This window comes from Anser brachyrhynchus, assembly GCF_964034855.1.
Source record: "Anser brachyrhynchus genome assembly, chromosome: 1".
Classification (NCBI taxonomy): domain Eukaryota; kingdom Metazoa; phylum Chordata; class Aves; order Anseriformes; family Anatidae; genus Anser; species Anser brachyrhynchus.
This window is the reverse complement of record NC_137694.1, coordinates 138,227,311-138,299,399: the sequence shown is the minus strand read 5'-3', so window position 1 is coordinate 138,299,399 and position 72,089 is coordinate 138,227,311. Positions and strand designations below refer to the sequence as shown.

Genomic DNA, 72,089 nt, shown 5'->3' with positions numbered 1-72,089 from the left:
TAAGATGCTTATAGTGTTCATCTTTTCTTCATCTACATCATGAAAAAAAAAAAGTCTTGAAACTGATGAGAGAGAAAAAGAGAAAAGAAGAAGAAAAAGATGGGGGAAACATATTTACCTAAGAAATAGTAGTTTGTTCTGTGGTCAGGAAGTTGGTGCTTTTTAGCTAAATTAAACTGAAGTTGATGGTGTAAACCAATCAGAAAGGGAAACTGAATCTTAGCTGTCTCCCATTGACTGCTGTTCATGAGCCACTTGCTGATCTGGGATATATGTTCTCTTCTCAGCTTTTGAGCTGTCATTCCACTCTGGGTCAATTTGGCTCATACAGTGCTGCACAGAGTGATTCTGACACATCTCCATTTTTGAAGAAAAACTTATTTTATTTTATTTGTTTGTTTTGTTGTCAACTGTTCACATATTTTTCTATCCAACAACTTTCATGAAAACTATTAATACCACTATGCCAGTCAGCCACAGTAGAAGTGTCTATCCATGGTGGAAGATAGTTATTGAGATGTCAACAGGGATTTAACAAAATGGAGAAAATGATGCAATTGTGGCTGAAATCCAGTCTATGAAAAACTAATTACATATGAAACCATTACATAAGGCAGATTTTTCTGTCCATTTCCTTTGTGTATCAAGTCAGTTTGACTTGACTGTAATATTACAAGAAGGCTTTTATCATACACGGCAGAGCTCATTGTAGGGCTGAGATTAGAAAGTGGTATTGTAACAGTTCAGTGAAAGTAGTGTGTTATTGCTCACTAGAGAATACTGTCATAAGAAAAATGTAAATTCCAGAGGTCACAGTTCCAGCAGGGTCGAAGAAAACCAGTCTTAGCCTGATCCCTATTGCCTTCAGCTTAATAAAATGTATGGAGAATCCTGGAATAGTTTACCTGCCAAGAGAAGGATTAAACACATCTAAAATACTTGTAGACCACCCCTCTTTTGCCTTTTCTACAAGCATTCACATCTGTGCTCTCTGTTTGAGAGGAACAGATGTGCAGAATAATTAATACAAGCCCAAAACAGTAGGAAACACCCCTTGATCTTGATTGGAAACACCAAGTGGAGCAGCATGAGAATATGCAAAAGTGGCTTGTAGAGCAAAAAAAGAACCTCCTTTCATCTGCTTTCTCCAGCAAATAATTCCCTCCTCTGAATTTCTTTCAAGTCTGAACTTTTATCTAAGAAAAGTCTCTTGACCACATGTCTGATCCAGTAAAGCAAAAGAAAGAAAAAATGAGGTTAAAAAAAAAAGAAAAATGAATTCATGCAACAGCAACTTTCATTAAGACATTCCATCTACAACAAGAACACAATATAAACATGCAATTAAGCATTAATGTTGTAACAATATGATGATAAAGTAATGACATCAAGCCAGATAATTCATTTCATAGATCACGGTTTCTGTTCTAATTAATTTATTCCAAAAGCCTAATATGAGGATGATTTTATGCAGTCGAACTGTCTAAACACTCACAAAGAGAGGACAGTTATGTTGATATTTGTGTTCACTTTGGTGGTTTTGTATTTGCTTATTCAATTGTTGCACAAGAGTCTTGCACAGAGAGAATATTTGTCTAATAGTGGGTACTAATACTAGTTTAAAGATATGAAATCTTAAAAGTATAAGCACATGGTAAATTATATTATATATATTTATAGTGGATTATTATATACATGTAGTCTTAAGTTTTACAGGTAGCATAGGTTCTAGTCAGTCCACCAGCTTAAAAATTACTAATATATTTTAATGCTCCGTGATATTTTTAAAAGCATTTCGCAATCTTCTTTTCTTTTTTCCTTGATTACTTTACTCTTTAAGTTACTTTTAAGTTATCTTTACTTTTACAAGGTCTTCTCATATTGCAAATATAGTTAAACTTACAGAAGTACTTCCCCAGATCTTAAAGAAGAAAAAAAAAAAAAAAAAAGCTCAGTCTGCTAATTAATTCACTTATGGAATTCTTCAGAGGCCAACATCATCTCTATCAGAGATAAAGTGCTCTGGGGTGAGAAAGAGACCTTACCTCAGAGTCTTTAAAGTGACTGCTTTTAAGTTATGATGATGGTCTGGCCTGTTCCCGAACTGAATAAGGACTCCATCAGCTATGCATTCCTGTGATAACTATTATTGTCACCACCCTCACAATTTTCCTTTCTGTTCTTGTAAACACAGATCTTGATCAGGAACAAAATTAGACATTAAAGGTCTGACTGACTGACTGGCAAGTCCAGAAGGGCAGAAAGTGAACACCTTGGTCACAGAACAACACACTGATTACCAGCCTTAGAGGCAAATAAGGGAGAGATTCAATATACTTCTGAGATGTGTGCCATGTTTTGGAGGGTATAAGTGATGGAACAGTTTTGTGCAGCCTGTGCAACCCACTGAACTCCTGCAAAAATATGCCCTTTTTGTGCAATGAGGTCAATTAGATTAACACCTTTATGGTGATGTTTGTGAGGTAAAGAAAGCTACTATTCTATAAAATTGCACAAAAGTGAGACATCCCATTGTTACTGGTAAATTTACTAGAGTGCTATTTTTAATGTACCTTTTTTTTTTTTTTTTTTTTTTTTTTTAACAAGCATAACTAAAAGCTGAGCAATCATCAACAACCAAAGTATATATTTGCTATGAAGAGTCTGGGACAATTATTAAAGAAAAACCCTACAGCTGTGTTATTACTATTATTATTATTATTATTTACTCAGTTTATGCCATTCATGCCAATTACTCATTTGTTTCTGTCTCAATGATGCTTGAGTAATCTGTGTTTAACCAGGTTGTTTGGAATACTGTGCTCATTTGAACTGTGACAATTAAAGTTGGTCTGTTACATTGTTTCTGAACTGGAAATATTACTGCGGGGAACAGGAATTTTCATGACAAATGTGGCTCTCCTAAACAGACAGAGAAAGGTAAAAAACTACCACGTGTGTTGGTGCTACAACAGAGAATTTATGAGGATGTACAGTTGCATAAACATTAACGTTTGACTTCCACATACATTCTTTTAGATTAAATCTTAACCTCTATAAATGTTCAACTGAATTTTACTGGAGCATGATGTGAAATTCATGTGAAATTCATTTACTAGTTAATTTAATCTGGACTAAAAGTTTAGATATAAAAGGGGAATAAATGCAAATAAAACAAATAATTGCAAAAATGCAAATAAAACAAATAATTGTTGCAAAACATTCCATCCAGATGAGAAAATATTACCCCACAATTTTAGCTGGAAATGAATAATTTGTTCCAACACTGAGGAGAGCCCAGTATTTCATTAACTACTGATTTGTGGTGATCTAATTTGGGAATTATATTTTCTAATCCAGATGTTTCCTTTATTACACAACTCTACTTTTTTTACAGAGAGGGAAGAACAGATGGGAAGGTGTTTCACTATCTCCAACACATGTTCAGGATTTAGTCTCTTGTTTGTCCATTGCTTATGGTTTTACTGTTTTCTGGTCTAATGTTCTACTAGGTCTTCCCTCCTCCTCTTATAGAATCATAGAATCTTAGAAAGGTTTGGGTTGGAAGGGATTCTTCATCTAACTGCAACCCCCCTGCCAAAGGCAGGAACACCTCCCACTAGACCAGGTTGCTCAAAGCCCCATCCAACCTGGCCTTGAACACTTCCAGGGATGGGGCATCCACAGCTTCTCTGGGCAGCCTGTTGCAGTGCCTCACTACCCTCAGAGTAAAGAATTTCTTTCTTATATCTAATCTAAATCCACCCTTTTTAGTTTAAAGCCATTGAGCCTTTGTCAAATCACTACACTCCCTGATAAAGAGTCCCTCCTCAGATTTCCTGTAGGCCCCCATTAGGTATTGGAAGGCCTCTGTAAGGTATTCCTCATCTTCCCATCAAAAGCAAAATCAACTAACCCAAACCCCTCAAACGTAATTAGACCTACATGCATACTGACACTAACAAGAAATACACAAACACAAATATTGACTAAGAGTTTTTTCTTTGAAAAATGAATTTAAAGAAAAAAAAAGAAAAATAGAGGCTAAATAAGGATCTTAGAAAAGCTGTTGATTGTAATGAGCTAATGCATAACTTAATTCTAGGTGTTTAGTTCATAAGTATCTACTGGCTCTAGACTTGTGTTAGGTTACTGTGCCTCTAGTGTATTGCTTTCTTAGGTCTGGGTTCATCTCGTCCCAATGTAGGTACGTAATTGAACCACAGATGTTAGGAATGTAACCATCCATTGCAATATCTCTCACGAGGTGGGGATGAGCAAGTGTAATTTGGTCCAGCTAAGAGCTGTTGAGAAGAAATTAATGTATTGACTGAAAAGGCAAACTGGGGTCTAGCTGGTTGAATCTGGTCAGACATCCCTTTTCAGAAAAGTTTTGAAAGCAAAGGACTGCTAACAGCACCTTTCAGCTCTTCCTTTTGTTCTAACTATGGTTGTAAAATCAGTAAGTCAACAGAGCTGTGCTCATGTAGAGCATGGAAGATAGCACATGGTCTTTTAGCTATGAACATTTGCACTGGTCACTATTTACAAATGCAAAGCCATATTTTTATGGAAGAATAAGAATGGCTAGGGTTTCTTGTTTTCACTTTAAAGGAGAAAAATCTGGCTCCTGAATTCTGAAAGAAATTCCGTCAACTCTTCTGTACTTCCAGTACAGAGCAGAGTGAATTAAAATGAAAAATCAAATAATCTATAACAGTTTTAAAAAACACTAGAGAATTAATTTAAAAAATATTTATTGATGAAAGTTGCAAAATAGTGGTAAAGTTTCATTTCATTATTAGAACAAACATTTAAAATTTTGCTTCTCATACCTGATTTCTAGTGGATTAAAATGTCTGGCAGAAAAGGATCAAGAAAGAAAGAGTTCTCTTCCTTCTCACAGATATGAATTTGTGAAAAGATTTAAATTTCACCTTTCAAAAATTTCATCAAATTGGGACATTTCTCCTTTCATATAGGTACATGTAATCCTTCAGCTCTTTTCCATAATGAAAAAAGCTGATGGAATGTTATATTTCCCTGTTTTTGGAAGCCAGATATGCCACAGTAACAGGCTTAGTCTGGGAGCAGCGTGTAGGGTGGAGAGACATTGTAAGGCTGGGCATTAACCTAGATCCTCACTGACATTCCACCCTGCTACTGCATATATTCCCTACTAAATCACTTTATTCACTTCTGAAGACCCTATAGAGTGGTTCTTTAGATTCCTCTGTGTAGCAAATACTACAGGACAAGGTTTTAAATGGCAAGAGTTAAGGGAAAGGTTAGAGTGTATTTTTCAGTTCCTTTTACCCCCACTCTTTTATTTACATGCACCAGTAATAGTATTTTAACAATGAATTTGTGTCTTCCTTGTCAAAATTCAAACACCGTTAATCAGACAACTCAATTGAAATGCAGCTTTGCCCAATGACCTAATTTTGTTTTTTAAAATAAATAAGCACTATTATATAACATACAGCCTGTAGTAATTTTAGCTCTATTTTTAATGCTGTTGTTAAAATGCATAGAATGAGCTGACAAAGGGATCGGTTATTCTATCCCTCTCTATTAAAGCATCTACATTGTCATACAGAGATAGGAATGCTGCACAGCTCCTTACGTAAATTAAGAATGCCTATCACTATCTAAGACATTTTTGTTTGTTAATGTGTTTTATTGCTAATGGAACAAACATACCTTCAATTAAAAACTCTCTGAAGTTGAAAACACAACATTCCTCACAACAGTAAATATTTTCCGCCTGAAGACATCAAGGGCATTCAGATCTGGATCCTTTAATTTTGAATTATTTATTTGTTTTCCACAACCTTAGATTATTGGATTATGACAATAAAAAAAAGAAAATGAATATGGAAGAAAAATTTACTTTTCAGGTGAATATTTTAATTACTTAACCATCTCTGTGAACTCTGGCAAGGTAGTTATTTGATGTTACTAAAAATTCTGCCCATTCTGCTTTTAAGACAGAATAGCTGTCTTTGAGGGAAGAAGAAGAAACTAAGGAATTACACGGATAGCATAAGACTTTTTGCTTCACGGACTAACTGTTGTGTTCTGGCCAGCAAAAAAAGTTTATGGCTCTGGGGTAGCTGCTGAAGGTTCTAAGGTTTTTAGGGGCACCTTGGTCCCTAAAATATTTCAAGAGAAGGGGGGGCCATAGGGCCTCTGGGCAGCATTATGGTGCTAAAGTAGTGGTGGCACTGAAGAAAGTCACTGTCCTGACCCTGGGAATATTTAACGATACCAAACGTTACAGAGAGGAAGAAAATATTTTGGGTTTTAAAAACCATTATCTTCCCATCTGGATTCACATCTCCAGATTGGCCTGTGTCCCTGTGTACCTGCTCAGACCTTCTTCACACACTCACAAGGATGCAGCTGGTGACCCTGACGCTGTTTTTTAGTACATACCTTGGAAGTGAGAATGTGGGAGATCCAGATGTGTACCTTCTTTTCCTTGTCCTGGTATCAAAAAGTAATGTATGAGTAAGAATGGTTTCTCTCCCCATCTCCTCCTGAATCTCTTCTCATTTGCACAGATTACATAAATGTTCACTGAGCCCCGAGGAAGAGGAGGAATGAATGTATGAACTCATAATAATATGAGAGCTGTCACCTAAGAAAGACACAGCAACATTTCCATCCCTTCTCCTCTGAACAGAGCCACAACTAACTCAGGCATATTTTCATTTGCCATGCTTTATCTAATCATGCTTATTGAATCTGGACTCCCAGATAATGAAGGTAGAGAAATACATAATCTGTGAATCTTGGTAGAGTTCAAGACTATTTACTACACATTTATGGACATGTCCAGCATCAGATACTCAACTGTCCCTAAGAACTGATCACAACATAGCAGCCCGTATGTCTTAATTATCTCCTAGGACAGACAGTCATTACAGGGGAATTTTAAAGTTCTATATTCTCTATTGGGTACCCAGTGTGGTGACTGGAACTCTTGGCTTCTCCCAGTTCCCTTGGCAGACCTGGCCCTACACCTTGCATGTCTACAAAATTACGCTATCCAAACGCTTTTGATGCTGTGATACTACTTGTTTACACTAGCTTATTTTAAAAGCATTCAATTTGGTTAAGTCATTTGTTATAAATCCCAAACACTGAATAATTATTAACTTGATTTATTTTTTTTTTCCACTGGAGGCTAGCGAAATCTTTGCTTAGATTGAGGAGAGTTTTTCTACTATTTCCACTGACAGGTCTGTCAGTCTTGCTATTAGTAAGAAAACAGCGCTTTTCCCCATCTAATGGTGGATCATTTCTCTTCTCCCCTTTCTCTCAAATGAGAGTTCCCTGTTCTAGTACAAAGAGGAAGTTAGTTGAAGCTGTAACTTCACACAGATTATTTTAAAGGATTTCTACTTCTGCTTTCATGCTGCTCTAGCATTTTGATTACATTTTTAGAATTGTATCATTCTCCTCTTGTAATTACAGTCTTTCTTTGGTTTAGAGTTAAGAGAAATGTTTTGTAACTATCTACAGAGGTCATTTCAGGAGGACAAATTCACCCACTATAGCTGAAGATCCAGATTCATTGTATACAATTAATTTTACAGATCCACTCATGCCATAGCAGGCTACCTGTTATTGTCCTCACCTTGTGCACAAATATATTAGGTTCATTAAGGAGAAAGTGGACCACTAGTGCTCACACAGATGATAAACATGTCCAGAAAAATTGTGAAGAAGCTATACCACGATGCAATTTCTTAAAAAGAATGCACATAAATAGGCATGTGAATAGAATCCATATGCATATCTTTGCTTTATGTGTATAGTTTTAGTTTGTTGTGATTAACTCCTCCATCTTGGAACACATACATGTTATTTCTTTTTAAATGAATCTGAGAAGTAATTTAATTTTCTATCTTAGTACCATATAGGGACATATGTAATTCACCACCAAATTAAAAAATCTACTTTGCCCCTTTTTTTTTTTTTTCCTTTTTAGAATGATCTGGTTAGCATTTGTGAATTGATAGCACAGAATATTTGCTTTGAAGATTTTTATGAAAATAAATAATGATTATGCCTCAAGTCTACCAGTTAGCATATTGGGTCAAAACTATACTGAATAATTTTCCTGATCAGCAGTCTGCTGTGGGAGTTTTTCTAGTATCGGCTTTACAAGTCTTTGGAACAAATCTGTACCTTGATTGTGAGTATACATACACAAGAAATAAATATGGCTCAAGTCACATAAACTGTTTAGAACAAACTATTTTTTTTTCCTATTATTACTACTAGTATTGCTTACAGGATTTCTACTTATTTCAAAAAGCAACGTTTACACTTCTCGGACTCTTGTATATTCATTTATCTTTCACATCTGATTCCTCAAATTGCTTATATAATACAATTACTATCCTGTTTACCTTGTATTAGGGGAAAAAATAAAATAAAATTTTTTTTTGAACATTAATTTTTTGACCAAAAGAAAGAGAAGGATATTTAATAACTTACCTTTTTTTTTTTTTTTTTTTTCCTCCAAAGGTGATGAATGCTAAGTAAAATGATTAAGTCTACACTTGCATGTCATGTACTTCCTCTTCAGGCTGAGTTGCCTTTCCTATTGATACTCTTCTGGTACACTTCCTGGGTCAGTCTGAATGTAGAAACAAAAACAAAAGACAGCCACGATATTTCTGGCAGTATTTCCAGACCAACTGGATCAAGAATGCCCAAACACTATCCTCCTCAAGCCTGCTAGTTGTGAAAACTTTAGGGAGCATACAGAAATGTTTGGATAAAATGAATAGAGATGAATTCATGTTTCTCCAGTGTCAAAGTTTTGGTTTTGTGGAAAGTGTCCCCTTAATCTTTCCTTTTCTCTTAAGCTGGTAGTGTTCTCCTCTGTTTGAAAATTAACATAAAGTGTCTGCCAATCTTAAATGGTATTGAGGATGTGCAGAAAGGTATTTATACATGTTAAAACATGCTCAAGAATATTTTATTTCTCTTGTATGAACATTTTGTGCAAATCTCTTATCTCCTCTAGACCTGGTCACACATAGTTTGGCTTTACCATACTGGAAAGTACACATTCATTAAACATAAGCATACTTCAAACACAGGTTCCCTTACTCCACAGACTGTCATCTCAGCCACAGCATTTCTGTGGTTCCTCCACTTTCCAATTCAGGAGAGTGAAATTACCGACCAGGCAAATTACACAAGCGATTTCCAGATCTTGGAGGCCATCTCTTGGAAGCCTAATCTCCATGTGATCATTGATGAGTCTATTTCCATTTCTTCCTTTTTCAGTGGAGTAATATAGGTTCTTGAGATGAACAGTCATGACATTTGGTTTGGAATACAACTTTCTAACCCACCTATTCCCCTAAAAGAGGAGAAACTGGTATCATCTGTGAACAAGCACTGTCATGTCCAATATTCTGGACATCACATCTGAGCTTCCATGCAGCTCTGTGATTTGATATTTCTTGAATAGTTTTACTTTTGTGGCATATAAAAACTACCCAAACAGGGATTGTGCTATGGCAGATGTTGTATACAATATATGATTATGCTTCAAATACCCCCCAAGGATCTTCTGTTTAGTATCTGGCCCTTATCCACCCTTGTTGTTTAGCCAACCAGAACCATATATGGAATTAATCTCCTCATTACTAGCCTTCTCTCAAGTATTGGAATTTAGATATATGCTCATTAATTGAGCAATGGCACATGAGAAATTGAGTATAAAATTAATTAATTGATGCTTGCTTTGAACACAGGAAAAAAACAACAACAAGACATTGTTTTTCTTCAGGAGATGCAATTAAAAATGAATAGAAGAAAAAGATCTTTTCAAACACATCTCTCAAATTATTTTAAAATTTAATATTTTAAAAATATCTACAAACATCTATGCCGATAGCTGTGAATTATACTTTATGCCAATGGGAAAATTCTAGGCATACTCAAATTTGAACATGTCTTGTTAGAAGTAGATATTCTGGGAATAAAATGGACAAAAAAAGTATCATGAGTTGAAAGAAGTCTTGGGGAGACAAAGGGTATTTCATTGTTAGATATATTTGCATTATTCATTATAGATTTGAAAATTATTTGCCTTTAACACTTTCTGTATTCCTCATCAAGGAAATGTTACATTGAAACATAATCACAAAATGTAGCATGTATGTTATAGAGAACTTTTAAATCTACAATATGAATGACAATTCAAGAAATCTTGAGGCTATTTTTCTATATGCTATGAATATAATTTTTTTTTAAGGGAAAAAATTATTCTCATCTTGACGCTACCCAGATGTTGATTAAATAAGCTCTTAAATCTTGTTATTACTGTGCTTATTTAAAATTTATTTTCATTTAAATAATTATCGGTGATATTGTAGGCATAATTTATACTATGCAGTAGTGGGCTGTTACTTGTATGAAGTGCAGGAAACAATTGCATCTTTTGTTATATGACTTCCAGAATGTAAACTAGCTGATGGAATACGAAGTACTCGATATAACCAAGACATTATATAGGAAAGATATATGTGATTCCTTTCCAACCTGAATTACCCTAAGAAGTTATAAGTCTAAGAACCACACATCTTCTCCTGCTTATGCTGCTTACATGTGTTTTGGCCAAGCTTAGTGCTTTATTTTTATATATCAGCTTGGCAGAAAAGAAAAATAAAACTGAAAATAGTTCAAAAGGAGAAACTATTAGATGAACCTCTTTAATAGAACACATGGATTGAAGAAATTATCAGAAAGAAAAAAACAAAACAAAACAAACAAAAACCCACAATATGTTAGATTAGAAGTGGTGAAACAATGTAAAAAAAAGTTAAAAAACATTTCAAACTAATTAGATGCTGGGTGTGGCTTCAGCCTGTGCTCAGAGTTTTATTGTTCAGTAACATTTGTGAATAATCTGAGAAATTTTTGTTCCTATGAATGTTTTCAGACAACAGATTCCAGATCTGTAAGTCATGGTTTTGTCTCAAAATGTGTTCCAACAAACAGGGAACCAAAATTTGCTGTGGATGGAGCAACTGAAGAGCTTTGCTCTTCCAGTTGGGGAGCAGAACCAAAATCCTGTGGCATGGCATTTAGGAAAGCAGATACCAAGGGCCTCACTCAAAGGATGACTGTGTACACAGAATGAAGTCATGAGTTCAAAAACACCAGCAAAAACAGCAATTAATTCATTAATTTTGGTCATTAATTTTGATTGCCTATTTTTTTTTTAATAATCATACCTGGTTATTAATAAAGTAATGTTAAGTGCACGCATAATAGCTCTAATTTTCTTTTTCTTTTAATACGCAGTCACTTCAGTCCTGCAAAAGGCATAATGAAGTCATTTGCTAAACTGGTTATCCTGTGTACTAAAATAGTTGTCAACACTTAAAAATATATCTGTCTTACTTCAGAGGCTTTTGAGAACCTAATGTCAATGCAGTTAATAAAAACTAGAAAATTTAAACAAATTTGTTCTTTAAACAAAACAGAATTGAAAAAAAATGCCAATGTACTTATGTAAGTATAAGTGGATAAACCATCTAAATTTTATAGAGATAAATCTGAATTTAGGTATTTACATGTATGGCCTATAATGCTAATCACTCAATGGCTTTTTCTCTCTCTAAAAACTAATTAATATCCAGTGACCTTAAATGGAAATATCATTTGGGATAGCTAGGGCCACAGAAGAAATTTTAGAAGAGAGGGTGAAATGTATATATAAACCTAAATCTATAAAATGACTCTTTATTTAACAGAATTTGACTTTGGTGTAGAAGAAAACTTTATTCAAATAGTGAGGCATATAATATGTCCCATAATAAGTAGAAGGCAGTTGCCACACTAAATGAGAATAATTCTTTCAGGGTTTTTTTTTTTTTTTTTACATCTTTACCATTGATCATACTATAAAAGTAAAGGTCAAATTATAGAACTCTGACTTACTATATAAATTGCTTCTTCAGGAAAGTAGAAGCAAGTAATATTTCATACAAGTAACGGAAGATAAACATGATGATGACTTAATGTGTCAGTGTTTACTTGTGTTGAGACTGTATTTGCCAAAACTGAGTCTGCGGTGGCTTTTTTGAGACAATGTTATTAAACCCAGGAAATAAGGGTGGAAATGCAGAACAGCTGGAAACAGAGCATAATTAATAATGGAGGAAGATGCACCAATGGAATATGTGTAAATATGTAAAAAACAAACAAAAAAACAAACAAACAAACAAACAAACATTGGGAACCACACGGTGTTTCACTGCTAAACATGTAAAGCAGTAGTTGCTTTTTGGCATGTGCCCAGCAGGTAGCTGCTGTAGTTACGGTGGTGTACACTCTTCAACTTGTTTAAAGTGGAATGGCTGCCATTCAGTTTGAAAATAGGAACAGGACTGTGTCCATGGTGTCTTGTGACAAGAAACTTCAAAGCACTGTAAAGTTTTCTTTGGATTTTTACATGTAGTTTCTAAATGTATTTTTTTTTTCTTCCCATCAGTACAGCAGTAGTTTCTTTGAAAGACATCCACATTTCCTGCTAGACCTTATTACTGTTAGAACAGCCTCTCCTACAATGTTTAATTCCCTGCCTCTTTTTTTTATGCTTTGGTCCGTTTAAAAAAAAAAACAAACAAACAAAAAACAACTTTCCTTAGACATCATCATATTGCCTCTGGCTGGCATTGCTGTGGTTGATGTTGCTTCCTTCACCAATACTTGGGTATGACCCCAGCTAGAGCTAGTTTTGGAATGAGACAAAGGTTTTCTTAACCATTAGGCATGAAATTAAAAAAAAAAAAAAATCACTTTTCTGCTTCTACGAAAAGGTATGACAAGCCAAAGAAAATATTAACAGGTAATTTGTCTCAAGCATAGCTCACAAGTGTTCCTTTACATGGTACAGCTTCATGGAGAACCTATGCATTTATTTTTAATATGTATCTATGCAGAAGACAAAGACACTTGATAGACAACAGGGAAATTGTTCATATCACATTAACTGATGACGTTTGATTAACAAAGTAGGTCTGTGCGAAGCGAAAGCTTGTAATATATAGCTATGAAAGTTTTGTGGTTGGGCTAGATTACCTGAGATTTCCGAATTTCCTGTCTAATAGGAGCAAGGAGGCACAGCTGGAACCTTTTTTTTTTTTTTGGTTTGGATCCAACTTAATTCCCACAGGGAGCCTGGATAATGGTTTTGATCTACTGCCTCAGACCATAGCTTCATTTCAGAATTCATTGTAGCTTACAAAAGGGCAAGGTTAGTTGAACTGACTTGACTGGTACACCACACACTCAAGGTTTTCACCATGTCAGTTCAATTAAATGTTCGTTTCCACATAAAACAAAAACCCAAACAAAAAAGGCTCTCTTCTATATTTCAGAGCCATATTGTTTAACTGCTTTTTCCAACCATCTTTCAGAACTAGTCAATAGATTGTAAAACATTAGTACCTGACATACAGAAACAAAATGAGGTAATATTCTGTGTATCAGGATTTCATGTCTACAACCAGGACTAGAATTTGACTTTCACCAACCTTTTCAAATCTTTAGTAGATCATGGGTGTAAACAAAGGAAATAATCAAGTATGGTTCCTTAGTGATTTTCAAGAAAGGAATGGATAACATTGGTGAAAATTTATGCGGAGGTTAAAACAAAATGTGTTTCCACATAAAAGAAAAAAAAAAAGACTTCAAGACACAGGTTCTTCTATATTTTAGTGAATTTCCTCTGAGACACCTTTCCATCTCTCTCTTATTTTCTCTCTTCTGAGAGAGAACTGACAAAGTGTTGTCTACTACCCTTAGCCAGGAGGGCTAAGGGGAAGGAGGCCTATCTCACATTTGGGTAAAATCTTTTCCTGCTGTGGGTGGCTCACCTAGACCTCAAACATTGCCAGCTGAAATCCTCCAACTGATGAACCTATAAAGATGTGGTGAGCAGACTGTATTTTTATATGACAGCCAGACCTTTGATGAAGGCCAACATATGGGGTGACTTCATTAACTCTTGTGAAAGAAACAGGGAATTGCCTGATTTACTGTACATACCAAACCTGTGACTCAACTCAAATGAAATTGTTTAATCACTGTATGATTTTAAAGGTAATCTATCAAATTCGAAACTGTGAGGTGCTAATTAAACTTACATAGTAGAAAAGACACAGATGCAGTAAGAAACTTGCTCCAAAATATGCCAGAAACTGAGGTCTGTAAAACATTTAAATTATAAAAAGTGAGATTTATTTTTCTCAATGTCCCAAAGCAAAACACAGATTCTATGAGAGGAAAACTTGCAAGGCAACGCTGAGGGAAAAATGTCATATTTTTATCATAATCCCTCAATGATTTCTGATGTCTGCAGAGTAGTTGGACAAGTAAAATACTATTGAGATTCATGAACAAGTGCAGACAAACTCATTTTTCTTTGTGTTACTATTTTAGATCCATAGGACTCCTTGCACAAATGGACTTATCCCGAAGAGCAGAATTAAAGTCCTGTACGAGGTTACCAGGAACAATGCATGACACAGGAACCTAAAGAGCTACCAATGTTGGTAAAATAATTTTCCTAAAACAACCAACAGATGCTCATGAAGATAGCTGGGCTCTCTGAGTCTCACTCAATGTGAAACTTCATTGTTTAAGTCTATCCTGCTCCACCTTGGACTTCATCTTGGCCTATTATTTGTGGTTAGAGGATGAAGAACTCTCTCTCCTTACAAAACACATGGAGGAATGTACAAAATACTTGATGCAGTTCACTCTTACTGCATCCGTACCCTTGTTCTGAAAATGCACACTAACCATGAAACACACCAAGGCCGACAAACAAGGTATTGAGGACAAAGACAAGCATAACAGCAGCTTTTGAATAACATTCATCAGAGCCAGCAGCTGGTAGACCACTGAGAAATGTTTGAGAGAGCCATCTGTTTCCAGCTGCTGACTGCTGTTGTCTTGCTTCTTTGGGAGACAGCATTTTTTAGTTCCCACATGCACAGAGAGAGAAAAATGTGATGTGCCAAACCACTCTGAGAAGACAGTTCGGTTGAGCTAATATATTTGAGGGGTATGGAGAATATTCTCTTTCCTTCCTGTTGATGCTGATCTTCTTTCAGTGAACAGGCTTGGCAGTCTGGGGCCCTCTACATCACCCATATACACAAATGTGATTCAGATCATGCTTAAAACGTGCCAACATTTCTGTTTTGTCAAATTAGCTAGAGGACATGATATGGAACTCAGGCTGTCTGTGTGCTTTTGTCTCAGCTTGGCTCTGGATGTGCATGACCAGATGGTCCTTGATACAGTCTAAATCCTCTGAGTGCAAAGTTAGCCTGAACAAATCTATTTGACATTCCTACCCTTGAGCAGTGATTTGTGTTCTGTGACCATGTTGTGTGTGACCCAAACTTACTCTTCTAATCAATGACTGATAAGATATTAATTAGGTCCCAGAGAAAGTACATCCATACATGCTGTTAGTATAGAAGTTAGGATATTTACTTCAGGGGACAAGGGAGGCAAGGGAAGATGGAAGCACTGTGGCCTAGTCCAGTATTAACCTGTAAAATGTTTGTAGAAGCAGTCAGTATTCATAGGTCTTTCTTTCCTGCACAGAGGGATGAGAAAATAGTAAAAGTTGGTGTAATATCTACCTTTAAAAGGGAAAAATTTCAGTTTGATGTTATTTGTTGGCAAATGAATTGCCTATACATAGTTTTATTTAGTTATTTATTTTTATAATGCAGTTTACAAAGCATGTAGGTTTGCAAGAAGTTTATCAATATGCAGTGTGTTTGGGGGCTAAATTCAACAAGGCCAAGTGCCGGGTCCTGCACGTGGGGCACAACAACCCCAAGCAGCGCTACAGGCTGGGAGATGAGTGGTTAGAAAGCTGCTTGGCAGAGAAGGACCTGGGAGTATTGGTTGGTAGTCAGCTGAATGAGTCAGCAGTGTGCTCAGGTGGCCAAGAAGGCCAAGAGCATCCTGGCTTGCGTAAGAAACAGTGTGGCCAGCAGGACCAGGGAGGTGATTGTCCCCCTGTACTTGACTCTGGTGAGGCCACACGTTGAGTACTGTGTTCAGTTTTGGGCCCCTCACTACAAGAGGGACATCAAAGTGCTTGAGTGTGTCCAGAGAAGGGCAACGAAGCTGGTGAGGGGTCTGGAGAACAAGTCTTACGAGGAGCGGCTGAGGGAGCTGGGATTATTCAGCCTGGAGAAGAGGAGGCTCAGGGGTAACCTTATTGCTCTCTACAGTTACCTTAAAGGAGGCTGTAGTGAGGTGGGGGTTGGTCTGTTCTCCCACGTGCCTGGTGACAGGACGAGGGGGAATGGGCTAAAGTTGTGCCAGGGGAGGTTTAGGTTGGATGTTAGGAAGAACTTCTTTACTGAAAGGGTTGTTAGGCATTGGAATGGGCTGCCCAGGGAAGTGGGTGAGTCACCATCCCTGGAGGTCTTTAAAAGACGTTTAGATGTAGAGCTTAGTGATGTGGTTTAGCGGAGGACTTGTTAGTGTTAGGTCAGAGGTTGGACTCAGTGATCTTGGAGGTCTCTTCCAACCTAGATGATTCTGTGATTCTGTGATATTCATACTCCAAGTGAATGGCTACTCTACCCTAGTTTTCATTAAGCATAATAATCTGATGGCAAAGTCAGAATGGCTCACAAAATAGTTTCTAGCTTTTATTTTGATACATTATTGGTGGAAGCAATGCTCTGGGTTCTCACTACAGCCTTGTTGGTAAACTAGATAATCTTTATTGGTGTTTGCCCATAAATCTGGAGTTGTGATAGCACACAGTCTTTACTGTGCATGGTATCTGGGGTTGTGCATTACAGCATCCTCCTCTTTCATAGTGCTGAGGGTGTGTGCTCAGGAAACATCAAAATACTCCTAGTTACACAAGGAGGGAGGAAGTGACGGTACACGCCAATCTGCTCCCCCAAGTCCAAGGATTCCAAAGGAATATATAATGAGAAACATGATGATAAACAGTTTATTTTTCTAAACACAGAACATTTTCTTACTAAAGATTTACCAGCTCAGAGTAACATACTTGCCTTCCTGGAAACGAACAAATGCTGTAGACATAGATTCTTGCAAAACATCTCATACTATGTAACATATGATATACTTATTATCAGAGAAGTTAAATACTGAAACAACCTTTCTATAAGACAGCAGAAGCAAAACCCTTGAAAATGGGGAGTGGTACAGATCGCTGTGTATCACTTTTGGACCTGCTCTGAGATTTCATAAATATTTATTTTTTTGTAATTTGAAGTAGAATATCTATAAGAGGGACACAAAGTCACTTTTGGAAGACCCAAACCATAACACCTCCATAAGTTATAGTTTTAATACATTTCAGGAAGAGAATGCAACTGAACCAAGGATGGAAAAGTCGCTTTATGAAAGTAGTAATTACAGATGTTTTAGTTAGGGAGGGAAGGAGGTTGTAAGAATACCATGTTTGTCTGTCTTTGTCTTAAACTTAGTGTAGACATTGATGAACATTTATCCTCAGAACAGACACAAGGAGACACATTTTAGAACTAGGACTGAGACAGACTGTAGCTCCACAACACTACTCAGGTTGAATTTTCTCTGGGCAGAATTTTTGTCAACTAAGGGAATAGTTTCTCAAACACAAATCAGATATGGATTTTGGTATCAATTTCTTCATCCTCCCAGCTGCAGCCTAGCCCTGAAGTCATGTGAAATATGAATCAAGACTTTGTACTAAATCCTTCAACAGATCTAGTCTGCAGTTTTGAGAATGTTTGCCTTTACAGGTAAACTTATATCAGTTCATTAAGAATTAGGCTGTCTCTGATTTTGACTGCATTCATGTTGCTCTTTTAAATAAAAATATATGATTTGCTTCACCAGATCTGTTTTTTTTTTTTTTTTTTGTTTTAGTCTCTGCCAAGAAAATCCTGAAGGGGTGGGATTTTTTTCCAAGTCAGGAAAGGATGGTCAAGGATGGTCAAGGAAGTCCATGGCATCACAGCAGAATAAGCAGATGACGTGAAAAATGCATAAAATTCCAGTCCAGTAAAACACTTAAGTGTGGGTACCCTCTTTGACAACAGTTCACTAGTCACCTACTTCAGTTATGAGTTGATTACTAGAACATTTTTTCCCCCTGGAAAATAATCTGCAATTTTTTCCCAGAAGTAGACTGAAGACAAAAGCACAGATAAGGAAGGGTCCCCTTCAACATTTATTGCTGAGCCTGAACCACACATGCTCTAAAATTTTTTATGGTAGCATTTTAAACCTTTACACTTTTTTATATAATCCATTCTTGTTAATAACACACAAAAGCATATCAATGGCTATACTCATTATTAAAAATCTTACGTTGTGAAAGGAGAATTTTTTTTTTGTAAAAAAAAAAAGAAGAAATCATATAATGTCAGGGCAGTTTTTATGGCAGTAAATAAAAACAGTGGCTACCAAATGTGACACCAATTTCAACAAATACAGTAGGAGAAATCACAACAAGTTTAAATTAAATCTCTAAGAACTCTTTTAACTGAAAATAAATGGATGATGAACACAGAGGAGTCCACAATGAATAAAATAATAAATACTGCAGAACTGCTGACAGCAGAGTTGAACTGCTAAGGTGACAAATGCTCAGGAAGCTATATAGTATAAACAAAAGCACATTTTAAGTATCCAAGTGAGCCCACACTTCAAGAGCAATGCCATGTCATTTCAGCCTCTGGCTGCCTGTGCCTAGCATCGTCTCAGTGTTGGTAAACCTGCTGATTACTTTCAAGCCCCACAGACATTAAGACCACAATGGATAGAAACAAGCGATCTGAACAAAGAAATTGGTCATCAATATTTTATTTTATTATTTTATTTTATTAATGTATTTATTCATTGCTTAAATAGAACATGGTTTGAATTCAGAGGACATCTTAAACAAGTATCAGTCAAGAGTTGAGTCTGGTAATACAACTGTAGGACCAACATGAAAGACATTCCTTAAACTGATGTTTTTTAGAGGTGTCTCAAACGGGGAAGAAAAAGAGGGCTACTCTATATCTTTCATACATCTTGAAATTCTGTGTCCTGAGAATTTTATAAAGAACATGTAAGGCTTAAACAGGAGTGTTTATTTTTTTCCCCAGTTAATATGAGCTATCCTCTTATTAACCCAAACTGTATAAATTTTATCCAGTGAGTGCTTAAGAGAATGGTGTTGTAGCCATTATGGTCTATTGACAAAAGCAAGACAAGTTTAGGAGTAATAGAGAAAATACATTTTATGAGGCCAACTAATATAGTAAAAACAAATTAGATATGTTAAGCACAAAAACCTTTCCTGAGGTCTTGATACAAGTCTTTCGGGTACCCACATTCCTGAGGTTGAGTTCTGGAAATGAAGAGTGAGCTGATATAATACCAATGTAATGTCAGTGATGCCAGTACAAATCGTTATAACATCTTGTTCATAATTACTACCCTGCAAAAGCAGATTTTGAAATATAAAAGTAAAAAAGCAAGGAAAAATAAACAAGAAGCACTGGCAATACCATGACTAAATAAAAAGTCTAGATTAGAAGTTAATCAAAGGCAGTGATTACTTATGTACTCTGCTAATACACTCATGAGTTATTTTCCAAATTTATTCTCTTTGCTAGCAAATACTAGCCAGTTCTGTTCCAGGGCTGTTTTATTTTGGAATAGCATGTCATACTCCTCTAATTTTAAAGAATCTCCATACAAAGTGAAATATTAATCATTCTTTTGACATACAGAAGTATTTACAGACATCTCATTTCACTTTGATCAAATGCAGTTGTATAAAGCATCCCCAAAATAAAGACACAATCATCTAACAATAGATGAATAGACTTCTCAGTTTTTTCCTCTGAGATATGTCCATCTTGTTGCTTAGACATTGAAGTATGTACTCTGGGAGTACAACACACATACAACTTTTACACCATAAGTAAATGTCTGCTAAATTCCAGCTAGGTTTCACTGTAGACAATCTTGAAAGAAATGAAAGCAAATGTACGGCTACTACTGCAGTCATCACCTAATCAACTTAATCTTTTGAAGCAGATATACTTCCTGTCCTATTGTGTTTACCTGTCAGCTGAGCAGGTCTTGCCTTATATCAAGAGAAAAAAAAGAGCCTGGAGAGTTTCTAAAGCAAAATGCTTTCTTCTGAGTGTTTGACAATGAACATTTTTACTTATATTCCTGAGCCCAAAAAAGCTTCCAAACTCCCATATCCAGGTGCATGCATGGGAAGGCAAGATATTGGAACGTCAGCCATCTTTCTGCTCCATATTTCCATTCCCATTTCATTATTATTTAAAAAAAAAAAAAATGATGCCTTGGTATATGCGCTTACAGAGATCCCGACATGCCCTGACAGATGCCTGAACTGGAAGACCAAGAGACCAAGAATATGCTTTTCACTGCAGCAAATCCCAGCAGGTAAGTCTAGACAGCATGTTCTTTTTTCAGCTGCACATTTTATTACAAAGCAGGAGGAATTTGATCACTCTAGCAGTTCTACTTCATTTCCAAGCCCTCATTCCCACTGGAAATCAATCTGGGGAGAAAGTGAAAGGACTCAAGTGCCACATATTTGGTTGCATTTTCCTGAGAGTCGTCTAAAAGAGCTATTCTGCCAAGCTAATTATTTCTCAGATGATACCTGAAAGTAGGCATGTCATGCTCACCCAGAATTTTGCAATATGGCAGTACTGATTTACAATTAGTTAGCACACTACTTCAGAACCTTAAGCCTCTATTTCATCTTCTTGCTTTCCCAGGTTCAAGTTCTCAGAAGAATTGTAAGTAGAATTATTGAATAACATATCTTAATTCCCATAGAGATGTGGGACATTTTTTCTGAAGGTTATGGTCTTCTGATACTTTATGTCTCTGTTTTACTTAGATTTTCATTTGATTTTTTACATGGTGATTTCTTAACCAGCAATTCTGGTTTCAACTACTCGATGTTGATTTGAATATAAGGTTTTATGAATATTCATAAAAAACAAGTAATTTAAGAAGTACATTCCTGTGGTATCATGGGTTCATCTTGATTTCCCATGTGTATTTTTTTTTTTTCCTTTCTGTATAATGTAGTTCAGCATTTTCAAAATCTGCAATACTTTACAAGCAGGTCAAGTCATTATTAAATTTAACTTGAGGTTTATCTGGGCACACTGAAGAGGCCCAGCCTATTTCGAAAGATGCTGAACATCTGTACATGTGGCAACTTAATTTTAGGTTCTTGTTCCCCACGCTGGAGTCTGGAATCCTGACAGGATGTGGGGGCACCACTGAGAATTTAGATCACAGCATTTTCTTGCAGGGGGTCATATTAACCAATGCGATGCTTCTGTTTCCCTTAGTCACATCAGGTAGGGTGAAAAGGAGCCAATTTACATTAGGGTGTAAAACAGAATACACCTCTTTGGAGTTGGACTTGATGGTCCTCATGGGTCCCTTCCAACTTGGCTTATTCTATGACTCTTTGATCCCAGAATTGTATTCTTCTAAACATCATAGTCTTCACCAAATGCTTCAATGAAATAGTTGGAAAATGTTTGTAATTTTGGCAGATATTGTTTCCTTTACTTCAGTTTTGAAACAACTGAGCCATTTTCAGTATAACCTTTTAAGAATTACAAAGAAACAAAATAAAAACACAAATCCTGAGTCTGAAGCAAAGGGCAAGTTGGAAAGTTTCAACCCAAACAATTAGTTTAACAACGTAATAAACATATATAAACTCAGGCTTTCAATGGAAAATGTTAGGCAATCTTAGTTTAGACATTACTGCTTGGTGTGCCTATAATATTATACCTCTACACCAAAAAAAATAAAAAATAAAATTCTACAGTTACTGGATTACTTACTTGACAGTTTCATACACAAACTCTTCCAGACTCCTCACACAGCTAATGTAGAAATAAGATTTAGTCTGAGATTTGTTCTAATCTGATGAAAACATGTAAATAAAATAATCAGACACTGATAAGTACAGGTCACATAGGTATTTCACTTTTGAAGTACTGTGAAAATAAATCTTGAAAATTAAAGATCTTTAGTTCAGCTTGACTTAAACGAGTCAGTGTTTTCTGATGCTATTCTTGTTCACCTTGTACTCTAGTCTCTCTTTTTCATGTATTTTTTCCTACAGTTTCAATGCTTGGTTTTAGCCTACTATTCTTAAAAAAAAAAAAAAAAAAAAAAGAAGATCTGCCAGCTACTGTCCTGTGATTTGAAAATAAATGGGTACCAAACATAATGACTGTTTTATGTTTCCTGAACTAAAAACTAGGGAGACAATTTCAACTATTTAATAATCATGTTAAAAAGAAACCTAATAAATAAATAAATAAAAATACTTTCTACCTTGTATCTAAAAGTCCTCAGGTTTCTGAATCATCTTAATTCTTCTTCACTGAAGACTTGTGGTCAAGGTTCGAGTGTACTGTGTTTATATATCAGCTGAGATCACAGGCCAAAATCTTTCCTTATTTTCAACAGAAGTCAACATAAAACTAACTAGTATTTACTCACTTGTCCCTATTCTTTATCAGCCTGTTACAACAGCTATAATTATTTTGATGACTTCTGCATGTCGTCTGTTGTAGCATGTAATCTTGCTTGTTATCTTTCTCAGCATGTCTTGCAGATTATTGCAAAAGCAGAGGGAAAAGTTAAATAGAAAGTGCTGTATAAATATTCACCATCAGCCAAAGATGCTTGCATTTAACAGACAGTGTTTCTCCCTTGCTGTGCTAGATATAGTTTTTGGCAGTCTTGAAAATTCTTTTTGAGGAGCTTTGCATTTTTAAGAGAAATGTAGCAAGACCCAGAATACGATTAACTATAAACTTCATCAATACCTTTTAAAAAATACAGTGTGATCCTCACCAGGTCATTTGTTTTATTACTAATCCAAGGACAATCAAGCTGGGTTTTTTAAAATCTCTTTTCTCTATGTAGACTGTAAATCTCATTCATGTAACATCAGCAGAGTGCTACTGCCAACATCTTCTCTGGATCATGCTGGCAGAATATAAGATAAAAGACTTCCAGAGCTGACAGTTTTCCTGAGATGATAAAAGCAGTGCAAAATTTGATGTTTTCACTGCAGCATCTGCAGCTGGGCCACAAGTTTTCAAAACAAGTCAAGGTGGCTGAAAGGAATGAAGAGCGTCTATTCAAAGATAAGCTGGAAGATAGTCCTTTGCCAGGGAAGGCAGTAACTGAGCCTCAGTGAGGTGAAATATCAAGGTATTTCCGAAATCATCAAAAATGGTCTCTCAACTAGCCTGTGGCAGGTGTGGTTTTTCACTTGTCAGAGCTCTGGCTGATCTTCCTGAAAAGTGAGATTTTTTTCTTCAGGACTCTTCCATACTTTGTGCCTTCCAGTCAAGTTTTCTTCCTCTTCTTCTCAGGTCAAATAAGTTTGTTCAAACCTTCTTTGGATATGTAGTGTATTTCTACAATTCATCCTCCTAATTTATCCACATAGGAATGGCAGAGTGTATATAAAAAATATGTATGTACAGGTATATATGCATGTATTATATGTACATGTATAAATGTGTTTATATACAGAGAGAATGCATGTATACAAAGACAAAAATTACGCATACACACACATCTAAAGAAAGAGAGCAGGTCATGCAAACACTTGTACACATAATGGGATCTGGGCCTTTAAAGAAGTCAAGTATAAATGTAGAATGGTGTCCTTAATTTATAATTAAATTGATGTAATGGCTTAATCCTAATGTTTCTATTAGGACATTTTTTTCCTGAGTGAAGAATGAAAGCAGGATATCATACGTGCTGAATATCATGACATCAGATTACTTTTGGAGTGAGTCATTTTTTTGTTACTTCTCTCCCCCCTTCCTCCGCTCCTTCCCCTCCCTTCTCCATTCAACTGTATCAACTGAAACATTTGAAGATACATCAACTTCAAGGTTTATCAACTTCAATTAAATTATTTCTACTGAAACATAGTAAGATTGGCAAAACCCAGAACATTGTCAGTACATCTCAGTATGAAAAGTTACTCTGAGCTACATTTTGCTCTCAGAGATGGTCTGACATCTCTAATTACTGTTAATTTTTTGCTTTCCTGTCTTTATTGGAAACCCATACAGTGTCAGAAAGTACAATTCTAACATTCATTACTTGAATTTAACTTACAGGATATGTCATCAAACATGAAGAAATCTCTATGCAGGAAGGGCTCAAACCAATCTTTGCTAAGCGAGTCACCCATGATTGAGTTATTTTTCCTTCCTATATTTTTGTATTTAGTTTCACCTAAGTTACGTATGTATCTGTTGCCTTGTTTTACGTGAGGTTAATCAGAAAGACAGAGAGAGGAAAAAAAAAGCATTCTTCTGGTCCCCTTAAGTAACAAATATTAAGCCTTTCAGTATCTCTGTTTGTGATTATACAAAAAAGCTTTTTTTTTTTTTTTAAATGAGCTGGGAATCTTCCTTAACTTCACTGACATACTGTATGAATCAACAGGACTATTTTTATTCTAATAGTAGTTCTTTTCTAGAAGTTGAACTGGATAAACTGAAAACAGCTAAATGTTGCCCAACAGCTTAAGAATGGAACTGAATGTTGTTATAACAGGATACATTTTGTTTTAAAGGCTTGGCACCACATAGCCTAAATACACACAAAATGAAGTCTGAAATACTGAAAAAGATCACAACAAAGAAAATCAAAAGTTAGTCCTGAAATTCTATCATTGCAGATAAATTAGATGCCGTAGGGCCATATATCCAGAATCCCACCTCATGTTTCCTCTCCATTTAACTCTTTGCAACCCTTTAACCCTTTCTGTCAGCACAGCAAGAGAATTTATATGAGTCAAAACACAATGATTAATGAAACAGCATGACATACAGCATAAGTTCACAGGGCTAAACAGACTTGCTCTAAGTATCTCTTACAGTACTTCCTATGGTACTCAAGATATTCATTAATGAGGAAAAAGGGATTTTTTTTCAGACATTTTTCATTACTGTTAGCTTCTTTTCTGTTATTAAACATAGTTGTGTGTTCAATGTATTTTGGTGACTAGGGTATAGATTTTTTTTTTGTGCAAGTTTATGAGAAACACTGAATATTTATGAGAAATATGGTCTAATTGAAGGCAAGTCTTTGAGTCATCCTCAACACAGAGAAAAACCTGCATGATTTCATCTTGCTTTTGAAAGCTGCTACAAATTGTGTTCAAAGAGTTCCTTCTTAAAAGTCTAGAGAATGCGGAATTAAGCCATATTTCGCAAGAAACAAAACTATTATAAAACATTATTTGCCTATTATCTTTCTTAATTTTGCCATTTATAAAGATAACACTTCTTCACCAGAATGATCATTAGACCATACAGCTTTCATGCTATCAAGAGGAATGAATACATGGTACTTTGCACCAAGAGGTACTGGTTCATTGTGATCCCAATGAGAAAGGCACTCTGTCTAGTATAGCCTAAAATGGCATTTACTAGAACTAACACTATAAAGAAAGGGTAGTATAGATAACCTTATATCCTTTCATATGCTGGAAACAGAGCGGTGCAGTGTCTCTAATTAGGGCACAGCATGCCATGCAGTGCCCATCCCAGGCATGGTTACCCCATTTTGGCCATTAGAGCTATTTTTAAAAATAAAACATCTTCATTCATCATTTTTACTGCGAAATAAAGATATTCACATAGGAACCTTTGCTGTACTGTTACATAAAGGCAAGGCCACACAGGTAGTATAATCACCAGGACCAAGTGGGATCTGCCTGTTGGCTCCAGCTGGATAAACTGGCCAAGTTCATCCTTTGGCCAAGGGATGCACACATCAAAACATAGGCCTGAAAGCCACACTGTGCATGCACAGGGTGCCTGCGACTGCTCATGCTAACAGTGACATGGACCACCTGCTCCTCCATGTACGGTGATCTTCAGGTCAGGATCACTACCTACGGCAATAAATATACACTTACATATGTTGCAGGAAAACATTTGCTAGACTATACAAAAGCACACATGTTGAAAAACTTTGGTATAATACTAAAATCTCACTATATGAGGTATAATGAGATTTTTTTTTTTTTTCCAGTTACTCACAGGGCAAGGTCCAATGAAATGTCAGGTTAAGAATAACATTTTACTGCTGTTGAAAGAGGTTCTTCTGCTTTCAGGTTTCATTCCATATCACGTTATATTTTCTTTCTTGCACGTGGGCATTTCATTAGTTACCATTCCTGGATGAGCTGGTTCAGCTCCAGTTACCAGACAGAAACTTTTGAAATTATGCATTTTTTCATTTTTTTTCTTTTTTTTATTTTTTCTTTCCTTACCCAGGATTAGTTCTTTACCAAAACAATTAAACTGTTATGAATTGCATTGAACTGACTTGGAGAAATCCCATATTAACAAAAGAAGTGCTGTAAAGGATCTAGGAGAGCAGTTTTTTGTTTTTTTTTTTTTTTTTGTGGTAATAAATCAGGTCACCACACTTTGCCTGACTGCCTTGTAAGTAATCCTCTTGCTCCACTCCCCAAACATATTGCATTACAGATGTAAGATCTAAAGATGATTAGAAATATGTATTATTTTAATGTTACAGATTAAAATGCTTTACTTAGAATGTGTTAATATGCCTGTTACAGTGTTTTAGTAATTATGTGCATACATCTTCCATGGATACTGTAATAATAGCACAGTAATACTGTCACTACAACTGCCTAGTGAGATTTATCTTCAGATTTTGAACAAGTTACTAGTAGGATTTTTAAAAATACTTGAACATGCTAATGACCTGTTCCTCATACTATGAGGAAACTTCATTAATGTGGTTGTTAAAAAAACAAAAACAAACCACAACAACAAAAACAGTGTTAAATGCGAACCTCAATTTTATGTAAGAAAAGTTACCTTTGCATCAAATATCTGTGACTTGCTTTTTCCTTTACTTTCACAATAGTCAGACTTCCAATTTCCTTAGCAGTTCTCAGGCTCATTTTATCTAAAAAAAATGAAACACTTAAACTTCTTTTTGTATACAACTAGGGGTCCAAGTACTTTCATACTGATTTCAGTAGTTTGTTTTACTTGCCTGCTCTACAGTAGTTGTACGCGTTTAGTATCCTTCATTACCAGGTCTCATTCCCCAGGCTAGCGAAAACGTTGTTCACTTTGTCTATTATCACAATTTTTCAGAGAAGCTTATAAAAGCACAGAGCAGTTCTTAGTAGAACAATATAGTAGCTCATCCCCTTGAGCATTTGTGGTAGAACCAAGGAAAAAAAAAAAAAAAAAAACCACTAGCTTAGAGTCAGAGCCTTGATTTATAAATACCCCGGGGAGCAAAGTTAACTGTGAAGCTGGTACATGTGTTGTTAATTCAGGGGTTATGGAATATGCATGTGATGCCAGGTGTGCTTCGAGCGATACAGAGCACCACTGAAGGCAATTACATGTGACAGCACCACTTATTCTTTTAATTTTATAATCTAACTATCCATTTCATATCATCCTACTCCCACACCTGTGTAAAGACTCACACTGTTAGCTCCCATCTCTAGTCCCCAGCAGCTGAGAGACATCACATGTTTATAACTCTATCCCAATTGGTGATCTGACACACCAGGCATTGCTAACACATAAATTCTTTGATATTACAACCAGCTGTGCTTAACAAATAGGGTCATGGAGTTGGGATGAAGCTGTAGTCTGGTACTCCTGCCAACATATATTTCCCTTTATGGAGGGCCTACACTCAAAGAGGTGCTTAGTAGGTGGTACACAGCTGCAGTCCAATGTCATAACATCTTCCCCATCACATTATGCCAGGTGTCAAATGCATCACTCTCACCATTTGAAGAGTGACAGTGGGTCTTGCCTATGGGAAGGGAAGAAACATGAGAGGAATGTCCTCAATTACACACCCCTCCCTCTATTGCACTCTCTGGCTCTCTATTACATCACCTTTGAAACCTAACATGAGACCAACGAAAGAGGTGGGGATGCTCACAGACTAGGTGAATGTTTTGGGTGGCACTTCAGCCATGTAAGTCTATTCTAATACAGTTGTTTATCAAAGTTACTCACATTTATGCTAACTAATACTTCACTGTTGGTGTTACTGGACTGAATCAGCAAGAAAAGGCTTGCAGGGAAAAACAGTATCTTTTGTTAAGAAAATGGGAGTAGTTGAAAAATAACACAAACCTTTAGGACACACAAACCAATCTTCAACTTTATACATCAAGATATGGCAACAAACAAGCCATGATTTTTACCACAAATTATATCCTTGATAATACTCCATGATCTATTAACGTGTTTCCCGATTGTGTGCAATGGCTCCTGTCTTACTGTTTATCTTTTCCAGGGAATATTTCTTTGGGGGGATTATTAACGGGGTGTTAAATGTTCTCTGTGAGGACTTACACCACATTTCATCACTCAGAGTACACTATGGTCAAGTTGCAAACAATGAAAGAGAGAGAATACTGTTACATCACATGACTAACAGTAAAAGTACAAGGCAGATGTGCACAGGTTTTGAGGAAATATTCATATTAGTTGGTTATATTGAAATATGGTGAGTGCTCATTTAAAATATGATTTCTGTGTATTGATAAATAAAAGACAGGTTGGGTAAAATAAATACCTAAAGGCCTGCCAGTCCTTTATTTCTGATCTGTGCAACTCTGTGAATGATCTAATGGGAGGTACCTTTATAAACTTTGCTATTATTTGAATAATAAAGCGATCCTGCTTCTATGCTATAACTGCTTCTAGAAATCTCTCTGTGAGATCTCCACCATAAAAATGTAGTTAAATTGGACATATCTGTTATGAGTACATATCTGCCATTTACTCAATCATTAAGAATTTCTCACAGATTATCATGAAGATTACATAACTAAAAATCACAGGCTTAGATTAAAATTTGAAAGCCTTTTCCCAATTCATTGAATTAGTATTTACTACAGTCCTTCTGATAGTTAGCATTTTACACATACATATAAATAGAAATGTAGATGTTGAAGGAACCCCCAAGATTTCTCAGGTTCCTCTCCTCATTGAACAAGGATGTCCAGTGCCTATGACAGATATCTGACTAAACTGCTTTTACCAGTCTCCCAGGATGGGAAATTTACAATGCTTTCAAGGAAAATAATAGTGTTTAATCATAGAATGTCATGGATTGGAAGGGACCTTAAAGATCATCTAACTCCAACCCACCTGCCATAGACAGGGATGCCACGCACTAGATCAGATTGGCCAAGGCCCCATCCAGCTTGGCCTTGAACACCTCCAGGGATGGGGCATCCACAGCTTCTCTGGGCAACCTGTTCCAGTGCCCACTGCCCTTACAGTGAAAAATTTCCTCCTAATGTCTAGTGTAAATCTATCCTCTTTTAGTTTAAGACCGTTCCCCCTTGTCCTGTCATTATCTACCCGAGTAAAGAGTCCTTCTCCATCCTTTTTATAAGACCCTTTGATGTACTGAGAGGCTGCAATGAGGTCTCCCCAGAGCCTTCTCTTCTGTAGGCTGAACATCCCCAGCTCTCTCAGCCTTTCTTCATAGGAGAGGTGCTCCAGCCCTCTGATCATCTTTGTAGCCATCTTCTGGACTTGCTCGAACAAGTCCACATCCTTCTTGTGCCGCGGGCCCCAAAGCTGTACACAGTACTCCAGGTCAGGCCTCATGAGGGCAGAGCAGAGGGGCACAATCAACTCCTTTGATCTGCTGGCCACTCCTCTTTAGATGTAGCGCACGATCGAGTTGGCCTTCTGGGCTACAAGCACAAACTGCTGGCTCATGCTGAGCCTTTTGTCTACCAGAACCCCCAAGTCTCTCCGCAGGGCTGCTCCTAATGAGTTCACCCAGTCTGTACTCCTGTCTGGGATTGCCCTGATCCAGGTAAAAGATCTTGCACTTGGACTTGTTGAACCTCATGCGGTTCACATGGGCCCACTTATCCAGCCTGTCCATGTCCCTTTGAATGGCATCTCATCCTGCTGTTGTATCAACTGCAACACTCAGCTTGGTGTCATCTGCAAACTTGCTGAGGTTGCACGCAATTCTATCGTATGTTTTATTGATGAAGATATTGAAAATCACCAATCCCAGGACAGACTCCTGAGGGACACCACTCATCACCAGTCTCCACCTGGATATAGAACCATTAACCACTACTCTCTGGGTGTGGCCATCGAGCCAATCCCTTATCCACCAGATGGTCCATCCTTCAAATCCATATTTTTCCAATTTAGAGGTTAAGATGTTGTGTGGGACTGTGTCAAAAGCCTCAAGAAGTCCAAGTAGCTGACATCAGTCAGTCCTCCCTTGTCAACTGATGTAGTCACTTGTAGAAAGCCACCAGATCGGTCAGGCATGATTTCCCCTTGGTGAAGCCATACTGGCTGTCCTGGATCACCTCCTTGTCCTGCATGTGCCTTAACATTGCCTCCAGGAGGATTCATTCCATGACGTTCCCAGGCAGAGAGGTGAGGCTCACAGATCTGTAGATCCCTGGGTCTTCCTTTCTACCCTTTTTAAAAATGGGAGTGATATTTCCATTTTACAGTCACCAGGCACTTTGCCTGACTGCCATGATTTTTCAGATATGATGGAGAGTGGCTTGGTGACTACATCATCCAACTCCTTCAGGACCCTGGGATGCATGTCATAGAATCATAGAATCATTAAGGTTGGAAAAGACCTCAAAGATCTTCTGGTCCAACTATCCTCCTACCACCACTATAACCCACTAAACCATGTTCCTAAACACAATGTCCAAGCGTTCCTTAAACACCACCAGGGATGGTGACTCTACCACCTCCCTGAGCAACCCATTCCAATGCCTGACTACTCATTCTGAGAAGAAATGTCTCCTAATTTCCAACCTAAATGTCCCTATGCCATCAAGGTGCATAGACTTGTAGTTGTTGTGTCAGGAGGTCCTGAACTTGCTCTTTGCTTACAGTGGGACACACTCTGCTCCCCCAGCCCCTGCCTAGAGGTTTGGGGACTTGAGAGATGTGGAAAACCTGACCTAGTGAGGATCAAGGCAAAGGAGTTGTTAAGTACCTCTGCCTTTTCCACATCTGTTGTTAGTAGTTGTCTGTCTTCATTTGTCAGATAAGTTACAGTCTCCTTAGTTTTTCTATTGTGGCCAATGTACCTGTAGAACCCCTTCTTGTTATTCTTTGCACATCTCTCCAAGTTTACTTGTGTCAGTGCCTTGGCTTTCTTGATCCCATCCCTGCACATCCAGACAGCATTTCTGTACTCTTCCCATGGCACATGGCCCTGTTTCCACCATCTGTGCATTTTCTTCTTTTGCCTAATTTTGACCAGAACGTCCTTGTTCAACCATGCCAGTTTCCTACCTTCCCTGTTTGATTTATTACATATTGGAATAGAGAGCTCTTGCGCTCCATGGAAAATATCCTTAAAGAGTTGCCAGCTCTGATCAGATCCTCTGTCCCTAAGGATCATGTCCCATGGGAGTTCCTCCACTAATTCTTTGAACAGCTGGAAGTTGGCTCTTCTGAAGTTCAGGGTCCTGACTTTGCTCTTAGCCTGGCCCATATCCCCTGAGATCACAAACTCAACCAGAGAACTGCAAACAAGGCTTCCTCCAGTCTTAACTTCTTTAATGAGCTCTTCTGCTTTGGTGAGCACCAGGCCAAGTAATGCTTCTCTGGTTGGTTTGTCTAATATGTGGATGAGGAAGTTGTCCTCAGTGGACTCTAGGAGTCTTCTGGATTGCTTACTGCCTGCCACTTGGCTTTCCTAGCAAACATCCGGTGGTTGAAATCCTCCAGGAGGATGACAGCCTGTGAGCATGATGTTTCCTGTAGTTGGAGCAAGAAGGCCTCATCAACAGGCTCCTCTTGATCAGGTGGCCTATTGCAGACCATAACTACAAGATGTCTGGTCCTTAATTTTTACCCACAGGCTCTCAACCTGGTCTTGACTGTTTCTCAGAGGGAACTTTTCACAGTCTATCGATTTCTTAACGTAGAGGGCAACACCCCCACCCTTCCTTCCCTGCCTGTCTCTCCTGTAAAGCTTGTAGCCCTCTATTCCAATGTTCCAGCTGTGTGATTCATCCCACCACGTTTCCGTGACAGCAATTAGATCATAGTATTCTAATTGCATTATGGCTTCCAACTCCTCCTGCTTCTTTCCTATGCTGTGTCCATTGGTGTAGAGGCACTTCATCTGGGCTATGGGCCATAACGCCTTTTTAGAGGAGTCCTTCCTAATTCCTAAGGGATTATTCACAGGTTTTTCCCTGCTCTTTTTTAAAGTATTGGTATTCAGGAGTTCTTTTGAGTCACTTACAGGTACATCCCCTTCCCCCACCAAATATAGTTTAAAGCCCAGCTAACGAATCCAGCCAGCTTGCTGCCCAAAACACTCTTGCCCTACTTGGTCAGGTGCGCCCCATCCTGTGACAGCATGCCTGGTCTCTCAAAAGCACTCCCAAGATCGAAGAACATGAAACATTAATCATGGCACCAGCTACACAGCCAATCATTCACCTGACCCATATGCTGCCTCCTCTTTTTGTCCCAGTCTCCAGCTGGGAGGATTGAGGAGAACACTACTTGTGTTCCTGATCCCTTCAGCGTCTAAAGTCCCTTCTGATATTTCCAAGTCTCCTTCTCACAGCCTCAGTTGTCCCTGTAGGGGACAGAAAAAGCAGGAGCAGGTGACAGTCATCTGGCTTGACCAAGCTCGGTAGCCTGTTTGTGATGTCACAAATACAGGCCCAAGGTACGCAGCAGGTCTACCTTTTTGCAGTTGCCCTTTCCTGGGTCTTGACCATTACCATTGTTATTGTTGACACCCTTTAACTATCATTACAGTTACAAAGTTTTCTTACTACCTAGTCTACAACTTGCTTGCAGTAAGTAACTCAATTATTCCTCATACTAACCTCAGGAAACCTGAAAAAGAACTGTTTACTGTCTTTATACTGACTTCCCACACATTTGATTAACTATGTTTAATACTTTTTTTTTTTTCTTTTTCCTGAAGCTAAACAAATTTGTCCTATTTCAATTTATCCTTTTAGGTTATCTTTCCTAAAACACTTTCTTGGATTTCTTTCAATTACTTTACATTTGGGCCTGTCTGGGACAAGAATAATTATCTCAATTTCCGTTGAGTTGCTTTACAAAACCTTCCTTTCAAAGTGATGTTTTCTTTGAAATAACATTGTGCAAACTTGTGACACTCCTACTCCTTCCTCACAAATTGTTTGCTGTTTGTGTATTTAATTTCTTCCTTCTGAATAATTTTTTTGCATTTGTATTCACTGAATTAAATTTTTTGATCTCCATTCATTTCACTAAGATCATTTTGAATTGTAATTCTGTTCCCTGCGCTTTAACCTCTTTCAGTTTTATATTATCCACCTATTTTCAGAGTGCCTTCTCCATGCCTGATAGTCGTTAATGAAAATGTGGAATGGTACTGGTCTCAAAAAGCAACATGAGCTGGATTCAGTTGACATGTTTAACTGAAAACCAATTATCATGACTTCTCTTTAAATCCTTTGAAAACATCTGTTCTCCAATTTTATAATAGATCAGTCACAGTCCTTTAGTTTGGAGAGAAGAATGTCCAGACTGTATGACTATGTAAGAAAATTTTGCTTAAGATATACCATACCAATTTCTTCCTGTACTCTAGGCTAATTACTTTTTTGAGGAGTTAATTAGTTTGCTTTTATATGATTTGTTGTGGAAACTTCCAGAACAGCTGCTTCCTATCACTGATTTACTCTACAGATGCTCTTTGATTGATTGTTTAGTAATGTATTAAACAAAGTACTTGTCCTGATACCAAAAGTTCAACTGTTTTATGTTTTCTTAACTACAGTGTTAGCTTTTTTTTTTTTTCAGTTCTCTTGTACCTCACTCGGCCTTCATGAGCGTTTGAAGATAATCACTAAAATGTGTAAGTGAAATGGCTAGTGTTTTAGAAATTTTATCAGATCTTGATTACATGAATAGCCTGTTTATTTCCCTGTTTTTTTTTTTTTTTTTTTTTTTTTTTTTTTTTTTTGCTTTTCTGGCCTATGTTCCTACTTTCATTTTTATTAGTTGTAAGTCATGTTAGGGACATGGTCACTATCAATCTCTTTTTGTGATGGCCAAAGCAAAAAATATATATACAACTCATTTTATTTGTAATCTACACAGCTCTAATGAGACATCTTGTTAGTATGCTTCTCCAAAAGATATCAAACAAATCTTTTTTTTCTCCATTTTCAAAACAAAAAGAATGCCAACTTTTTCTTTCCATGAAACCTATGCAGTACCTCCTTTGATTAATCAAGTAAAAATTGTGAAACCTTCTCAAACCAAGAGCAATCACTCCATTTCCCATCACCTCTGGAAACTGAAAAGGGAACAAGTTCCACTTAAAATATATATATATATATATATATATTTTGAATGCATGGCTCGTGCTTGGTCTGAAAGGTGAGTGAAGAATTCTGAATAAAAAATGATTGAAGTATTTTGTCCTCAAAGTAATGTGATTTTTTTCATTGAGTTATTTACCATGGTTTTCAGATAAACATGGAAATAAAGGAGGAAATTATGACTTAAATTCACAGTCCTATGACTGCCTTAATTTAATAGATGTTTCAGCATGTGGAATGACATCCAGACTCAGGCTTAAGAATAGTAATCCTGGACTGACTTGGTCTCCTCCTGAACTTTATTTCTACAAAAGGATTTCAAGGTGGTTATTATGGACAAATGGTATCTCAGCAGAGAAATACAGGACATATGGCCAAACACCGACTGAACGTGAAATACGTTCATCTGATATTTGTTAAGCCATAGTTATTATTTCTTTTGGAATAGAATTGTATTTTATAGGCCTATCACTAGTAATATGATATTATGGTATGATAATATTAGTAATATATAAAGGAGGTAAAGATAAACATAATGGAAACTATAACACTTTAAAAAATGTGAAGTCCAATTCTGAGGGAATTTTGCAAGCTATTAAGTCTTGACTTGAATTAAGAAGTCTTACACCAAATGTTTCATTTCATATGCCTCCAAAACTTCCACTAGCAGCAAGCAAATTCTGGATTGATGAACACCATGCTATCAAATACTTCATTTGACCTCAACAGATAAAACATTTGATTTCAGATTCTATTTTCTTATAGTTTTTTCCTGCATAATGGCAGTATCTAGAAGTCATTCAGCATCCAAGAATATTTCTAAATTTGTGTGTTTACTGAAGATTGGACGGATGAATAAAAGTGCTTGACTTCTATTTCAATGTTAAAATGAGAACTTCAGACCCTTTTAAAATATGTATTATTATTAAAAAATATATTACTATTTTACAAGAATTTCAATAAAATAAAATTTTAAAATTAAGTAAAGGAACTAAAGACATACCTAATCTGTGACGTGTTTAAGGAAATTGCTCAGATTAGAAAAGATCACATGAATAATCTTGTTAAAATACTTGAATACTTGTCCCTTTCTTCATTAACTCCTTTTTTGAACAGCAGCTTCCCTGCCAGATATATAGGTACACGCCTCACTCTGAGCACTGATTTGCTAATTTAGGGCTCAAGGGTTTAAGAAGAAAATAAAGATATAATAAAATGCTATTTAATTAGGTCAGTAACACAGGTGCAACTTTAATACATCATGCTACCAAAAAAAAAAAAAAAAAGCTTTTTACCCTGCACTTAAGATTTCTAAAAAATATTCTATCACATTATCTGATAATCGTTTACAATTTTCAAAAAATAAAAGAATTAGAAAACTTTACATTACTTTCCAACATATTTGTCAATAGAGAAAATCAAAATAAAGCTTTTATTCTCATCATAGTTTTAAAACATAAGTCTTCTGACTGATTGGAACTTTAAAGACTTCAGGAATATATTAGAGTATCCAAATGCTTTGAAGCATAGTTAACTTTTTCAGAATTCTGATTGGAGTTGTGTGTTGCAACATGGGCATACTCAGCCTCTTTTAGCAATTCTTTCAACAGAAAAATAGATACATCTTATTAAAATTATGCTAAAATATATTAAAATAACCATCCTCGACTGGAAGAAAAGTATTGAAATTGTAAATGTATTGTTAATTATATATAACAGAAGTGTTAAGTTTTTATTAGGAAACCATGTATAGAAGCATAAAAAGTATGTACAACAGTATATGAATTCTGTTTTTTGACTTAATTTCACACTCCCAGTGTTTGGAGTTCACTGTTTTCTCAAACAAAACAAAAAAACACAGTGAATACAAGTTTTGGAAAATATTTTTTTATTATAAAATGTACAGTATATTGACCTTAACATTATAAAACACTGTAATGTATCAGAGTCTTGTAAAGACCAATAATTTATAAAATGAGACCAAATTCATTGTTACTCTTTCTAGTCTCATAGTCTGATTTAAAAATATATATATAAAATATATAATGAATGATTTGACTGGAGCATCCTTAGTAGCTGGAAAAGGTTTGTTCATATGTTATGGTAACTAATGTCTGCATGTATTTTTATTAAAATAGATCACTCTTATTGCTAAGTTAGTCTTTGATTTTGAAGAGCTGATAGAAGAATGAACAGAAAGGTTAGTATCATATTCTATAAGGCTAGATTATGTAAAAGCACTGCAGGGGATAAAGAAAAATATGTTACTCCAACAAAATACTAAAGCACTTCTATCACTGCAGCTCATTTATTAACAGTTAATACTTCTTTGGTACTTTTAAGGTGCTTGTTGAAATAAGGAGTAGCTTTGGACTATGGACAAGAATAGACTACTTCAGGTCTCAGATGCTATTGGATAGCATGAAAAAACACATTACACTGCCTTAACAATTTAAAGACCTTTTCCAATGCATTAGTCTCCTCACTTTAAGTACATCTACTGCCTCCTTCTATTGCAGGGAAGTACTATCATGTTGAATACAAAAGCAATGCACTTCACATGTACACAGAATTAATTCCTTTTTTTTCTGCCCTCAGCCTTCCTGGCTTTGTTACAGTCAGTACTTTCCTTCTTGTACTTCCTTGGCAGTGACTTGAACTCTAGCATCCAGCCAAAGGCATTTGTTTTAGTGTTAGAATATGTGTATGTAAGTTGTTTTCGAATCACTGCCGAGTATATTTTTAGCAGTGCATTTATAGAAGCCTGCATCCCTTTGAGAAGACTGCTGGATGACTAATGACCCCTGAGGGTGAAGAAATTTGTTTCCATACAGACGGGATTGAGCTCCTGTTGTCAGATGAGATTTGTCTGGAAGCTCCCAAGTTATTTCTGCTTTAGGAATCCCAATGGCCATACAGTTCAGTTTTACTGAATTCCCAGGCCTGGCATAGATGACAGGTGCTGGCTCACTGGTGATCCGGGGGGGATAAGCTATCACAATGACAGGCACATTCATAACAGAAGTGCCATACTCTGTGGACACCTTGCACAGGTAAGTGCCCCTGTCAAATACAGAAGCCTCACGCACTGTCAGAGAGCCATTCTCCAGGAGGGAGAAGCGACCCACAGCCTGGGGGGCATCCAAGACCATCCCATTGGGCAGTGTCCAGGAGATCTGTGCCCTTTGATTTGGCTGGGTGATGCAATGGAGCTGCAGAGTTTCTCCATTGATGATGCTCACCAGGTTGTTGTACTGGTTGCTGATTTCTGGCCTGAGTCCCACCTTCAGGAAGACTACCCGTTCCACATAACCTCCTGGGTTTCTGGCTGCACAGCGGTACGTCCCAGCATCCCCTGCAGAGAGACCACTGATGTGTAAGATCCCATCCCTCTTATGGTAAAATCTGTGCAGACGGCTGCCACTCAGCACTTCAGTGCCATTGGGAAGGATCCAGCTTGTGCTCGGCTCCGGGTTCCCCTGGACTGAGCAGTTCAGATTGATGCTGTGCCCCGCAATGGCAGTGATCCTTTCATTGACAGGGTCCCTGAAGGAGGGTTTCTCCAAATGGTCTGTGATGAGGAGTTGCACAATCAATCTCGCTTCCCCTCCTTCGTTCCGCCCAATGCATATGAGCTGTACCGCATCTGTCTGCCTCACCCCTCTGATGTCCAAAGTACCATTCCGATGCACGGTGATCCTGTTTCCATAGTAGGGAGCTGGCAGGATTACTCCTTCTGGAAAAGCCCACAGGACCCGTGGAGCTGGGATACCTTCAGCTTTGCAGTCAATAAGCTTCCGGCTGTCCCTGATGGCTGTCTCCCTCACAGATGTTATTGCATTGAGATGCCCATTGATTCTGGGAGGCTGAACATTTACATGGATCCAAACTATTTTCCGATCTTCTCCAGCACTGTTCCGCACTACACAAGTATAGTTGCCACTGTCAGATCTTTGGGCCTTTTGGATGAGGAGGGTGCCATCCCGATACACCTGGTATTTGTCAGATAGGGCAGGAATGGGCCTGTTGGTTGGGGAAAGCCAAGTCACTTTGGGAGTAGGTTCTCCTTTGGCTTCACATGCTACTGTGACAACATCACCATAGGGTACATTAATAATGACATAAGTTTTGTTCTTGATAGTTGCAGGCTCGGCCACTACTTTGACCCGCACTTTCATCTCATCTTTCCCAATCTGGTTCTCAGCATAGCAGGTGTAGTCCCCCTCCTCTCTCAGTCCAACATCATTGAAATACAGGGTTCCATTATTAAAGACCACATATCTCTTTGTCCGGCTGCCACTGTCATCTGACTGCATGAAGGTATTGATCATGCTGCCATCTGGGAGACCCCAGGAGATCTCAGGATTTGGTAGCCCAGTAGCTACACAGTCAACTTTCAGGTCCCCTCCATACTTGACCTTATGGTTATTCTCATTCTTATGTTCTATTTTTGCTGGTTTCATCATCACATTCACTTTGAGGACCACATAGTCATCCCCAATCTTGTTGCGGGCCACACACAAATAGTCTCCTGCATCTTTATCTGTAACTGAATGGACAACCAAAGTTCCATTGCTGAATACTTTGATTCTTGTCTCCAAGCTACTGTAAGGAAAGAAAAGAGAACAGGACATGAGCTGCAAAATCACATTTTAGGAGTTAGTAATTGAGTGTAACGTGGGAAAAACAAACAAACAAAAAAACGACAACCCAACAATATGGAAAAAGCACAGGAGCATTGCTATTGTTAGATAATTAGATGGTCTGAAGTGACCAAGATATTCACCACCAAAAAAAAAAAAATGGAAAAAAATAATTCCACTCACTCATAGCCAAACAAATCTACCCTGTTCCGTTCAATGACTTTAATAGTATTCCTTTATTTTTGACTTTTCTGACTACATGTACAGAATTCTGTAACATTCAAACATGCCATATCTGAATAATATACTCCACACAAACCTAGATGGATCATAATTATGGAGTCTGGCACTTGGGTACCCAGTTAAAAATAAATCAATATGTACTATTTCCTCTGGCCCCAGGTACAACATTTTAAACCCTCAGAGCAATCTCAAAGAAGCAAAATGTTCAGACTCAATAATAAACAGTAGGTAACCTCTAGTAATTTTACTTTAAAATGACCTAAGCTTTGAAATATGGGAAAAAAAAAAAAAAGGAAAAAAAAAAAGATTTTGAATGTGCTATTGAAAAAAAGCTATTATTCCTTTCCATTTCACTGTGGAATTGGTGCATTGTGGTCAAAATTCATTTCCTCGGTAGCTCTATGGTTTTCTCCCCAAAGAGATCTACTGTATTAGAAAAATAGTCCACATAAATCTCACGACAGTAAATGAAAGAACTATTTTGTTGCAATTGCTATGAAACATAAAATTAATTCTGGATTTTGTACTACCTATGGGCTACCCAAATATATTTTTTGTCCAATTAAAAAAAATGCTGACTACAGTCCACTATTAAGAAAGCTGTTGACAAATGTGTATTTTGATTTCAGCACATTTCTCATCTGTCTACAATGATGACAGAGAATTTATTGAGTAGAAACTGTGTTTCCAAAAAAGTCCTAGGATATTTTTGTTGCTTTGAAGAAGTCATATTTTACTTAATATTGTGAACATTGTAGAAGGTATTGTTTTAAGTAGAGACTTTACTGTGAGGTAACATTTATTTACACATTTTTAAAATGCTCATCATTATTTAAATCATTATGATTTCTTTGTCCTATCTTTACAGTGTATAATGATTAGTACAGCAGATACATCAATTTCAGTGATCTCAGTTATCCTGGGGAAAAGCGGGCATCTATGCAAACCCTAATTATGCAACTAAGCACATTGGAATAAGACTTTTTGCCATCAGACTTTTTGCTACATTTACAGAATGGCTATAAAAGGCAAATAGTGGCAGCTTATCCTAAACACTTAAACCTGACTTTTCAATAATACTACTGTTTTCAAGGGAATTATGCTAAATTACAACTTGACCATCTTTTGATATAATTTCAAATTCTTCCTTAATGGTTTAAGGCCTAATTCAAAACTCACAGAAATCAAGAATGAAGCTCACACAAATATGAATGGTCTTTTCTCTAAGTTCATACAAACTGTAATTTAGCTGCAACACCTCAAATAGTAATTTACCTGTGTAGGGAATCGATCATTCTTTTGGAAGGTAACCTCCATAATATCCGAGGCCAGGGGTCACCAGAAGCACTGCAGTCCAAATGCAGAATGCTGCCATATGTTACATCTGTCCTCTGAGGAGAACTCCCGGTGATCTTAGCATTAGAAGCTTGCTTCTTCACATGCAGTTGAATCATTCTCCTGGCAGCTCCGACCATGTTAGCGGCAATGCACTCATACGTCCCACTGTCCTTGGGGGACACGTTGCGAATATAAAGAGTTCCATTGGGAAAAACAAACAAATTCCCGTTGACAAACTGGGAAGGTCGAATATGTGTACCATCAAAGAGCACCCAACGGATGCTGGGAGAAGGTGCTGCTTTGGCAGTGCAGTGGATGTTAATACTACTACCAAAGGGCAAGGAAATGTTCTCTTGCTTATCTTGCTGGATGATGGGGGGTAAGGCTGCAATGTGGAGCCTCACTGCAATGCTGTCAGCTCCTGCAGCATTGCTAGCTACACATTTGTATACTCCTCGGTCTGAAAAAGTCGCTTGCTTGATAGACAAGGTTCGATTTTCATGAAGCATAATCCTGCTTTCTGTGGTGGTGACTGTCTGCAAAATTTTCCTATCTGGGAAAATCCATGAAATATGTGGGCTTGGAGTCCCACTTGCCTGACATTCCATTGCTATGGTCTCTCCAAAATAGACTGTGACATCTCGATAGCGGGAAAGTAAAATTTTGGGCTGGTGGGCTACAACTGTGAGCACAATAATCATTTTATCTACGCCATGTAGGTTCTGAGCAGTGCACAAATACTGTCCGTGATCCTGAAGCTGAGCATTTCGGATAAAGAAGGTACCATTTTTCAAGACTTCAAACCTTTGTAACCTGGTGTTGGTTGTCATTACAGCTCCTGGGAAGATAAGAAGAAAGAAATAAATGGAAAATCAAAGGGTTTGTTTTTAAGACATATGTCACTGCACTGAAAAAAAGCTTATGGAAAAATATAGATTTACTTAACACCAACTACATCTTCAGATGGATCACATGACATCTTCTGACACTCTCCTTGGTCTTTGCTTCTATTGCAAAACCATAATAGCTTGGCAAGTCTGTACAGTGTGGGAACTTTTAAGGGCTTTGTACTTTGGGATTCCTCTTAAATCTTCACATAATTTCTTTTTTTTTTTTTTATTTTGAATATGGAGATGATACACACATCAATATTTAAGGTAGTAATGTTAACAAACCCTTATGCACAAGCTTTGTCATCATAAATTCTAACTGCTGTGAATAATCACTTGGTTGCTATTCCTCCTTCAAGAACCAAATTCATTATATGTTAGAATTTTTCTTTTACTATAAGAAATACTGCAAAGATATTTTTATCTGTAATGACTGCTTGAAATTGGTCACATTGTTTCTGCATTGATTAAAATGGACATAAAATGTCATTACGTGTTTTTCAGTGGTTTGCAATATTTCTGTAATAATGTTGCATTTCAATATATATATCTATATAAAACCATAAAAAACTAAATATTTGTACCCTTAAAACTGTGTAGAAGAACACTTTTTTCTCTGTCTTACCTGTAGATACTTTTGTCCAAGTAATAGAAGGCTTGGGTTCCCCTACTGCATCACAAGGGATAAGAACATCTGTTTCAGCAAGGATGGATATGCTCTGAGACCCCTTTGAGATAATTTTAGGTCTTTCTTTGGGTGTCCTGAAATTGCTGGAAGATTGAATTATAGATGAATTGTGTGGTGTAATGCCTCCCACATGAGGCACAGACTGTACTTTTTGATGATGATAGTGGACATTTTTAAGAGGCTGAACTGTAGTGAATATCTGGGATCTTGTGCGCTGAGAGAGAAAGGCTGGAGGGGTAATCTTCAAAATTGCTGGTGGTGGTGATGTTGTGGTCATGGTCTGTGAAGGCACTGGGATAACTGTAGCTTTCTGCACTGTAATCCTCGTAGGGGAGACTTGGCCAATCTTCTCATTTGTGTCTTTGGGGACTAGCTGACTAGGGGGCACAGGTTTAGGACGCATACTTAAGTGAGGGAATACCCTTGTTCTGTTGAAAACGAATGGCATTCTGGAACTGGGATAATAAGGCATCCCTTGATTTGGTAGTCTCCCTGCTGTGCCTCTGTTATCTGGAACATAGTTATTGCCAAAATATCTTGAATTAATATTGTATCTGTTCTGACCCTGAATACCAAACTTGCTCGCAGTGAATGTATTTGTTCTGTGAAATGGAGTGGCTTGTGTTGGGGTAGTTGTCTCTCTCCGAAAGGCAAAAGATTTTTTGTCCTGGATAGTATGTGCTGCATATGCTGTTATCTCTGGTTTGTTTGTGTAGTGAAGAGGCTGTTGTGTTATAAAATAACGAAATGAGCCTTGTGTTACAATATATGGAGGCTTCAGTGTGCCTCTTACTGGAACATGCTTTGGAGGCACAACAGGCAGTCTTTGGTTTAGGCTTGGTATCATTCCAGCAGGTGGATGGGGAAGGTTTGGACTTAGCAATAAACTGTTGTTTGACCTGCTACTGTACGTCTCTTTGAATTGCTCCTCTTTAGACTGTATGCTAATCCTATTTTGGCTAGAGAAAGGAGTGGGGTGTACATTCTGTCTTGAGCTCACTACCATTCTGTCACCTTCTGCTTCAACTTGTTTTGTTTCTGACAACCCTTCTTGACTGAAGGTATTACTGCCCTTGGTGGTATAATGAAGAGAAGGATATGAAGTGCTTGAAATAGATGGTGGAAGAGTAGGAAGTTTTGTAAATGGAATAAAGACAGTGGGTGTATTTGGAGCCTTTTCAGCTGTCTGCAAAATGCCATATGACACAGCTTCCTTTTTATCCAAGGAAGGTGGTTTTGCCCCAGTCTCAGAAGCAACAGATTTCTTTGTTTCTATAAATGAAAAAGTTTGAGTTTCCATAGTGCTGAAGGAGGAGGACAAAGTCAGCATTTCTTGCTGCTGAGGTGGCTCAGTTATTGCTGGTGTTTTTAAAGTTACTGTGGGCTTCCACGTCTCCTCTGAAACTGAGACATCCTTAAAAACTTCAACTGTGCCAAAAGGAATACTTAAGTCTGTCATAGTGGGATGCATCAGCTGGAATGTTCCAGCAGTGGTTTCATTAACCACAACTTCTGAGTCAAAAAGGATGGGCTCTTGAGATTCTGAGTAAACAGATTTTGTAGATGATATCAAGCTGTTCCTATGCTCAATGGTAGCTGTACTTGATTGTTCTGCCTCACCATCTGTAGCTTTAGAATCTTCTTCAAGGCCATTCCCTTCAGATACATTGTCTGATGAGTGGTATTTTGGCACTTTATTTTGCTCTGGTTTCAGAAGTGTACTTGACTCTTTTGTGGGAACTGTGTTACGTACAACGTACGATGATAAAACTGTGATAGGTTCAGTCACTGGAAGTGCCATGTTTTCAGGAGCAGCAGAGAGAGTCACATGTTCTTCTTCAGGTGGAGAAGCAGTAGGCCTAAAGAAAGAAGCTGTGACCACCTCTCTGATTTTGGTTGTTTTCTCAAGTACAGCTGGATCGGTAACTAATGAAGGAGTGAATTCCATATGCTCCTCTTCCTTAGCCTGTATTTTGACACTGTTTTTAAGATCAAGGTGTTCAAGAACTGCAGACGAAGTTTTGGTCACAGCTTCAACTGTAGATGTTCTTGGAATGACAGGCATTGCCTCTGTGATTGAAACAACAGTGTGGAAAGGCTTTGTTCTTTGTCGGATTCTATTTGGCTTCAATCTCCTTCTCCCATAAGGCCTTTTCCTAGCATGCTGAGTAACAAGTGAAGGTGTGGTCTTTCTATAGGTTGGTGTTGTTGTGGCCACAGTGGTCAGTCTGCTGATGGAAGCAGCAGGTATCTCTTCTGTTTTTTTATGAGGAGCATTAGTGCTTGTCAAAATGAATGTGGGGTCTGGTTTTGAAGAAGCCAGGTTCTGTTCTCTTCCATGAAAACTCTCTGCATAACTGCTGGATGTGCTTTCTTGAGTCACTGGATTCCTGTGGGTCTCTGGTTCTTCCTTGCTCATGGATATGACAGCTGGAAAAGTTGTACTTAAGTCTGCTATTTTTATCTGACCTGTGGATACTTCTGTGTGCTGATGTATCAAGTCATTGCTTTTTTCTGTAACAAACGGAGAAACAGATGACGAAATGGCAGTAGCGCCTACAGAATCTGTTGGGATGATATCATCCAGCTGAGAAGGCATTAACATTATGTTGTCAACGCTCATCTGATCCACTTCATTTAACTTCTCACTTGTCTCCAACACGCTATGAAGATCTACAGTCTGAGATTCAGCTAGGACAGTAGCATCAAGTGGTAGCTCAGCAAAAGCAGAATTTTCCTCTGATGTAGAAGATACAGTTGCATCTGCATTTTCCACTGTGAATGGACTGCTCTGAATATTAGGAAAGCTAGTTACTGTTTCTTTGGTTAGAGGTTCTTCAGTGACAGCCTGAATATTTTCTTTGACTACAAAAGAATCGGTCCTGTCATCCTGATGCTGCTGGCCTTGGGGTTGCACAGTTGCAGAGAGAGGAGTCAAATATGGACCTGATATAGGGACCTCTACAGAGTATGTACTTGCAGGTGTTTCTAAAACCCTGTAGTCAGGGAAAGGTTCAGTTTCTGACCCTGTTACTATGGGCTGGACTGAAAATGTTTTACTGCTGTGGGAAACAGTGACTGAGAATGGCTCATCTTCACCCAGTGGTGATGCATCAGCAGAGGAATCTACCACATCAGCTGCTGTCTCTGAAGGCAGAGGGCTGGCTACTGGATGAGGGACAGGAGTAGTTTTCTGCATGAATGATGGAAATGCCGTTGTTACAGAAATGGCTGCAGCTGTAGTTGTTCTAGGAAGATTCTTCCCACGGACTTTTGCCAAAATGTCAGCCCAATGCTGTGGATTAATCTGTTTGCTTGCCATATTAATTCTCCTTCGAGATTCAAACACTCTCCGGCCTTCTGCAACATTGCTGTCTTGGGTTCTATCAGTACCTTTCCAAATTTTCATTTTCCTTCTGCCTTTCTTTCCCTTTTTAATTTGAGCCTCTGGCACCTGGTCACTTTTTTGTTTAAAGGATACTTCCCGGTCCTTCAGGCGGTTCTTTCTGCGTGGGAACTCATCCACCCCTCCTGTCCCTGATCCCTCTCCATCATCTATGACCTGCCCTCTTGTTTTTGATGAACTTTTTGAGCCTGGGCGCTTTTTCAGTTTTATCCTTTTAAATGACCTGTCAGACACCATTTTATTTACTGTAACCCTTACGGCAAACTGATCTGATCCCTGCTGATTGACAGCCACACATCTGTAATGGCCACTGTCACTGACGTGGCTTTTTGGAATAAGCAAAGTACCATTGTCCAACATATATCCTTTTGAAGAGTTCAGTAAATCATTGAGTATCTGGCTGTTTGGAAGAATCCAGCTCAACTGTGCCTCTGGGATTGCAATTGCACTGCAAGGCAAAACTATTGGATCTCCAACATTTTTTTCAACCCTCACTATATCCGTATCAGCTATCTGAATAGCTGGAGGCTGCACAAGAAGTCTGTAAGCCCTGATGTCCATATCATGTCTCACTTGGGCAATGCAATAGTACAAACCAGTATCAGTGTAACTCACTGGTTTGATTACTAGCTGACCACTGCTATGAATAGAAAACCTACTGCCTTTCTGATTGAACGGTGCCTGCAGTTTAGTCCCATCTGGAAGGAGCCACTGAATGAAAGGGCTCTCAGAGGCTCTCACGTTGCAGCTCAGCTGACACTCTGACCCCTCCATGACGCTCTGTGCTGTCCTTGTGCTCTGATTTTGCTCTATCATTACCCAGCTTCTCTGCTGCCTGGTGTCTTTGGTATGAATTGCCTGAGAAAACACAGTGAAAAAAGACAGCACCACTTTTTTCCCTGTACTTTGGCGCCTGTTTAACTGGATACTTATAAGAGGTTGCATCACCCAGGAAGGCTCAGCCATTATTTGAGCTTTTACGCCTGTGTAATACAAAGCATCATAATCAGAGCCTTGCTTGTACCGATAGCTTATTTTAGGCTCTTTGCTGAGCATAAGTTCCCTCTCTAGTTTGACAGGCACTTCACTATAATAAGCAATAAGCTTCCACAATTTTTCATAGTTCTCTCGATTCATTGGACATTCAAAATCCAGTGAAATTGTGGCATTTATATCAATCTCCTGAGTCTGGATTTGATTCCACTGAATTTTGGTAGAGCCTGTTGGTTTCTTTATTTCACAGTTCAGATGCACTATATTGCCATGCTCATCAGTCATATTTAATGTAATGTTCCATGGAGAGGACTGAAACTCCACCAGAGGGAGTTCATAACTGTCTCCATCTTCTTCATCTTGAGTGCTGCTATTGTGCCTTAATAAGGACTGAATGATAGGTTTCCTACAGGAAATATCTTTCAAGTTTTGGATATCTTCTTTCTGCAGCTGTTTTGGGCTGTTGCACTTAGGGCAGAGCTGTCCCCCTTCAAAGGCTTTGTCTTTTTTGCATTTTAGAACACCTGGAAGCCAAAACAGAAAAAACAAACAAAAAATGACAGGTAAGCTGTACAATCATGTCCCAGAGTCGGCAAACTCTCAAGAGTGCCAAATGGACTACATGAGATAAACATTATGCCATGTGACATATAAGCAAGGTGTTTTAAAATGCTGCCTCTTTATTTTCACAGTTGAACAGGCCTGTTTCTCCAACTGACCGTAGTTTCTTCTGACTTTAATGAGAAGTTTGAATGCTCCATCCTTCTGAAAATTAGTTTCACTGCCTCTGAATAAAATTACTAGAAATTGAAGTGTCCAGAGCAACATTTTAAAAGTCTGTTAATATTTATGCTGTATAAAAAAGTCTGCATGTGTACAGTGACAACCTACCCATCTATCTTTTGCACACAAATTGAAGAGGACAGAGTCCTCTCAGCTTTCAAAAATGCAGCATTTGCCTGAGAAATGCTGGATTTCCTCATTAAATAATTCAGGAGGCTTTTTATTTTTCCCTATTCATTAATAGTAATACTGGCAATATACAAAAAATTCTACTGTATCTACCAAAATGTGCTGATTAGTTCCTATACTTACAATCTATTTGACAGCAGCAAAAAAAAAAAAAAAAAGTACTTCTTCGTGACATCTGAAACAACTGCAAACTCTGTAAATATAAAATAAAGATTAAACAGAGGAGTATTAAAACAGGAAATGATATCCTTGACTCCTTGCTTCCACCAATGCCAAAAGGATTCTTGTCTGCCAAACAGCCATGTATTTATGTTTAACTTGTGCTGCTTACTACAATGTCAATGTTGCCTTTCATGTTTACTCTGGAAATATGCTATTTTCCAGTTTTTCTAGGAATAAGTGTTATGCTGATCGCTCCTGAGGAATGAGGGATCTTTGAGTGAATGAACAATAAAGGTGGGTTCTAACATAAAATTCTAGGACAAGGGGAAAAGAACTGGCAAAATTTTGTAACCTTTTCAAACAGGAAAATATATACTTTGCCAGTCTGGCAGATCAGTTTTCTTGAGAAGTTCTCACAAATGTAATATATAAGTGAACCAGTCTACCACTTGCAGATTCAAATATGATGCTTCAAAGACAAGGAAAGTGCATTCCATGACAGAACTGGTACACAATCAACTTGGCATATGCCACACTGGTCTGAGGAACATTACTGTGTTTCAAAGAGCACTTCTATCACTCTGTGTTGACAAAATTCCCAAAGAAGTCAATGTTATAGTCGTATAAAGATACTAAAGCTGTCATGCATGAAAGTGGCATGGACTAATTCTCCTCTTTCCAAAAATCACTACCGTTTTAGTGCAGAAAATAAATCAAATAAAAACAGTAACAAGCCATCACTGTACAGGGAAGGAAGTTCATCTAATATTTCATCATTATTACTTAGAGTACATCTTCGGTACACTTAGCATATCCACTCATATGATCAAGGAGAGTATATAAGAAGATTAAAGTGTAAATTACATAAATATAATACCTAAGTTGGATACCTCAAGTATCAGTTCAATCAGGGACACTTACACTACTCATTAAAGTACCACACATCCCTAAAACTATTGTTCTATAGCTATGTACAAAATTGCCATGAATTAGATATCCTAAGACAGCAAGACCCATCGTCATCCACCACACATGCTCGAAATCATTATATAAACCTTGTGACTCCAGAACTCATCTGAAACATCTTCAGTTGCAATTCAATGACAATTTCCTCTTAAGAGTCTATCAGCAGATCTGGTGTAACACCCATCCCTCTGGCCTACTATACCAAACACTTAGCTACCTGACATGTGACATAGGTGGACTCAAATGCCTAAACTGAAAACAGACATACAAGAAAAAAACTATTTAGTGGACTCCTGATCTAAGCACTGTGATTCTTATCTCACATCTAAGCCTAAGTGAATCATAGAATGACTTATGTTGGAAGGGACCTTAAAAACCATCTAATTCCAAACCCCGTGCCATGGGCAGGGACACCTTCCTCCAGACCAGGTTGCTCAAAGCCCCATCCAACCTGTCTTGAACACTTTCAGGGATGGGGAATCCACAGCTCCTCTAGACAACCTGTTCCAGTGCCTCACCACCCTCAGAGTCAAGAATTTCTCCTTATATCTAATCTAAATCAACCTTTTTTTTTCTTTTTTTTTTTTAGATTAAAGCCATTTTAGATTGAAGCCATTTTAGTTTAAAGCCATGAAGGCAGACCTTCCTCTGAAAAAGGAGCAGGACTGTAGGTGTTCTCTGAAAATACTTAAAATAGATTGCCTCCCTTAAAAAAGTAAGGTGTGGTCAATGAAGAAACACTAATAGACAAGAAGGATGCATGAATAACAGCCTTAAAGTTAATAGCCTGAAGTTAAAGAATTCTTCCAAGAATTTGGAAATCTAATTCCCATTCCTTCCTTAGACAACATCATGTAAGTAATGATTCACAAGAAATAACAAATCTATTCATATGGAGAACAGGGGAAACAATATCAAAGAGTATGAGTTGAAGAGGCTTTGGTAATTTTGTTCTTACCTCCAGAAACTTCATTCCATTCAAGGAACCACTTTAACCTGCAGTCACAAACCCACGGATTCCCATGAAGGTAAAGATTCTCTAGTAGTGGCATACCCTGAAACATCTCTTCAGGCAAGGTCCTAATAGCATTTTCAGATAGGTAGAGATGTCTTACTGTTGACAGTTTGAAATAATCAAGGACCATAAACGTTGAAAAGGTGTGTGGGTGAAGCTGCTGGAGCAAATTTCCCTCCAAGTGGACCAATCTCAGAGAAGTTAATCCATTAAAAGCATTTGGATGAATAAACTCGATTCTGTTGTGGTCCACGTGCAGTCTCATTAAACTTGAAAGTCCATGGAGGGTTTGGCCAGTTATGACTTTCAATTTATTGTAACTAATTTTGAAAACCTTTAAAAAAAGAGAGAGAGAGAGAGAGATTAGTTTTGTATTTAAATCCAAACAGAATAACAAACATTCAGAAGTTTTCCTCCCACATTCAAATATCTTTTGCACCACTGAAAAATGATATGCTGATCAAAAGAGGGAGAACACAAATGAACATTAGTTGGCATTATCAAGTATGACATAGGCATAGTTAACAGAATTCTAATATTATTTTTGAGGGGGAGGAATGGTACCTTAATCCTAGGAAAGGCACTACAAAAACACACTTGTTTTTTTCTTAAGCAACTTACTGAAGTTAGAATTTGTGAAATTTAGAAAGACCTGAGCACTACCTGTAGAGACACGAGATCTTTCAAAGCACCATTAGGTATATTCTGAATGTCATTTCCATGTATCATAAGCAATTCCAGTTTTGTGAGTCCTGCAAAGGAGTTTTCATATATAGACTGTATACTGTTAAACCTGGAAAAAATCACAAAATGTGTAGTTACATTTCACACACTGACTATCATGGACAGCAAAAGTAAAATTAGTATAACCTACCTATCAAGAAAACTTGAATGGATCTTAGTGCACTGTCAAAGAGCCAGAAGGTACTGAAACATTTTTACAAGGCCAAGTATACTTAGTTCATGCTTACATTAAAATTTCTTTTAAATCAATTTGTGGCACTTTAACCATAATTTAAAACTAAGAGTAATAAATAGGCGTTTAAGTTCTAATAGTTGTCAGTATGTTTTTCCATGCAGCTCACTTTATGGAATGGCAATAAATTAATGGCCCGTATCCAACCAATGATGCTATGGAGCCTGGCAAACTAGACATGCTGCAATGTTGCCAAAACTGCATCTAACGATAAATGAATAAAGACCTGGACAGAGGACATTAAAAATGGATATCTCCCAAACAGCAAGAGAAGCAGGAAGTCACATCATTCTTACCTTACTGCTACAACACGTAATTGGCTGCATCAACCAATTATATAAGATCTAGGAACTGAACTTCCAATTATATAATTTGAGCCCAATAACTCCTTTTAGAGAAGTAATATAGAAAATCAACTGTTTGAAAACAATTCAGTTTCACTTAGGACTAACAAGGCAGGTTTTATTTGCCAATATGGAAGCCTTAAGTTTGGCTGCCTAGCTCTGCATTTGGATTTTCCATATGTAAATACAAAATTAGACATATGAGCTAATCTGGGCATGAAGACTCCAAATTAAGCATCCAATTTTAAATATCTTTTCCTATTTTTAATCCTTTCTTTCTAGACATGAAGGGAAGAGAGAGAGAGAAATTTAAATACTTTGAATATGGAGGAAATACTTTTAAATTTTCATCGTTATCTATCTGAAGATTCTGAACTTGCTAAAAATTCAGACGTGTTTTGATATTTTTAGTCCTACTACAGATCTCCCAGGCTTATAGCAGTAATCCTATTAAAATTCCTTCTGTTTACATCAGACCTTCTAAAAAAATATGCAAACTTCTCTAAATATGAATTTTTCCTAAATTATTTCCAGATAAGAAAATAAGCTTTACCTCTTAAATATACAGCAACTTGAAACAGAAAGATTCTAAAAACATTTCTCAAAAATGAAAAAAATGCAACAGATAAGTACGACTGTTTCTTCTTGGCAGAGGAGACAACTCAGAAAATGTAATTTCTAGTGATGAAAATACAAAAAAAACAATAGGAAAGGGCTTTTATGCTAGCAGTATCAAATAATTTACTTAAAAACAGGATAGAACTTCCAAAATGCCTACACAATTTAGAAGCTTACACACCATTTTCAAAACCAATTTAGGGATAGAATTTGTCATAGAATGTTTACATATAGGGGAGAGGTGACTGTAAATATGCGTGGTTTTGACTGCGGAGAGGAAAAGGAGGGTGGTTTGATATATTCTACAAAGACAGAATTTATAAAGAAGTATGACATTAGGCAGGCTTCAAAGAGAGCTCAAAATTAATGAGACTAAAGCCATGGAAAGAAATGAATGTAGTTTGGATAAGATCTGGTGTGTTTGTATGAAGTTGTACTGAAGTTGAAGTTTGCAGTGAAGAGATTACACGTTTTCAGTACCATCATAGCCTGCAGTGTTCCTGAGATTTTATTTCTTTAAGTTTTATCATGTTTTCTTAGCTTCAGAGTCAGCAAGATAACTAGACATAAATGTCACAGAGAGCTCCAAAGAGACCACATAATTATAATTCTTCCTACCATGAGCTCTACTATATGCAAAGAAAATGAAGAGGAAGAGACATTGGTTTCCATGGCAGGTTGTGTAAGAGTTGAGGATCACAGAAACAAGGACATGGATTACTGTTCAGGCTCAAAAATATTTTCATTTCCCAATAAAGAGGCATATAAGGCCACTTGAAGACATACCCGCTGGTGGATAGCACTTGGCCCCTCTGTGTTGCAGATTCTTTGGCAACAGCTTTTCAATGAAGCTGCTTAAATGACTCCCTTTGGAACCATGTGTGTTTATGTTAAGACTAAATCACATGACTTTGTGTATGAAATTTTATTTTCTCAGAGGGGACCATGAGTAACTAAACTGATGGCAGATGGCCTGAAAAAAATATAGGGAACATTCCTCACACTACAAAATGTTATAAGGCTGATCCAGTTGGACATTTGCTCTGTACTATAGAAATTACATAGTTATGTATCATTCCAGTGATACTTCCACTGATTTGACTATGAGCCACTGGGATGACTGAAAAATGGCATGAAAATACAGATTTCTGTAATACAGTTTTACTGAGTGCAGGGGTATTATGAGATTAAAATCAGACTTTAGGTGGATAAAGTACTGGTGGATACACATTTTAACTACAGAGGAGCAAATAAATTAATGTCCCTACTATTAGTCATAGCACAATCATTTGCAAGTTACAGGCCCTGCGGCTAGGGGAGGAGTTCATACCAGGTAGAGAGATGGCTCTGCTACCAAGCAGAAGAGGACTGAGACTCTTTTGCCATGCTATGTCATACAATGACCATACACAGCACTTTTGTGATATGCAGCCTACCAACTGTCCCTGCCTTCTCATCTCAGAGAAATGTAGGTTGGAAATACTCTGGCAGAGGAAGGTGATATGGAGCCTGAGCTCCCTCACCCCAAAACAGTGTTGTCTGCTTATATTGCACTTAAATTCTCAGGAAACAAACAAACAAAACAAAAACAAACAAACAAAAACAAACAACTTCAAAGGTTATGGAATAACTAGTCTTTATGGTATTGTTTTAATATATGCTACTTCACTGTGCTACAAAATGCTACCTGCTTACATTACATAATTCTACTCCTTCTATATTTTTGTGTATCAAGTGTAATAATCAACATCTAGTAGAAATCCTCCCATAGTAGGTTTAATTCAATATAGTTTTTAAACACTGTAAGACTGCATGTACTATTTGCCAATAAGAACTGACACCATCATATAAATACTTATTTGAAAGTATTACAAACTTTCCTTTGAAATATCAGGGCTACACTAAAACTTCCTTCATGCCACTAATGGTAGTGTTTGAAATACAGAGTGTGGAAGTAACTACTCATCTCTGCAATTCCACTTAAAAAGTATACAAAGATCGCAGCATGCCGCACGCGTGCGAAGCATTCCAGGATTCAACACCAAGAACATGAAACTGTTTGCAACAAACTGCAATACAAACCCAAAATTGATCCTTTCCACATGTTTAGAAATCCTTGCTGGCACAGCTGCTAAGGACCGAAACGTGCAGTGGACTTCGGTGGGGACGTAGCAGGCGCAGGGGTGGGGGCAGGCCAGGGCACCCGGCAGGAGCCCCAGCGCCAGGATCAGCACCACGGAGAGTGCCCCCACCACGGCCCTCTCCCGCATCTTGTCGGCTCGCCTCACCTCGCTCTTCCTGGGATGGCCAGGGGACACAAGCAACAGACGACAGCAATGACGACAAAGGGAGACAGAGAGAAGAAATGAAGGTTTTTTAATGCTTTTGAAATGCTCTGTGTACTGTGAGATGCTCTGCAGCGTCTCAGAAGGTCTGTAGACAATTACGGCTAAGTTCAATTGGGAAGAGTTTTTATTTTGTCCAAGTCACTTGCTACTTCAAAGTCAACTTTCTTTCCCATAACTCATTTCAGTACCTATTCTACAAAAGTTATGCAGTCTTCTTATTCTAGTAACTTTTGTAGGTTTGCTCTATATGCCAAAGGTAGCATTTGTCTCACCTACAAATTAGAAAACTTCAAGGGAAGCATCTGGTTCAAGTGAGTTGCCATGGCTCCCTCTACAGTCAACCAACGAGAGAGAAGAAACCCATATTCACCAGAAGGTGAGTAATATCAGGTATCTACCTAGATAGGTATCTACCAACCAGGTAACTACATAGAAATAGTACAAATCAGCCTCCTTAGGTCCCTAACTAACCCTTAGGTCCCTAACTCACCTAGCCTAGCTGCCTAATTTTAAAACTACTAACTTCCAGGAGGGTAAAACCAGGCTAAATAAATCCCATTCATAATGTACATGGGAAATGGTAACACTGAGAGAGGCAGACAGTGAAAGAAAGGAAAGTAAGAATTGGCTGGACACAGATCTGGACTCTGTCATTTACTGTGCTATGCTGGGCGTGCTTTTACCCTGTAATCTTAACCAAACAGAAGCTATGAATGCTCAGAATTGATAGAAGTTGACAATTGATTTAGAAACATAAGCACAGGCCTCCAAGAAAATGTAAACAAGAAAGTCTGTATTTATAACCTTGCCATGTCTATCAACACCGAGGTTCAGATTTTCAGAACTGTGTCTAAACCCGGATGACGAGACTCATGGAGAGTTGTTCAAAGAGGCACACTACGCTGGAACAAACCCAAAATACTACTGTTATTGAGCACTAGCCATTTCTGAAAATAAAGCCAGTGTGTAGATGTCTAATTACAGATTAAGCAGCCTAACTTTGGAGAAGTTAGTTTGAAATATCCTTACTCTTATCTACCATGAGAAGAACTTGAGCTCTTCAGATTAAAGCCATGCAAGAATGCAAGCTACTATTAGAAGCAGAAATTTGGTAGTCTCGCTCTTGTGTAACAGCGTGACAAGGAGGGAAAGACATTCAGTTCTACTAGAGGTTATTAGTTCCATTAGTTATTGCTTTTAGTATAAAAGTCAGATTTTTTCAGATCTGCTAGCAACGAGACACATTTTTTTTTGTAAGAGCGTCATGTGCAAACTATTACAGTTCAAAGGAGAGGCTCATCGGCATGAAGAAGTTTCTCAAATATCTGTGGTCAAGTTAATGAGACACTTACCATTCTTTACAAAGAAAAATAGCTTTTAATTTGTTTGGAGAACATTCAGGTGCTGTTTTCCTTAAGATTCTCTTTCATAAAAAAAAAAAAAAAAAAAACTTTCAAGAACATCCTACCCACTCCAGTCCCATTCGGGCGGGGGCACCGAGCCTCACCGAAGAAACTCCTTCGCACAAAGGAAGCGATGCCTGGGGCAGCCCCCCAGCGCCCCAGCCGAAGGCCCCCCTCCGCACCTTTGCCACCGGGGACCCCTCGGGGGCGCGGCCGCACCGGCTGCGCGCCTCCGCCTGGGGGCGCCCTACGCGCATCCCTACGCGCCGCCCGCCTGCTCCCCCTCCGCCGCCGCGCAGCGTGGCAGCCGCCCCAGTCCCCCCAACCCCTTTATTATTTTTTTTTTTCTCTTCACCGCGGGCAGATGCTTCGCATTAGGGAAGAATTTCCCCTCCGGGCTGAGCGACCGGGAGCCGACACCCCGCGGCACGGCCCCGCGGGGGTCTCTCGCCCCCTCCTCCGTCCTCCCCTCGGCACGGAGCCCCCCTCCTCCATCCCCACACCCCCCAACACACGGAGCCGCTCCCGAGCCCCCTCCCCTGCCGCCCTCGTCCCCCCGGCTCCTTACCTGCGGCCGCGCGCGGCGCTCTCAGCGGGCGCCGCCCGCCGCTCCCATGCCCCCGGGGGGCTTCGCGGCGGGGGGGCTGCTACCTGGCACGGCCCCGCGGCCCCTCCGGCAGCGGCCGGCTGAGGCTCATGGCAGCCCGCGGCGCCCCGCCGCCCCGCCGCCTTAGGGCTCCTCATCGCCCGTCATTTTGCAGAAGCCGCCGCCGTGATTTGGTGCCCCCGAATCGAGCATAAGCCAGGCGGGGCGGTACCGTGCCGGGGGGGCGTGTAGGGGAGGGGGGCGGGTTGGGGCTACTCCCTTCCGAGCCGTGCCCCGATCCCCCCCGCGGGCTGTTGGGGGGCGCCGCGGTCCCTCAGCGCCGTCTGGAGCCGAGCCCGTCCGTCGGGGGGCGAGCAGGGGGGCGGGCGAGGGCGGAGGGTCCCCGCCGCTTGCCGGGCTGCCTGGGGACGCAGCTCCCGCGGCGGCAGCCTCCCGCCGCCCGCGGCCACATGGGGACGAGGGGCGCGGGGTGCCCGAGGTGCCCAGGGCGGGGGGCTCCGCGCTCCTCCGCTGCGCCGCTTCCCCACGCCGGGCGCTGCTGTGCAGGGGGAGGGCGCGGCGGAGCGGCTCCTCTTGCGGGGTGGGCGGCCCCTCGGCGGGGGGGCGGGCAGGGGGCCGCGGGCGGGACCGAGGCGGGGGGCGGGAGGGGGGAGACCAGCCCTGGCCCCTGCCCGGGAGCTGGAGGTGGAGGAAAGTTTGGATTTGGGAGCGCTCGGAGCGCTGCGGGGTGCGGCTTGTCCCGTTGCGCGCCCCTCCGTGCAGGCACGCACCCGGGTTGTCTGCGTTTGTGGACCTCGCTGTGCTCTGAAACCGGACCAGCCGGGCTAGATTTCTTGTTTTTCATAGTATCATAGAATCATTAAGGTTGGAAAAGACCTCCAAGATCATCTGGTCCAACCATCCCCCTACCTCCAGTGTCACCCACTAAACCATGTCCCTAAGCACCACGTCCAACACCCCGTTAAACACCCCCAGGGACAGTGACACCACCACCTCCCTAGGCAACCCGTTCTAACGCCTGACTACTCTTTCTGAGAAGAAATGTCTCCTAATTAAGCACAAATAACTCCTCACCACCGTCGTTATGGAGTTCTGTCACAGCACTTTTGCAGAGACCCGTAGCCAGTCTGTACGGGACAATTTCATCTCCTGTGTTATGCTTGAGGAGAGCCACACAGATATATGTGGGTGAATAGAAAGAATCTCAAAACTGCAGTAGAGAAGCAATGACAAAATGACAATAGCACAGGAGAAGGCAGCAACTACTAACAAAATGAACCAGACCAAATGTAGATAGTCGTGAATTGCCTTTTTACCTCTAAAATACATCAGAGAAACGGACTTTGATTTTGCCAGGGAAAAACTACAATCAGTGAATCTTTAACATCCATGTCCTCAATTTTCCTCCTGTATCAGCATTTTTTTCAGTACACAAAAGTAAGTCTATTTCTGGTCCAGGGAAAAAGGCATCACCCAGGTGTACCACGGGACTGTTTTTAACACCATCATCTATCCAGTTACACTGTGTGTTTTTTGGCTAAACCCCAATTTTCTGTTCTCTAGATAGCCTGTATACCAGTTGCCCTCATCTGTAGTAGAAAAACAAAGAATTCAGTCTTCCAAGACACGAAAGAGTTACAGAAATCCACACAGATCCCTCTCAAGCCAAAAGAATCCCTCTGAGTTTTGGCATGGAGCTTTCAAATTCCACCTTCAAGTTGAGTACATATAGTAAATAGCATTGCATTATAGACTGTAAAGCCTAGATACACTGTATACTTGTAGACAAGTGTATAATTACCAAATTAATAGAAAGACTGGGAATCTGAGTTAACAAACCATTTTTTTTTGGCTCTGAAACCTGTAACAGGTGTGACTGTCAAAAAAGTGGAGGGACAAAAAACCCTTCAATGGCTGACGATAACCTGTTGTCAGCATCTGAATCTGGACAAGGCATATCTTCCAAGTGCACTTATACACAATTTTGGAAAAAGGCCAGACTTTTAGCTGTGGAACTTCTTTTAGAAAAAAAAAAAAAAAAAGTTAGATGAAAACTAGAAATGTTTTGAAAATCTACCCCAAAAAGTAGAACTTTTTGAGTTCTTCACCACAGAGAATGTTTCCACCATGCATCTCTGCTTGGCATGTGATATTTAGTCTCTACCAACGTATCATCTGATCCCCCTGACTTATCCCCATAAAATCACAGTGTGTAGAGCCAGTTAAAATGCAGCCAATAGGAATTTGACTTTACTAAGCTCTGACTGAAGAAAGCAGTAGTAAGAGGTCTCATGCTCATATCTGTTTGAAGGCAACCACAGTTTATCCCTACACATAAACTGATAGCCCATAATTACAGAAGGAAGGAATTGCTTTGCCTTAATGTAAGTCATATTTTGAACAAGTGTCATAGTAAATAAAGACAAATTTTGGTAGATGCTCTGTTATAGGATTGCAAACCGTGGAAAATGAAGAAAACATTTTTTGATTCATTCATAGCTAATAATTCTTTAATCAGTTATGTTATCAAACCAACTAGCATGTGGAGTGATACCAGTTACTATTGGTATTGCCATTGCTATTCCTATTCCTATTCCTATTACTGATGTAATCATTTAAACAGTCCCTGAAATGTTACTTTCCAACACTCGCAGTTAAAATAATACCATTATCATTTTTACTTTTTCATTATGATCCAACTACCTCTGGGAAGACAAGAGCTTGCTTCATTATCCCCTTATACAGCTCGCAGCTACCTTAAATATTATTACTAAGTATACAGTTGCTCTGTTACTGGGAGGAGAGCTATCTAAATACTCCAGTGATACATAGAGGAAGTTACAGCTGGCTTAGTTGTGCTAGCCCTTTACACTTAACCTTCATATAATGGCATTTTGATTCTGAAAATCAATGAAGTTAAAATAAATCACATAGTAGGACCAAGCAGATATAGAAATATGCACAGCTAGAACTAGAAAGAAAGTGACACAGAAGACCAGGTCACCAGGGTAGTGTTCTAAATACTTTATTACTTGGAATTTGAAATTTGAGAAGGGATTTCCTTAAAAAAGATGTGTTAAGCTTTGAGAGCAAGTTTTCAAACTATATTATAAATAAGAGAATACAAATATTACAATGACATTTTAAAATAACAGCGTATAAATTACCAACATGATGCACACTGTTTTCAACATAAATAATTTTTCAGACAAGCCAATGTCAATACCAATACATAGCTTGTGTATTAACATTAAATACATCGGCATCAACATCAACAGCTAAAGCCACACTGCTTTGACAAAAAAGACCATCCAGCTTTATTATATGGTTACCTTATTCCAAAGTTTTACATTTTTATGGGATCCAGCTGAATCCTGTTAGAAAATTATGGGAATTAAAAATATTAAGGACAGATTTATTTTATTTTATTTTATTTTATTTTATTTTATTTTATTTTATTTTATTTTATTTTATTTTATTTTATTTTATTTTATTTTATTTTATTTATTTATTTTATTTATTTTATTGCTGCACGACAGATACAATAAGGGAGTTAGCAGCAATGGATTGTCCATGATAGGGGAGTCTTAGATTCTACATAGGCCTGGTCACATTATTTTTTCTAGTTTGAAGTTTCAGGTATGTTTCAACAAAAGACATTTAGTAGTATCTAGATTGACAGCTGGTGTAAATCAGTATAATTTCTCTGTCAGTCAAGTGATGTTGGGTTGCCAGGTAGCTATTGTAGTAAATATAACTCCAGTTATGTTGGTTAAATGTTTTACACAGTGGAAAGGAACATGCAGAGCGAATAAATGGTGAAGGTAATCATCCATGTCACTGTGATGTGCCATTTCAGCTGTGGTACCTGCTGCTTACAAAACACTTACCAAGTGGTAAGAAAATACTGGAAAGTAGCAAGGGAAATAATGTAGAAATATTAAGGAACTGTAGCGAGTAGCAGATGAGTTTCTCAGAAAGCCATTTCTGAAAGATAGCCTGAAGATAAAAAGCTATTCACATGAACAAGAATGTATGTGTTGTAGGAAAGTGAAGACAGCAAACTAATGACATGCTTTTGGACAAGACTGGAGGCAGTGAAGGGTAAAACATGAATAACAGTTTGAGAAAGGGTATTATTAGAGCTGTCTTTCTTATTTCACCATCCTTCCTCCACTAACTCTGAAATGCCTTGACTTTTGACTTGCTTTTGACTTTTCAGATCAGCAATGTTTGAGGGAAACTTCCTTCACTACCACTAGTCTTGTGGTTATTTAGCTCACATGGGGCCCTAGAAGCTACCTTCTTTTGGCTGAAGCCAGCATCAAAGCAGGGTGTGTTGGCAAGCTATTGTAGCACTGCTGCTCTGTTAGGAATTAAATTTTGATTTTTGTAAGATTGTCACCAGTTTTCCTGCCTGTGTATTTTTGACAGTTTGGATCAAGGACACCGAATCAAAGACTGAAACAAAGCTTAGCAAGCTTAGCAACCCATACAATAGCAGTTTGTAGGAAGCACACTGTTACAGAGAGGCAATGGTGGCAAGCAGATATCAGGGCTGAGTATCTGGAGTAAGGATGGAGTAGGAAGTTCTGGAGATTTTGAAGAATCATTTCTTTGTTAAAAAGAGGAATTCTATATTTACATTTTAATAAAGTCACCAAATGCATTTGTAATAGCTGAGGATAAGTAGGGAAATGTGGTATTTTTCACATTTTACAGGTTTCAACATAGCCTAATTTTCAGAATAAGGGACATTACTTAACTCATAGTCTTGCATATCTCATCAGTCAAGTGCTATGTTTTTTTAAGGTAGTGTGGAATTAAAAGCCTACAAATGGTACAGAAATGGAGCACAGAAAGTGATTCAGTACTAATTCGGGTATAAAGCACAAAAATTAGCAGGCTTTCAGTCTGAAATATGAGCACCTTAGTAAATTAAGACTACAGATAACAAGCAGTTGTAGTGAAAAATTGTTCTTTTCTAAATTGGTATAGATCAGTATGGCCAAATGAAAAAGTTCAGGAGAGTTAGGAAGGCTTTTTGCGTTAGCCAAGAGAAAAATGCTACTGGTTCCCGAGAGCCCCCATGATTAATTATTTATGCTATTTAAAGCAAGTGTTTGAGTGTGTCAGAGAGGGGAGATGGTGCCTGTACATCCATGTAGTTGTGCTTATGTAGGAAGGTTTATGTCTCTTTCCCCCCATGGCACCATGGTTCACTGTCTGATCTTTGTTCTCTGAACCTCCCAGGGCAGGGATCGTTTCTGCTGCTTCCTTGCAGCTTCAGTTCCAGTATATCGCTGCCCTCAGTGACTGCTCCTCTCCTACACCCTCCTTTGGATACCTTATCTCCTCCCTGCCTTTAGGCCTTCCTGTTTGGGGCTGTTTTGCCATCACTTAGCTACTTTTTCATGCCCAAGCTTCTGCTTCCTGATATGTTAACATGTACTGCCCTATCCCACTTTCATTGCCAAAAAAATAGCAGCATGCATCTTCCAGCCTCTGCTAGCTCCAGCCAGTGCCGTCACTCCCACAGGGAAGAGCAGGGCTTCTCCCTTAGCTTCCCTCATTAATTACCCTCATGGAGGATGGAGGGAAAGGGAAATCACTGAGTTGATGTTTATTGAACAGGATAGACTTTCCAAACCTGAATTATTTTATTTGCTGTGGATCAAAGAGGAGAGGAGTAGACCATCACAGTCTCACTGATAGATGTACCTGGTGGACAGTTTGACTTTCCCAGCTGTCTCCTGAAGAGCAGAATGATGGAGCCCAGCAGACTGAAATCCAGTGAGTGGTACATATGTGGAAAAGCAGCTGTTTTTAAATGTCTTCAGTTGGAGCTAGTAATAGATTAACTCTTGCTTTTACTACTTGGCAGAAAATTGGGAATACATTTCTTCAGATGAATTAGGACCTTGTATAACTTCCAGCATGAAAATGAGGAGTTCTAGAAAAGTTGATGGACTGCATTCAATTTTATGATGCAGAAAAACAAACTGTTAACTTACAGAAATAATACCCATGTGCTGTTCTGACTTGTTCTCTACTTGTCTTCAGGCCCTAAGTGTTTGCATTGGGAGAGTATGCTGACTTCAGTGCCAGTGTCAGGGTTTCCTTTATTTGCTTTTAACATTTCACATGTTTGTTCTGTGGTGCCTGACAAGTTATATCACAAACTAGTTGGAGTAAGTGATGATTAATGAAAATAAAGAAAAATGAGGGTCAGCAGTATGGGAGGGCAAGCAGTGATAGAGGCCAAGTCTCACGGAGGTATGCAGAAAGCATAAGCAGTGGAAGGAAGGGAGTTAGTAATAGATCACATTACTGGCCCACCTCAGCCCTGGTGGGCAGTCAGCTAGCACAGGCGGAAAAGAAACGTTTCTTTAGCCAGAGCAAAGAAAGATGTCACAACAAAGACTGTCCGTGCTTCCAGTGCCTTCGGGTATGTCTGGTGGGCGGCTGCAGACCAATGGCTGTGGATGCAGGCCAGCTCCAGATGGCAATTGTGTTGCTGGGTGAGCTTGATCCCATGTCTGCCTCTCTGCGGAGTTTGTTTGCTTGAGCGCCACGCTGCACTAACACTGTGGCACATCACGCACCTCCAGGCTGACTCGCATCTGGCATCCACTCAGCGCGGGCCAGACAAGCGTTCATCTACACTGCCGCAGATACACAGAGCTCTTTGGCTTCCCCCAGACCAGAGCATTTGTACCCGGCTTGTCTGGGGGGTCATCTGGGTGAAAACTTGGAGGGCAAGTCCCTTCCTTTTCTTATCTCCAGAGATACAGCACTGCCTTACATTTGTTCTGTAAATGACAAAAGAAAAAAGCAGTAAATTAAGCAGTAAATGACCCCTGAAATTACTAACAAGTGAAGGTATTTGAGGATGCACTCTGTTGAGGAGGATGAGAGAAGGCCTCTGCTGCAATCTGTACTGAGAGATACCACTCAAGGAAGTAGATGTAGTTTCCTCTTACTGAAAGTGCTTTACTCTGTTCCTCTCCTTCTGTTCCTGGTTTTCCAGTAAAATGGTGTGAAGAGGAAGATATTCTTTTAAATGCACAGGATCTATCAGACTGGTAGTTATCTAAGATTTATAATGTGGAAATCTTTGTCTGGCATTTTCTGTGTTGCTTCTACACATAAGAAATGAAGCATAACAGAGCCACAATTTCTTCTTTATGTTGTCAGCTAAAGAATTAACCAAGGAAAAAGAAATAATTCCCTCTGCTCAAAATAAAAGCTGAAATAAAAGAGGTGATGAGAAATTTACTCCATTTGCTTTCCTTCCTTAGCCAAGAATTCAAGTTTATTAAGGTATTTATTTAAAGAAAAAAAAATGGCTCTGGAGCAGTGTGTAGTAAATATTCGCCACATGATTCTCCTTCGCTTTACTGGGGTGAATGTGGGTTGCATGTATATTTACCATTGCAAATTGTGTAATGCTTCTCCACTTCCTCGGTTTTAACCTTCTTAGCTGCTGTTGTCCATTTGATACTGAAGGACAACGTTTCAAATTGAAGAACAAATTCTTTCTTTGTCAGTCTGCTGCCAATCCACTGCTCAGCTGTGCAAGTTTGTTCTGCCAATGAAATACAGACCCAAATATTCACCTCCTAGCAGGTAGGCTTCCCTTTGAGATCCGTGTCCTGCCTACACCCTTTCTGATGTATGCTTGAAACACACTACAATCTGCAGTCACTTCATATTACCTCACTAATAAGCACATATAACTGTTATGTCAATGAAGTTAGCATCCTATTCGCATGGGTTATCCTGATATATAATCTTTTTCATAAATTTAACAAGGTCCTTTGCAAAACTAATTAGAGTTCTTCCCCTTTTGCTTTCACTGGACACCTATTCCAGCATATCAAGTTAGAAACCATTTTCTAGCTTCCAGTTTTTATCTATCCCTGCTTTTGCAAACGCTTTCTTTATTTAAACAAGTCCCTCTCCTACCTCTTTTGGTATTGTCACACATGTGTCTGCGTCTAAAGCTAACAGAGAATCAATTCAGAGTCACTGGATTTTACATGCCTGAAGGCAAGCATGAGACCCTGAAACAGATGCCCAGAAGCATGGTCTCTGAGTTTATTCGTTGTAGCACTAAGGGTAATCATACTGAAATAGGTTTTGAATAGGTGGTGCCAGACAATTAATGACCCTCTAGTGAGCACAAACTCTGGAGGAGTGAATCTCTGAGAAATCATGAGAAGCGTCCTGCTCCATCTCTAATGATTCCTACAGGCCACAGGCATCTTAATGTCCTCTGTAAGAACTGAACAGAATAAGGCAAAGCCAATGTTTATTTTTAGAGGTCAGAGGATTTTAGCAACAATCAGCTATTTTGATTCACTTACATATTGTCTTACAGAATGAACAATCATAAGTGTTTTGTTTGTGAGCTGTGTAACTAGCGAAGCAGAATGTACACAAGGAAAAAAGACTGTATATTTTCCTCATGCTCAGCATGTCAGGGCAGATAAGGGCAGATTTGGACTGTTTTGCTGTATCTTATCAAGTTTTAAGAACTTTGTAGTAGTTCAGCATTAGATAAATCTGTGTGATATGAATGACTAAGTGAAATCCAGTGGACTAGAATATAACAAATTAGAGTTTATATACAGTGTGTGATTTTAGTACTTTTGAAGCACAAGGTGTGAACATATACTTAGTATTACCAGGCTGCAAGCAAATTATTTCTGTGAGCATGGGACAAAGGGCAAGTGAGTGACTACTTTACTACCTGATTCCACGTTACTTTAGTTGTAAGGTGCTGCAGTTATAAGAGCAGTTTGAGTTCAAGGAACCTACGGATCCCATTCCGTACTAATCCTATGCAGTATGACATTTCAGGGTCCTTCTAGGAAAGTGAGCACATTTGATTCATCTTCCTGCTGGTACTATACAGGATAAAGCAAGACACAAAATATCTGGCTGCTCTAATTAGCAGTCAGCAAAAGTCCCAGCTTTCTCCTACATTACACACCAAAGAGCACTTACAGGCCATATCATTAAATCTATCAGCACAGATATAGAGTTCAGTTGGAAGTACTACATCAATGTATTTAGAAAAAAACATTTTGAAAAATAAAAGATAAAAAAGTGGATAAAATTAAAAATATTTTTTATTACTACCTGTTTACTGTTTTCCTCAAAAAAAAATGTATACTTCCATAGAATTTTACATTACTGTAGATTTTTACCATTTATTTGTATAAACTTACATGTAGAATGTGTTCCTTACAGTGCTCCCATTGAATCCAGATGCAGGGATTTGGCCTTGCTTTTGTAAGTGTTTCCGTTATAAACCCATATTTCAGAGTTCAGAATTTGGTTATAAAAAATGCTTCCAGAATATAATTTGGCATCTAAGATATCAGTCAAGGAACATTTACTGCTGGTTTGATTTCAGTGTGGCTTTTTGAACTTACAGATATGTCCAAAGAGTATTATCCATGCTTTCAGATATTTTAAAGTACCCTTGACTAGCAAATGGAAATCATCACAATATGATGCAGAATGATACCATCATCTTTAGCTAAAAATGCCATAAAAGCCTTAAATGGTCACTTGATTTTTATTTTATTTTATTTATTTTATTTTATTTTATTTTATTTTATTTTATTTATTATTTTATTTTATTTTTTATTTAAACATTAAGAGTATAGTTACTTCATAACACGCTTGCACTAAGGGTAAATTGCAGCCTTGCTGTGCTCAAGTGGATATGCTTTTCCATAAAGAAAGGTAAGAGGATCCAGCTTCCTCAAACATACTGACTACACTGTAAATAGTTAATCAGACAAATTGCTGATTCCAGCTATATGGGCTTCTGCCTTTTTGGGCTCGCTTCAGATAAACTGAGCCAACCTCAACAGGCTTCTCTTGTGTCAGCTTGTTTGAAGGCTGCATAGAAGAACAACTTCCCTGGCATTTGAGGAATGTGAAAATTTTGTTAAAAACTCTGACCGAGATCTTTCATGTATTATAGAGCTTAAGCAACCCAGGGGCATTGAACTGGCTCTCTGACAAGAGTCCAAAATTAGCTCTACACACAGTGAAGGTAGGTCTGTTTAATGAGTCACTCCTCTTTATGGTGGTAGTTAAGTAAGTTGGGTCAGGCAGGTGGTGAAGCCCACTTGGCATGCTGGATTGCTTCTTCCTGGCATACATTATGTTGCACCTGGAGCAAAGAAGGAGTTTCCTGGTATTGCTGCATTTCATCACCTATAGCAACTGACACCATAATAATAATAAAGCCCTAAAAACATCTTATTGAGGCCTGAGTTTCAATATTTTTATGGGACTTGAATTTGTCCCTGGAAGAAAATAATTCCTGGTCACAATTAGTAAGAGAAACAGTTGAGTGTAGTACATTTAAAGAGCATCATTCTTCATGCTGGAATAGGCGGATGCCAGTATTCACCCAAAAAGCCAATACTGTTAAAGGCAGAGACTGGGGAGATGCATAATTTAGTTTAAGATTGTCCATGTAAAACAACAACAACCAAACAAGAACTAACTTAAACTTCAATCATTATATCTACAAAGATGATTAGAGGGCTGGAGCACCTCTCCTATGAAGAAAGACTGAGAGAGCTGGGGATGTTCAGCCTGGAGAAGAGAAGGTTTTGGGGAGACCTCACTGCAGCCTTTCAATACATCAAGGGGTCTTATAAAAAGGATGGAGAAGGACTCTCTACTCAGGTAGATAATGATAGGACAAGGGGGAATGGTCTTAAACTAAAAGAGGACAGATTTAGACTAGACATTAGGAGGAAATTCTTCACTGTAAAGGTGTTGAGGCACAGGAACAGGTTACCAAGAGAAGCTGTTTATGACCCAACCTTGCAGGTGTGCAGGGCCAGGTCTGATGGGGCCTTGGCCAACCTTATATAGAGGGTGGCATCCCTGCCTATGACAGTTGGGTTGGAGTTAGATGATCTTTAAGGTCCCTTCCAACCCCAGCCATTCTATGGTACTGTGATGATGATCTGAAAATCCAAACTTCCTAACAACAGCAGGAGATAAAAGATTTTAATTCTTTCTACTTTACACATACACACGCAAAAAAGGGATATTGAAAAAAAAAAAAAGGATATTGAACATCAGATGAATACATAAATGTCATGCATAATCACAATAATGACTATGCAATATCTTTACTTAGAGAAAGCTGGTGCACATAGCTGTGTCTTGAATTTCTTAGGTTCCCCATGTTCCCCTCAAAATCAGTGGGAATCAAGACTGAAAATGCCAAGTCCGTATTAAGCTATTAGCACTGTACTTGGCAATTTCACTCTTTTTCAGGTGTTTAAGTTTAGGAAACTGAATTCAGCATGTGATAAATGTAACCAACATGAGTGTTTGTGACTGTTCAACATTTGTTGCCCTATTTGCTTTTTCCTTGAATATTTCTACTAGTACTATTATCTATGACAGGCAGGAACTAACTCCATCATTTGCCTGTGGGCCTCATGAATTTTGACCGTGAAGAAAGATGACTTCATACATTGTGGTTATCGGGTACAGCAGTCAGTTATAGAGTCCCTGTTGCTGAACAGGCTGATATTATCTTACGATTTTCGTAAGAGCCACTTCTTCATAATTAATGTCATCTTTAAAGAAGAGATGATAAATAATTATCCTGATATCAAAGATTCTTATTTGGGGTGGGGTAGCTAACAGTACTGCTATCCAATTTGTGTGACTGAGAGAAGTATCAAAACAGCCATGCTGTCTCCCAGGCATCATATAGTCTCTGGTAAATCCCAATTGGTTTGAATGACATATTTTGAAGATAATCAGGAAAGTATTTTGTCTGTCAGTGCCTCAGTTCTTGCTCTTGTCTCTGGTGAGAAGTGATGACAGCACTAATGGCAAAAGATGGTAAAAAGGGTGCCAGTTGGATAAACATATTGCTCTTAACTTTCTACTTGACACCCAACAACAACAACAACAAAAAACAACAACCAAAAAAAACCAAACCAAAACAAATCCCAACCCAACACTTCTTTCTGTTTCAATCAGGCTCTTTTAGTACAATCCACAATGTGGTCTCTCATAACTTCTAAAATTCATAAGCTTTAGACATCCTCAATGGACTTCCCACAAAAACATCTTGTGAATAAGGGTCTCTCCACAAAAGTTCCATTTTTTGTTTTCTTTCCCTCTTAAAAAAAAAAAAAGCATAAAATATAATAAAATAAACTGCATTAAGGACATTTGATTGATTTCTGCACTTTGCTTGGATGTTTTAGCCACTGTTACTCAGGGAGATTCAAAGTGCACTTGCCAACTTATCATGGAGGATGTAGAGTCAGAAAGAATTACACTGGAGCCATGAACTGGCTTCCAGGAAATTTCATCATATAAGCTTGATTTTTGCTTTGTTCTGGAGAGGTGAAGCTCTGGAGGGCTGTTGGGATATCAAACCAGAGAGCAGTTTGCTGGGTTTCTAGACCTCAGTTTCATAGTTTCATTAAAATATATGATGATATGTTAGATGTGCTCTGGTGTTTCCACTGGGGGGGAAGGAAAAAAAAAGTGTAGACATTTTAAATCATATTTAGATGTTCAGATAAATGTTAACTCAAATTTTCTAAGGTTCATTTCACTTTGGACTGTAGAAATCTTTGGTCTTTAGCCCTTTTGAAAGCCAGGCAAATGACATTCTAGATCAGGAAATTTTGCCCAACAATGACTGAAAGCGTGGATTTTCTTTCATGAGTGATTTTACAGAGTTTTAGGCACATGGCTTTCTTTGATTCTAACATGAATGCAGTTTCTAAGATATGAATTTTAAACTATCTTGGAGTCCTAAGTTTATAAACTACCTGAGACTGTCTGAGTGAAGCTGTATGTGAATTAGCATGTTATTGCTCTTTCTCCTGTTCAGAGTTTTTAAAACTTTTCCTCTTCTGAAATCCTCAATACTCCTGTGTAGGTTCTGAGAACTGGAGAGCAATTTTGACCAACCAGCAATAGATTTGCTGTTCATAAATAGCTTTCACATGAGTAACCCAGGTACCTCCATAGTTTCATGAAGCACAGGATGAAAACCAATAATGTAGTTATCACAAAAAATGAAATAATAATATTTAAAAACTATTACTTTTATCCACAAATAGGAATTATATACTAATTTTTATCCATAAATCTTAAAACTCTTTAAAAAGTGTCTGGTATTTCCATTTTACAGATGTCCAATGTTCAAGGTGCATGCCAGGCTAGTAGTAACACAAAGAAATGAATACAGGCTCCTGAATGCTAGCTTAGTTCAACATCCATTAGACTATCTTGCAAGTCTATTTAATATAGCAGGTATTTTAATACAGTACAGTGAGTGTAAAGCAAATGCTGAAAGGAGGTCATGTATGACACAAATGTTGAAGCTGGGAACCTTACTAGAGCTTGACCAAAATTCCAAGTATATAGAACTTGTTCAGGCAAAACACTGAATTAAACAGGCCATTAAAAGAGATGGTAAAGAATCAAAACACAGAATAAGCAAAGTATAAAATCTGAGTATGTTTTGTTATGATTTGAATCTCAGAAAACTGGCAAAAGAGCATAGCATGGCAGGAAAAGGGTTGTAGAGAGGCAGGACAGTGAGTGCCCATATGGTTTTATTTTGTATGATGAGGGCAGCATTCAAACTGACTGAAAATTTTTACATGGAATATTGCTTCACTGGAAAATGCTGATTTGCTTAAAAAGTTTGCAGGAACGTAGACATGTCTGATGGATGAAAATCTCCTTCTTTGGCTCTTTAGCAGAGCCTCCTCTCCAAACTTCAGCATCATCAGCAGACCACCTGGAGGGATATTTCTGAGCCAAGAACATGGAAGCCTTGAGAGGCCTGATCTCCCCAACCTTCTTGGCTTTTTGCAGCTCACTTGATAATGTGCCAGGCTTTATGGCTGTGGGGCTTCTCAGAGTAATTAGGACTCCAAGGCTCCCCAGGTCCATGGCAGCCCACCTATAATGTAAAGCTTTTGGCTACTATAAATTGGGACAGAAAAAGTTAAAAAAAATATATATATTTTTTTGACTTTGAAGACCATTTCCCTGCTGTGTCAAGTGCCGTGTTGTAGTTGTTGTTCAACAGATTGGATTTGACTGTTGTAAAACCAATTTTTTTCAGGTCGTGGCAGCATTAAGTTCAACTTCTCTGTCAGGTCCCTGCTGGTTGACTCTTTATTCTTAAATAAGAACAAAACTTTAAGTTTAAGAAAAGAAGTTAAACTCTGGCAAGTGAATTATAAAACAGATCTAAAAAGTCATGTTCTGTCACATTTAGAACAACCAAAATTATGGAAAAGATCCCTTGTTCCCTGTTTCAGGGTCTTCATCCTGTGAGAGCAGTCTGCACACATTGTTACTGTAGGTGAGCCCAGACAGATAGGCTTAAGAAAACAGCCAAAACCAAAACCCCAACCCAAGTAATTAAGAGCATCATAAAAATGAAATGTTTTAGATTAAAGAAGTCTCCATTGCAGATTCCAACAAACACTTTTAGAAAGACAAACCTGGTCAGCATCATGGCTTGCTCTTTTTTTTTTTTTTTTTTAAACTCTAAAAGATCTCTGAACATTCATTGGTGAAATCTTGTCCCCATTAAAGTGAACCAAAAATTAATCATGACTTCAGTACATCCAGGATCTCCTCATCTTCAGTAGGGGTTTGTGGCTGTTATGACAGAATAGTTTCTATCTTATGTTTTTGTCATGTTTTCTTCCTTCAGAAAGGGAACATGTTTCAGATCTAATTGGAAAGATTAAGCTTGTCAACAGACCCATGGTTGTGATATATCTGTTCAATGATCTTCCCCCTGGGGTTCTTTTCTATTGCTTAATGTTGCAGTGTTCTCATGTATGTAACGTACTTAGTGATTGTATTTAGCATTTAATACAGAACTGTGATATATGATTGACCAGATGGATCCAGTCCAGCTAGCTTCTTTTACCTTTTTCTCTCTAGTCAGGTACAGATTCTTGCTTTTATGAACTGTATGTTTTCTGAGTGGAAATTGGGCAATGGGGAAGTATAGGAGAGGGAGCTGCTTTCAAACACATACACAGGAAAAAGACAAATCACAGGAGGTGCAGCTGTGATTTTTTAACATTTTATGGTTTTTGTCAAGGGAATGGCAGGACAGAAAAGATGAATAGTCCATAAATTTAATGGAAACAAAATATAGGCTGAGTATTGTGAATTGTGAAGTTTAAGGATGTCACTGGTTCCTGTTGAAATCTGTGGAAAGATTAAATCATTTCTTGACATATATCAAGTAGCTGCTTTGTGATGGTTTCCTGTTGGATGATATGACACTGGAATTTTGCATTTTTTCTTCCATGATTACCACTACGGCCAGGACTTGGATAATGGTTGGAAATTTCTTTTCCAGTCCAGACTCACCTTCCTTGTGACTTTTACGAGCAAGCACATGTTCATTCCCAGTTTAAATTGCGCTCCACTGCACTACTGACCAGATGCATTTTAAGCATTGGATCAATCTCTTCTTCTGGTGTTGTGAGGAATCTCTGTCTGAGAATGGTAGGCCATACAATGGTGCATTGTACTAACATGTTTTCAAAGACTGCCTTTTCCTACACACAACCTGAGTGCTCTGTGCCCCACTCCAGTGGAGTATCACCTAGACAAGTGTTTGGAAATGGATGGATCCCAGGTCTTGACCCAGCTATCCTTAATATTAAAACTTCTTTTCATCTAGCCATGTAGATAAAATGTTGGGGTCCCATTGCAGTGGGATACTATCTGTGGCAAGAATCTACACTGTATGCAAAATAAAATATTCCATTTTGATTTAAGCAAATGGGCCAACTCTCTGTATGCTCTATTTTAGATCAAGGCTGGCCTTAACATCTAGAAAGAACTGCACAGATGATAAATGGAACTCCCT

The 72,089-nt window shown here is 38.4% G+C and overlaps 1 protein-coding gene and 1 long non-coding RNA gene across 4 annotated transcripts; both read right to left on the bottom strand.

Annotated features, from left to right (window-relative positions):
- Window positions 1-24,910: 24,910 nt before the first annotated feature.
- On the bottom strand, window positions 24,911-27,681 carry LOC308188386. The gene is made up of 3 exons (XR_013945475.1): window positions 27,196-27,681; window positions 27,015-27,105; window positions 24,911-26,056 (listed from the first exon to the last, which is right to left on the bottom strand). It is a non-coding gene; the product is annotated as an uncharacterized lncRNA (long non-coding RNA).
- An 8,730-nt stretch (window positions 27,682-36,411) lies between these two features.
- Window positions 36,412-56,722, bottom strand: MXRA5 (matrix remodeling associated 5). Of its 3 annotated transcripts, XM_080584078.1 has the most exons (8): window positions 56,114-56,721; window positions 55,495-55,565; window positions 53,877-54,092; window positions 50,520-50,649; window positions 49,800-50,190; window positions 42,280-47,265; window positions 40,702-41,602; window positions 36,412-39,145 (listed from the first exon to the last, which is right to left on the bottom strand). In XM_080584078.1, the coding sequence occupies exons 3-8, from the start codon at window positions 54,062-54,064 to the stop codon at window positions 37,234-37,236; spliced, it is 8,508 nt and encodes a 2,835-aa protein (XP_080440204.1). In that variant the 5' UTR covers window positions 54,065-54,092; window positions 55,495-55,565; window positions 56,114-56,721; the 3' UTR covers window positions 36,412-37,233. The 3 variants fall into 3 exon arrangements, with proteins under 3 accessions (XP_080440204.1, XP_080440203.1, XP_080440202.1); XM_080584077.1 differs by lacking the exon at window positions 55,495-55,565 and having other exon boundaries at window positions 36,412-39,142; window positions 56,114-56,722; XM_080584076.1 differs by lacking the exon at window positions 55,495-55,565.
- Between the last annotated feature and the right edge of the window lie 15,367 nt (window positions 56,723-72,089).

Bases quoted from the DNA above. Each gene is read 5' to 3' on its own strand.
- MXRA5 (XM_080584076.1), bottom strand. From the start codon at position 56,289: ATGAGGAGCCCTAAGGCGGCGGGGCGGCGGGGCGCCGCGGGCTGCCAT. The intron at 47,266-49,799 runs GTAAGAACAAAA...TTTGGCTTCCAG, and splicing joins ATGGAATGAAGTTTCTGGAG to GTGTTCTAAAATGCAAAAAA. The intron at 41,603-42,279 runs GTAAGACAGAGA...TTATCTTCCCAG, and splicing joins TTGGACAAAAGTATCTACAG to GAGCTGTAATGACAACCAAC.